This window comes from Quercus suber, unplaced genomic scaffold (genome assembly GCF_002906115.3).
Source record: "Quercus suber isolate HL8 unplaced genomic scaffold, Cork oak 2.0 scaffold_204, whole genome shotgun sequence".
NCBI classification, from domain to species: domain Eukaryota; kingdom Viridiplantae; phylum Streptophyta; class Magnoliopsida; order Fagales; family Fagaceae; genus Quercus; species Quercus suber.
Genome location: NW_027069662.1, coordinates 70,511 through 142,599, shown reverse-complemented (window position 1 = coordinate 142,599; position 72,089 = coordinate 70,511). Strand labels below are relative to the sequence as shown.

Genomic DNA, 72,089 nt, shown 5'->3' with positions numbered 1-72,089 from the left:
GATGACTCGTGCTGAAATGATTGCCAAAGTAACCCTCCCGAGTGTTTATCCCTTCGAAGCAAATAGTCTCAAATAGCCGCTTAAGTGGAAAGCGTTTTTGTTTAATAAACTTTAGTTCAAATAGCACCTCCTCACTTTGTAAGAATAAGGTGGAGAGTTAGATTGTGGTTTCAATACTTATCAGATTTTTGTATAACTTAGCAATAAAAAAATATTGAAATAAAAAAGTTAAGAAACAATTTTGGGTAAGTGGGTAACAATCATCAGATCTGCATAAGCAGTAGGAACCCTCCCCAGAGTCGAAACAAATGGGCATGTAATTTTTGAACCCTTATATGAAATTTTATGGAACTAAAATAAATTTTCAGACATTGCATATTTTTGTTAGGTTGATAAGTCGTGGTCGCTGAAATTAATAGCTGTGGTTACAACACATAACAGAATTGTTCAAGTAATGATTTTGATTATTATCAGAATATATATGCAAAGTGCTTCCAGTCATTGAGTTCGCAACCCGGTCTTAATTTGCCGCTTGATTTTATCCAGTTTGTTGTTTAACAGTTCCAGTTGTTATGTGTTACTCTAGTGTAATAACTTGGACCCATGAGTCTTTTGGCATTGCAGTTTTGCTTTCTTTATACTAATTTACTTAAAAAATTTATGTAACAGGTCATTGGAATCTGAATTGGATGACTTTTAAATCGGAGTATTTTTAGATCATAAATTATTCTATTATTTTTTGTCACAATTCTAACATGACAGATTGTGAGTAGTTAACTATCACTTACATGAGAATCTAAATATGATTTCATTGTTTTTTTTAATCATCTTTGTCATTACTTATAGCAAAAAGTTGTGAAAAATTATGTGGTCCTAAACTTTTCATTTACTACCAAAAAATGTCAAAACGCGGCTATAGTTCATAAACGTGGCTATAGGATGATTTGGCCTATAACAATTGACTATGCACTTGTTCATGAGAGCCTAAGGACAAAGAAAAAAAAATTCACAACACATTTTTTTTAGTTGCTTTCGGTCTGAATATAATATTTTATTATTTTATTTTATTTTGTCTTAACTTATATATGGTGAGCTACCACTTTAAATGTTGTAAACATGTTATGGCATTTTGTTGTGTTCTTAGTACAACTTTAAAATAAACCCAAGATGTGTATTATTTTGTGTTGGGCACATGAGCCATAATTATGTTTTGGCAACTTTTGTTTTTAATAAAGTAAAATATACTATGATAGGTTGGATAGGTTCATGTAACATGAACCTATCACTTACACATGAACCTATCACTTATACATAATAGTTAACTTTTTTTTTACAATCATTGTTTCTAACCGAATAGGCATCATTGAATATAAACTAGGATTCATAATTCACTATGAGTTTGGGAGGACATTATTTCTTTCAACTTATTTAGTTTTTAGTTTTTTTTTTTTTAAACTATTCATGGGTCTCATTGTATTGCTCAGCTAATTTTAATTTTTCTTTTCTACACTTATAAAAAGTTTTCAGTTTCAGCTAATAAACTATTTCAAACAGACATTAATTAAACATTTTTGTTTTGTTTTCGGTGGAAACACATATTTAGCAGTCGTGTTTTACACTTTATGTTTCTAACAAACGGCTTACATTTTAGATTTTAAAAGAATGGTTTAGCTCATATAGTTGGAATCAAACGGGGATGGAAGTTTTTTATTTTTTATTTTATAGTTTGGACTAGCATTTTTACTAACTAGGCTATAAAGTGCTCAAATTTGAAATTTTTGCATTTTAAATTTTGCATAAAATATGAGTTTATGAATCAAACAATAAGTAACGTTTGAATTGGCAATATGTGTATTGAGAAATAAAAAACATGTAATTCTAACTCTCCACCTTATTCTTACAAAGTGAGGAGGTGCTATTTGAACTAAAGTTTATTAAACAAAAACGCTTTCCACTTAAGCGGCTATTTGAGACTATTTGCTTCGAAGGGATAAACACTCGGGAGGGTTACTTTGGCAATCATTTCAGCACGAGTCATCTTCATGGTAGTCAAGCAGTTCACGCTTCACAGTCATCATATACACAGTGTAAAGTTGTGGCTTATCCTAAGGGTTCAGACAGTACAATACATCAAAATTGGAGCTCAACTATCATCATTTGCAATAGATTCTAGACTCCCCTTTGGTATGGCCATATAACAATGTGAAAATGTGAAAAATCAAAATGAACATGAATTTAGAAGCTCTTATCATTCTAATTCTAAATTATGCCAAAAAACTTGTAAGAATATGAAAAATCAAAGTGACAATGAATTTAGAAGCTCTAAAAAATGCCTGCAAAAGCAAAATCTAGCCAGTGCCACGCATATACGTGCTCCTAGTGACCTGTAAGTATCCTTTTAACACTAATTAAGGCAAGTGGATCTAATGCAATTTATAAACTAGAATAACTAGGATGAATTATCATTATTTTTTTTATAAGTAATGAAAAAGTTAAGATCATAAACAACACCGAAGTGGTCACCTTCAACTTCACAGCAGTATCCCAGCAACTTCACCTTCAACAAAGTTGAAGCAAATCAATTTTCCTTTTTCCTTTTCTTTAGGCCTTGGTTTTTACATGAGATAGTAGTATATAATAATAATAATAATAAATAAAAGAAACATATGTAAATGTATATACATACCTACAGTCGGTAAGGCAAAAAGGAGCATAAACTTAGGCAATTGTTTTGTCATGATGTTGAAGTCAAATTTTGACAGTAACCTCTTGTCCTAGCTGAGTTTTTCTTCTATATACTTTCCCGAATTTTGTCTTTCGCTTAAGGAGCCAATAAGGACTTAAGACTTAGGAGCTGCAAGTCTCTTCATCTCTGAATAAGTTCTTTTCATCCAATTTTAAGACTTAATTAAGAGAGTATTTATTTATTTATATGCAGTGTAGGAGTCGATCTATTTGCACTATTGAAGAGCAGGGTCTAAGCCCTCTTAGGGACCGTGAACTTAAGCCCATAACAGATAATGTCGACTTACTATGAAAAATTATAATAATATAATATAATAAGAATTGTGCAAAGTACAAATCATAATAAAAATATTAGACCATAAATTATTCCATAACTTTTTTGTCACAACTTTGACATGACAGACTGTGAGTGGTTAATCATTACTTACACATAAATTCATTATTTTTCTTTACCAATCACACTCCACCACGTCACAATTATAATAAGAAATTGTGAAAAATGTTATGGTTCTAGACTTTTTTTAATAGAAATCACATTCGTACGTATCAAAAATAATATACACAGAAAGTCAGAAACCAATCACAAGCAAAGAAGAGAGAATAAAATTGCAAACGTATGAATATGAACGCCCAAAATCAATTGAAAAAGCAAAACCACCGTGCACCACACTACAACTACAAGGCATGATGAAAAGATAACCCTAGGAAGTTTGAAAAGAATTTCGTCCATATTTGGAGTTGATGTACACTAGAAAATTGGTGAGTCTTATGTGTTTCTAATTGTTAGGCTTATTAGTTTGTTTTTCAATGCGACTAGGTTTATTAGTTATTAGTACTAAAAGTGATTAGTGGAACTTGTGGGTGTATTTTTTTTTGTTACAAACTTGTGGGTGAATATGATCGTTTGTTTGTTGCTTGCTATTAGAACCATTGCAAATAAGTACCCAAACAGTGGCCACATCTTGGTTAAGGGCTTGAGGCTGCTTGATTAATTCTGCCCTAACCTTTTTCTTTAGTTTTACATTTTAATTTAATATTTATTTCCCAATACCAATATATTGACGGTTGTTTTGTAAAAAGAAAGGAATTAGGATGGAATTTTGTCAAAAAGTAAGGGATTACAGTTTTTATTTATTTCTTATTTTTAATTACTTGGAAGTGTAGGAGTATTTTGATCATTATGGGAATTTAAGGGGTATATTCGTAATTTTGTAGGTCAATAGCGTATTCGGATTATTTTGGTAGTTTTAGAGGTATTTTTGTCATTTTAGATTAAATTGGCAATTTTTTTTTAGGAGGATTAAATTGGCAAGTTAGTAAATTAAATGGTTAGGGTGGATAATGAGCATTAAATTTATATATAAACGGGTCATAAATATATAAATAGATAGTTATATACTTGACCCATTTATAACTAGACTAAAACCAGTATAACGTGCTCATTTGCCACCTCTAGCAGTTAATAGTTAGATTTATGCAAAGTGACTGTCAGGATGAATATATGAACGGAAGAAACCCTATTAAGAATAACTACATAACCGCATGATAGGACCAAAAAAAAAATACCTGCAGAACTGTCGCCTTTGTTCTATACCATATTCTTCAACTTAGGGTGTTATGGTGGATTTGAAACAGTATAGCAGGGTGTTATTCCTACGAACAACATTATAATTTTCAAGAACAATATATTGCAGTTAAAAAGTCACATAATTTATGAAAACGTAGTAAGTCGAGTTAACTAATGTCGTTGAATTTTGTTTTACGTGCACAATTTTTATTTATTTATATTTTTTCCTAGGCTAAAGTCTATTGATTGATCTATACTCAAACTGGATAGAGCTAATTGTGTTTTTAATAAAATTATATAGTAATATAAACACATTATATTTTAAATATTATACCAACAAAATTCATCTTTGGCTCCTTGTAGGGCCCATTAATAACTTTTTAGAAATTTTTCTGACAATATTTTTTTGTTTTTTTTACAACTTCTCTTTTTTTTTTTTTTTTTTTCTTTTTATTTTATAAGTACCACTTGTGCTCTTTTTTTAAAACTTTTTTCTAAACATTTTTTTTTTTTGGTCTTTTTCACCTTGACACCAGCATTAGTCGTGCTTGTTAACATTTCCCTAAAATTAAATTGAGCCTGAATCATACATCATTCCTTGGCCCCCATGTTAGTGCTATTCAAACATAAAATTAATGTGTCCCTTATCATATAAATTTCATTTAAATATTATTCAATGATACAGCACAAAAAATTAAAAATCTTTATTACAACAAAGCTATATAATTGTAACTAGTAAGATACATGCAAATCCTAAATATAGTGTTTATATTCTTAAATAGGTTAATAGAAAAAAAAAAATAATTTATTATAATGAAAAACATAATATCGCTATTGCAATAAGTTATCGCAATTATTATTTTTTTTTGAAATAAATTTATTTTTAAAATTATTAAAAATCCTTTATTTCAACAAAAGGTTATCGTAACAGAATTTTTTGTTGTGATAATTATTGCCATAGAATTTATTGTAACAGTTGGCAACAAAATGTTTTGTTAGGTAGTGTTTATAGAACTATTTTAAGTTTATTACAATAAAATATATTATTGAATTCTCTATCATATATATCCTATCAGTTTATAATATTTTTGTGGAAAATTTTATAATACCCTAGCATTTTTCTTAACAAAATAACTCATTTTTCTTCTTTGCAATAAAAAATTATTTTTCTTATATAAAAAATTATTATTTTTGTTTGATATTTTGTTAAAGAAAAGCTAGAATTATTTCAAATGAACGTTTTAAATGAAATTTGTTTAGGGTTTCAAGTTGTGGTTGTTTGGGCTGATATGTGGTTGTTTGGACTGATTTGTGATGTCATTTGGGATAATCTATAGAATTGTTTGAGAGAAACTAATGAGAAATGAATGCTTAATTTGGTGATGAATTGGATAATTTTCTGAATCTATTGGAGAAATATTGAGTCCACCTAATGTAACTCAAAAAAATGTTAACCACCCAATAACTTATATTAATCATATTTTGAAAATCAACCGTTGAATTATCATGTTCTATGGTTTAACATGCATGCCAATTTTTGTGCCAATCGGATGTAATTTACTATTTGCTCTTTAAACTCATCTTTTATCAATATTTTAAACTATAAAAACTTGAATTTAAACAATTGATTAATAACATGACTATTAATCTTTAATTACTTGAATTTTGTAAGCATGAAAAATATATGAAGATAATGTAATCTAAGATATATTTGTCAAAATTAACATCGAATTAAAAAATATAGGGTTGAGTTCGATTACACCTGATGTAACTCTAAAAAATGTTACATATCCAATAACTTATTATGAATTCATATTTTGAAAATCAACCAGTTGGATTACATGTTCTAATGGTCTTCAACATGCTGCCAATCATACCAATGATGTAATTTACCATTTGATCTATAAACTCATATTTTATGCATTATTTTAAACATTAAAATTGAATCTAGACAATTGATTAATGACATGGTTATTAATTTTTATCACCTTGAAATTTTGTAAGTAAAAAAATATATGAAGAAAATGTAATCTAAGATATATTTGTCAAAATTACATGAATTAAAAATATAAGGTTGGGTTCAAGTTACATTGTAGTAATTTAAAAATATTACATTATTTAATAAATTTATATTGAATTAATATTTTGAAAATACAACAGTTAGATTACATGTTTTTTATTTTCTTAATACACATATATGCCAATTTTATGTCAATCGGATGTAATTTACCATTTAATCTATAAACTTATCTTTTATGCTTATTTTAAATTATATAAACTTGAATCTAGACAATTGATTATGACATGACTATTGATTTTGATTACTTGAAATTTTGTAACATGAAAAATACGAAGATAATGTAATCTAACGGTAATTTGTCAAAATTCAATCGAATTAAGAAATATAGGGTTGGTTCAAGTACACATACATAATTTAAAAAATGTTACACCACCCAATAATTATTATGAAATTCATATTTTGAAAATCAACGTTGAATTACATGATTTATATGTTCTTAACATCATGCCAATTTTCATGCAATGGAATGTAATTTACTATTTGATCTATAAATTCATCTTTTAGCATTATTTAAACCACAAAAACTTGAATTTAAACAATTGATTGATGACATAACAAATTAATATTTGATCACCTTAAAATTTTATAAGCATGAAAAATATATGAAGATAATGTAATTCTAACGATAGATTTGTCAAAATTTACATTGAATTAAGAAATATAGAATTAGGTTCAAGTTACACGTGTTATAACTCTAAAAATGTTACATCACCCAATAACTTATTATTAAATTCATATTTTGAAAATTTAATAATTGGATTACATGTTCTATATGTTCTTAACATGCATGCCAATTTTCATGCCAATCGATGTACACTACAAAAAATGGTCCTATAGTGGCATTTGTGAAACGCCACTATAGGCCCATTTTGGCTATAGTGGTGTTTGCAAACGCCAATACAGACTTTTTTTTTTTTTTGAAAAAGGCTATAGTGGCGTTTGTGAAACGCCACTATAGACTCTACAAACGCCACTATAGCCAAAAAACCACCAAAAAAATTTTTTGATTACCAAAAATTAATTTTTGGTAATCAAAAGAATTTTTGTTTGATGTAAAAAGTTTTTTTAATTAAATTAAAAGATACAAAAAAAAAACAAAAAACAAAATACAACATTATAGCTATCCAACAAATTCAAAATGAAACACAAACCCACCTAAAAAAATTCAAAATAAAACCCAATATGCTCACATCCAAAAATTTTTTTAAAAAAAAATGCAACTCCAAAAACAACCTATAGCTATCCCAACAAATTCAAAATGAAAAGACAAACCCACCTTAAAAAATTCAAAATCAAACACAAAATGCTCACATCCAAAAAATTTATTAAAAAAAAAAAAAATAGCAACTCCACCCCAACACATTCAGCCACCACAGACAAACTTGCAAAAAGAAATCATCAAATTGATCAGAAAATCTCATAGACCCACGAAGCAAAGTTGACAGCAAACAAGGAATAGACCAAAACTATTATCAAAAAATAAATAGAATAAAACAATCATAAATTTATAAAATAAAATAAAATAAAAAATTCTTACCTGCAACTATACAACCAATGGCTTCAAACACCATCTACAAATTGAACAAAATCAATAAGCTGCAACACCATTTGCAAATCCAAAACCCACAAACATTAACACCAGCACAAATAAAACAAAAAGAAATAAAATCAAAATGAAGAGGAAGAGGTAAGTATCAATTCAGGTGCATGTGGAGTGAAAGAAGAGTGAAATAAAAAGAAAACAAGAAAGATGGAGGAGTGGAGACAAGGGAGAAAAGAAGAAAGGAAAGGAAAAACCAAAAAAAAAAAAAAAAAACAAAACAAAGAGAAAGGAAGTTTGAGTGATAGCCACAAACTGAATGACCCCTTGTGATTAAACAAATTAATTAATTAGCCAAATTATTAATTAATCAATTAATCATGCAAACCCGTGGAAGCACAAACAAATCATTAATAAACTAATATGCAGCGAAAATTAAATGACACGATGATTTGTTTACGAATGAGAAAACCTTAGGGCAAAAATCCCACCGGGTGATTTTTAGTCACCATTCCCAAAACTTCACTATTATCAAATCAAGCGGTTACAAATAATGAATCCCAAGTACCTTACCAACCTACAGTTGAACCCTTATCCTAATACCCAATTGGACTTGATCTGTAGTGATAGTTCCCCCTTTTGATGCACGGCTCCCAGCGTGACTAACCAATGTGCGAATTCCAGTACACGACTTCAAACACCAACTTAGAAGAGAGGTTGGCTGCAAAGTTTTTCAATTCATCCTACATAATGAAATCAGGAAGATGCTTGGTCACAAAACCCTTGGTGCAAATACACAGCAACTTCTTCAGAGAGATGAACTAGGTCAAGAACTAATCTTTGATCACAAATTGCTTGAACAGAGTTTGCTCAATACTTGCGTGCAACTTATGTATTATTTGACGACTCTTAAAATAATAATTTTATATGTTTAGGGTTAGGAGAAAAAAGGCCCAAAACACATTCACGGATTCTAAAAATCAGATCAGAAAAATCTGATTTTATAAATCTAGACAGATAGCAGGTGTCAAGGAGCTATCGAGTAGGTGTCGAGTTTAATGATTTANAGTTAAAAGTTAGTTGAATAATATAATGAGACCTATGAATAGTACCAAAAAAAAAAACCAAAAACTAAATAAGCTTAAAGAAATAAGGTCCTCCCAAACTCATAGTGAATTATGAATCCTTAGTTTTTATCTATGACACCTATTCGGTCAGAAACAAAGTCATAGTTTAATATATGTTACTTGATTAAAAACAAAAGTTGCCAAAACATAATTATGGCTCATGGTGCCCAACACAAAAAATAATATATATCATTAGGTTTATTTTTTTAAAGTTGTACTAAGAACACAACGAAATGCATAACACGTTTACAACATTTAAAGTGTTAGCTCACCATATATAAGTTAAGACAAAATAAAATGAAATAATAAAATATTATATTCAGACCGAAAGCAACTATAAAAAAATGTGTTGTATATATATATATATATATTATATTTGTCCTTAGGCTCTCATGAACAAGTGCACAGTCAATTGGTTGGAAGCAATTCAACTTCTGCTTGTATTGACACAAAGCCACGTTTACATATGACCGTAGATGTACAATAGCGAATGGAAGGAAAAGTCTAGGACTTTTTGTCATAATTGTGACGTGGTAAAGTGTGAATGGTAAAAAAAAAGAAATGATGGATTCATATGTTAAGTGATAATTAACTACTCATAATATGCCTCATTAGAATTGTGGCAAAAAAATTGTGGAATAATTTGTAGTACTAAAACTACTAAAGCCATCCAATTCAGATTCCAACGACCTGTTAACAGAAAATTTTTTAAGTACGTTAGTATAAAGAAAGCAAAACTGCAATGCCAAAAGACTCATGGGTCCAAGTAATTACACTGGAATAACACATAACAAGGGAACTGTTAAACAACAAACTTGGATAATATCAAGAGGCAAATTAAGACTTGGAAGCACTTTGCATGTATATTCTGATAATAATCAAAATCATTACTTGAACAGATTCTGTTAGATATGTTGTAACCACAGGCTATATAATTACAGCGACCACGACTTATCAACCCGACAAAAATATGCAATGTCTGAAATTTATTTTGGAGTTCCATAAAATTTCATATAAGGGTTCAAAACTTACATGCCCATTTGTTTCGACTCTGGGGAGGGTGCCTACTGCTTATGCAGATCAGATGATTGTTACACACTTACCCAAAATTGTTTCTTTAACTCTTTTATTTCAATAATTTTTTTTTATTACTAAGTTATACAAAAATCTGATAAGTATTGAAGCCACAGTCTAACTCTCCACCTTATTCTTACAAAGTGAGGAGGTGCTATTTGAACTAAAGTTTATTAAACAAAAACGCTTTCCACTTAAGCGGCTTTTTGAGACTATTTGCTTCGAAGGGATAAACACTCGGGAGGGTTACTTTGGCAATCATTTCAGCACGAGTCATCTTCATGGTAGTCAAGCAGTTCACACTTCACAGTCATCATATACAGTGTAAAGTTGTGGCTTATCCTAAGGGTTCAGACAGTACAATACATCAAAATTGGAGCTCAACTATCATCATTTGCAATAGATTCTAGACTCCCCTTTGGTTTGGCCATATAATAATGTGAAAATGTGAAAAATCAAAATGAACATGAATTTAGAAGCTCTTATCATTCTAATTCTAAATTATGCCAAAAACTTGTAAGAATATGAAAAATCAAAGTGACAATGAATTTAGAAGCTCTAAAAAATGCCTGTAAAAGCGAAATCTAGCCAGTACCACGCATATACGTGCTCCTAGTGACCTGTAAGTATCCTTTTAACACTAATTAAGGCAAGTGGATCTAATGCAATTTATAAACTAGAATAACTAGGATGAATTATCATTATTTTTTTATAAGTAATGAAAAAGTTAAGATCATAAACAACACCGAAGTGGTCACCTTCAACTTCACAGCAGTATCCCATCAACTTCACCAAATTCGGGTGATTTACAACAGCTGGTCGAGTCAGAAAAATGCATTCACTCTACAACAACAACAACAACAACAACAACAGAGTTGAAGCAAATCAATTTTCCTTTTTCCTTTTCTTTAGGCCTTGGTTTTTACATGAGGTAGTAGTATATAATAATAATAAATAAATAAATAAATAAAAGAAACGTGTAAATGTATATACATACCTCCAGTCTGGTAAGGCAAAAAGGAGCATAAACTTAGGCAATTGTTTTGTCATGATGTTGAAGTCAAATTTTGACAGTAAACACTTGTCCTAGCTGAGTTTTTCTCCTATATACTTTCCCGAATTTTGTCTTTCGCTTTAGGAGCCAATTAGGACTTAGGAGCTGCAAGTCTCTCCATCTCTGAATAAGTTCATTCATCCAATTTTAAGACTTAATTAAGAGAGTATTTATTTATTTATATGCAGTGTAGGAGTCGACCTATTTGCACTATTGAAGAGCAGGGTCTAAGCCCGACCAAGCGACTATTGAAAGGTTTGGGCTCGGTCCAAGAAGAGGCCAACCAAGCACTATTGAAGAGCAGGGTCTAAGCCTTCTTAGGGACCGTGAACTTAAGCCCATAACAGATAATGTCGACTTACTATGAAAAATTATAATAATATAATATAATATAATAAGAATTGTGCAAAGTACAAGTCATAATAGAAATACTAGACTATAAATTATTCCACAACTTTTTTGTCACAACTTTGACATAATAGATTGTGAGTAGTTAACTATTATTTACACATGGATCCATTATTTTTCTTCACCAATCACACTCCACTACGTCACAATTATAATAAGAAATTGTGAAAAATGTTGTGGTTCTAGACTTTTTCTAATAGAAATCACATTCGCACGTATCAAAAGTAATATACACAGAAAGTCAGAAACCAATCACAAGCAAAGAAGAGAGAATAAAATTGCAAACGTATGAATAGGAACGCCCAAAGTCAATTGAAAAAGCAAAACCACCATGCACCACACTACAACTACAAGGCAAGATGAAAAGATAACCCTAGGAAGTTTGAAAAGTATTTCCTCCATATTTGGAGTTGATGTACACTAGAAAATTGGTGAGTCTCATGTGTTTCTAATTGTTAGGCTTATTAGTTTGTTTTTCAATGCGACTAGGCTTGTTAGTTATTAGTACTAAAAGTGATTAGTGGAATTTGTGGGTGTATTTTTTTTTTACAAACTTGTGGGTGAATGTGATCGTTTGTTTGTTGCTTGCGATTAGAACCATTGCAAATAAGTACCCAAACAGTGGCCACATCTTGGTTAAGGGCTTAAGGCTGCTTGATTAATTCTGCCCTAACCTTTTTCTTTAGTTTTACATTTTTATTTAATATTTATTTCCCAATACCAATATATTGACGGTTGTTTTGTAAAAAGAAAGGAATTAGGATGGAATTTTGTCAAAAAGTAAGGGATTACAGATTTTATTTATTTCTTGTTTTTAATTACTTTGAAATAGGAATGTATAGCCTTCTTTTTGGAGGCCCAAGGGGTATATTGGTATTTTTGGAAGTGTAGGGGTATTTTGATCATTATGGGAATTCAAGGGGTATATTCGTAATTTTGGAGGTTGTTGAGGGCCAAAATTTCACAAGAAAGCTCATTCCATGAAACATAAGGAAAAACCATGGGTTTTAACAAAAAAAATGCTCAATTCATGAAGCTAAGAAGGACCATGAAGGCCTAAAATCCCAATAAAGAAGGAAAAAAAAAATAATGATAAAAAAGAAAAAAGAAGAGGATCTCGGTCAAGCCAGAGGAAGGATCCCGGGTGAACCAAAGGATATGCAGCAAGAAGAAGGATCCCAGTCAGACCAGAGGATATGCAACAAGATGTATGTTCATATTTCCAACAAAAGCCATTAAAAAATCCAGCAAAATTAAGTATTATCTTTGTAACCTATGGTCTAAGCCTGTGGGAGCTCGAGTAAATAGTAAGGGAGGAATGGTTTGGTCGATAGGAGAGTGATTTTTGGTGAAAGGAGGATCCTGAAGGTTTCCCTTGGTTCATATATTTGCTTAGAATGCATGAACCAATGGAAAGCTCAGGTCCCCCCATGTGCATGACACCTCTCCACAATTTCCTCTCAATTGTCATTTTCAACAAAACTGTCACAGTACATCAGGTAGCCCACCCACTGTTTTGACTTTCCAAGAAGGAATCTTTAATTTGTAACTAAAGTCAAATGCTACTTTTGAGTTATAATTGCCTAAATAAGCTAAACATCTGCCCAATGCACCTTTTCAAGTGCCAAAGAACATGGTTTTACCCAACAGACCTGAGGCGTCCTCTCCCAAGTACCAGGCCAGGTCTGTTATAAAAAGAACATTAAGGCATAGCAGAAAATGGGGATTGGAAAGGGAGAAAAAGGGGGATTTAGGGTAAAAGTTCAGATGTTCAAAATATATATTCTTAGAGCTTTAAAGCCCAGTAAGGAAGAGAAAGAAAGCAAGAAAATAAGAGAGCCAAGGTAGAGGAATTTGTCCCATATCCTTGAGATCATTCAAAATATCACTTAACCTTCAAAGAAACACATGCCAAAACATGCACACATCAGATATCACTCTCTCTCTCAAAAATCCTCATCACCTAACTATCTTGAAAGGCAGTGCCTAAGTAAAGTCACTTGGACTTGAGTTCCAAATCTCACAAGTCTTGTGCAAAGACACTAAGCATTTGAGAATTGGGGTCAAAATCCTCGTGCCTGAATCATTCTCATGAAATTCATTTGCATATATGTATATGTATTAAAATGTATATCTTAATCTAAGAAACTAACAATTATTTGAAGATATGTGTATTGTATAGTATGTTTTTATGTAGGACCTATAGAGGTAAAGGGAAATGACAAAACTCTATTACATAATAAGCATGGAGAAAGATCATATAGTTCAGAGAATCAGCATTCTGGGTTCTTACAGGTCTAGTACGCCCCAAGATCCCACGACAGTACGCCCGAGGTACCAAGTGAAGGAACTCTTTTAAATTTTTATACAATAAAAGATAAGCCTTAAATATTCTATTTCAATATCTTTCTCATTGTGAATATTATGAATAATTATTTTACTTATTTTGTATGCATAAATGGTCATTTTATGACACTAAAACACTTATAATGGTATTTTATTACTTAGGAGGAATCGCATTTTTGTCTTGAAGAGATTTATGTGATTTATGCACAACTTGGTTCGTAATTAGTCCCCATTTAGTTGCGGTGAACCAAACCCAGTCCACCAAACAAGTAAAGGGCCTAAGATCTGTGTTTTCTACTTGCAACTGTAGGCTAGAGAAAAAATTATTTTTATAGATAGTTATTTAAACCACATTGACAATAGAAAAATATTTTTATAAAAACAATGACATATAGACAGTGACAATTGCATAAAAATTTATACAAACTCAATAAAATAAAATGGCTATATCTACCCACATTGACAATAGAAAATAACAATTGATAATGATTATCATGTAATGATTTCGAAATATGAAAACTCATAGAATGATATTATAACATTTTATGTATTTGTAACTTTTTGTTTTGTCAATAACTAAATAATTTAAATTTTCTTTTTATTAAATTTTGTTTAATCTAACTTTCTAAATGACCCCCCTAAAAAAAATTTCTAGAGCCGCCACTAAACTACATACTGTCACCTTTGTTCTATACCATATTCTTTAACTTAGTCCACCATTAGAAGATATGGTGGATTTGAAACATTATAGCAGGGTGTTATTCCTACGAACAACATTATAATTTTCAAGGACAATATATTGCAGTTAAAAAGTCACATAATTTATGAAAACGTAGTAAGTCGAATTAACTAATGTCGTTGAATTTTGTTTTACATGCACAATTTTTATTTATTTATATTTTTTTCTAGGCTAAAGTCTATTGATTGATCTATACTCAAACTGGATAGAGCTAATTGTTTTTTTTAATAAATTATATAGTAATATAAACACATTATATTTTAAAGTTTATACCAACAAAATTCATCTTTAGCTCCTTGTAGTACCCGTTAATAACTTTTTAGAAATTTTTTTGACAATATATATATATATATATACAACTTTTCTCTTTTTTTTTTTTAAAAAAATTATAAGTACCACTTGGTGCTTTTTTTTAAAACTTTTTTCTAACATTTTTTTTTTTTGGTCTTTTTTGCACCTTAACGAGCACCAGTTGGCGCTTGTTAACATTTCCCTAAAATTAAATTGAGCCTGAATCATACATCATTCCTTGGTCCCCATGTTAGTGCTATTCAAACATAAAAATTAATGTGTCCCTTATCATATAAATTTCATTTAAATATTATTCAATTGATACAGCACAAAAAATTAAAAATCTTTATTACAACAAAGCTATATAATTGTAACTAGTAAGATACATGCAAATCCTAAATATAGTGTTTATATTCTTAAATAGGTTAATAGAAAAAATATATAATAATTTATTATAATGAAAAACATAATATCGCTATTGCAATAAGTTATCGCAATTATTATTTTTTTTTGGCAATAAATTTATTTTTAAAATTATTAAAAATCCTTTATTTCAACAAAAGGTTATCGTAACAGAATTTTTTGTTGTGATAATTATTGCCATAGAATTTATTGTAACAGTTGGCAACAAAATGTTTTGTTATGGTAGGTGTTTATAGTAACTATTTTAAGTTTATTACAATAAAATATATTATTGCAAATTCTCTATCATATATATCCTATCAGTTTATAATATTTTTGTGGAAAAATTTATAATACCTCTAGCATTTTTCTTAACAAAATAACTCAGTTTTCTTCTTTGCAATTAAAAAAATTATTTTTCTTATATAAAAAATTATTATTATTGTTTGATATTTTGTTCAAGAAAATGCTAGAATTATTTCAAATGAACCGTTTTAAATGAAATTTGTTTAAGGGTTTCAAGTTGTGGTTGTTTGGGCTGATATGTGGTTGTTTGGACTGATTTGTGATGTCATTTGGGATAATCTATAGAATTGTTTGAGAGAAACTAATGAGAAATGAATGCTTAATTTGGTGATGAATTCGATATATTTTCTGAATCTATTGGAGAAAATACTGAGTTTCACCTAATGTAACTCAAAAAAATGTTATACCACCCAATAACTTAATATTGAATTCATATTTTGAAAATCTAACCGTTAGATTACATGATTTCTATGGTTTTAACATGCATGCCAATTTTTGTGTCAATCGGATGTAATTTACTATTTGCTCTTTAAACTCATCTTTTATACAATATTTTAAACTATAAAAACTTGAATTTAGACAATTGATTGATAACATGACTATTAATCTTTAATTACCTTGAATTTTTTGTAAGCATGAAAAATATATGAAGATAATGTAATCTAATGATATATTTGTCAAAATTAACATCGAATTAACAAATATAGGGTTGAGTTCGAATTACACTTGACATAACTCTAAAAAATGTTATATCATTCAATAACTTATTATTGAATTCATATTTTGAAAATTCAACCATTGGATTATATGTCCTATATGGTCTTAACATGCATGCCAATCGGATGTAATTTACCATTTGATCTATAAACTCATATTTTATGCATTATTTTAAACTATTAAAATTTGAATCTAGACAATTGATTAATGACATGGCTATTAATTTTTTATCACCTTGAAATTTTGTAAGTATGAAAAATATATGAAGAAAATGTAATCTAATAGTATATTTGTCAAAATTTACATTGAAATAATAAATATAGAGTTGGGTTCAAGTTATACTTGACATAATTTTTAAAAATGTTACACCACCCAATAATTTATTATTGAATTCATATTTTGAAAATCCAACTGTTGGATTATATGCTTTATATGTTCTTAACATGCATGCCAATTTTCATGTCAATCGGATGTAATTTACCATTTGATCTATAAACTTATCTTTTATGCGTTATTTTAAATTACTAAAACTTGAATCTAGACAATTGATTAATGACATGACTATTGATTATTGATTACTTTGAAATTTTGTAACCATGAAAAATATACGAAGATAATGTAATCTAACGGTAAATTTGTCAAAATTCATATCGAATTAAGAAATATAGGGTTGGATTCAAGCTACACCTAACATAATTTTAAAAAATGTTACACCACCCAATAATTTATTATGGAATTCATATTTTGAAAATCTAACTGTTGAATTACATGATTTATATGTTCTTAACATACATGCCAATTTTCATGCCAATCGAATGTAATTTACCATTTGATCTATAAACTCATCTTTTACGCATTATTTAAACCACAAAAACTTGAATTTAAACAATTAATTGATGACATGACAATTAATATTTGATCACCTTGAAATTTTATAAGCATGAAAAATATATAAAGATAATGTAATCTAACGGTAGATTTGTCAAAATTTACATCGAATCAAGAAATATAGAGTTGGTTCAAGTTACACGTGTTGTAACTCTAAAAAAATGTTATATCACCTAATAACTTATTATTGAATTCATATTTTGAAAATCCAACAATTGGATTACATGTTCTATATGTTCTTAACATGCATACCAATTTCATGCCAATCGAATGTAATTACCATTTGATATATGAACTCATTTTTTATGTATTATTTTAATGAGNTTGCAACTGTAGGCTAGAGAAAAAAAAAAAAAAAAAAAAAAAAAAAAAAACTCTCTCACAAAGGTCAATAGCATATTAAGATTATTTTGGTAGTTTTATGGGTATTTTTGTCATTTTAGATTAAATTGGCAAGTTAGTAAATTAAATGGTTAGGATGGATAATGAGCATTAAATTTATATATAAATAGGTCATAAATAGATAAATAGATAATTATGTACTTGACCCATTTATAATTGGACTAAACCAGTATAATGTGCTCATTTGCCACCTCTAGCAGTTAATAGTTAGATTTATGCAAAGTGACTGCTAGGATCATATATATGAACAGAAGAAACCCTATTTAGAATAACTACATCATGGGCAGCGCTAGATGTATTTCAGGGGGTCAAATGAACCCCCTGACTTTTATTAAAAAAATATTTTATATATATATATAATATTTTTTACCTGTTTAATTTATCTTTAAAAATATATTTGCACACTTTGACTTAAATCTTGCACACCCTGATCACATATTCACTTTATTTTTTTCCTCAAATAACTAACTTTATAACTAAAAAATATTATAACATAATAATAATACACATACATGTATCAAACCTATGTATTTCCTGATTATTAAATTATATTAAGTTATATTATATTTACATTATACATGCACATATTCACACACGTCACAATTCACACAAATTACTTTATAACAAAATAATAATAATAAATAATAATAATAATAATAATAATGCACATATTAGACACATACACACAACTAACAAACACTCACTATTTACTCTTTAGAATCAAAGATATCGAGATAGTCAAATAGAGAATAGAGATGAGATGAGATTCATGAAAGAGATTTAAGCATTTAATTAGTTAAGTAGACACTTAGTGTATTATTGATGTATGGATGTGTGTGGTGTGTGAGTCAATAATTCATATAGTACAAGTGGGATGAGTTTTGCCATTTAGTTTAAAATATTTTTATAAAAACAATGACATATAGACAGTGACAATTGCATAAAAATGTTATACAAACTCAATAAAATAAAATGGCTATATCTACCCACATTGACAATAGAAAATAACAATTGATAATGAATTATCATGTAATGATTTCGAAATATGAAAACTCATAGAATGATATTATAACATTTTATGTATTTGTAACTTTTTGTTTTGTCAATAACTAAATAATTTAAATTTTCTTTTTATTAAATTTTGTTTAATCTAACTTTCTAAATGACCCCCCTAAAAAAAATTTCTAGAGCCGCCACTAAACTACATACTGTCACCTTTGTTCTATACCATATTCTTTAACTTAGTCCACCATTAGAAGATATGGTGGATTTGAAACATTATAGCAGGGTGTTATTCCTACGAACAACATTATAATTTTCAAGGACAATATATTGCAGTTAAAAAGTCACATAATTTATGAAAACGTAGTAAGTCGAATTAACTAATGTCGTTGAATTTTGTTTTACATGCACAATTTTATTTATTTATATTTTTTTCTAGGCTAAAGTCTATTGATTGATCTATACTCAAACTGGATAGAGCTAATTGTTTTTTTTAATAAAATTATATAGTAATATAAACACATTATATTTTAAAGTTTATACCAACAAAATTCATCTTTAGCTCCTTGTAGTACCCGTTAATAACTTTTTAGAAATTTTTTTGACAATATATATATATATATATACAACTTTTCTCTTTTTTTTTTTTAAAAAAATTATAAGTACCACTTGGTGCTTTTTTTTAAAACTTTTTTCTAACATTTTTTTTTTTTGGTCTTTTTTGCACCTTAACGAGCACCAGTTGGCGCTTGTTAACATTTCCCTAAAATTAAATTGAGCCTGAATCATACATCATTCCTTGGTCCCATGTTAGTGCTATTCAAACATAAAAATTAATGTGTCCCTTATCATATAAATTTCATTTAAATATTATTCAATTGATACAGCACAAAAAATTAAAAATCTTTATTACAACAAAGCTATATAATTGTAACTAGTAAGATACATGCAAATCCTAAATATAGTGTTTATATTCTTAAATAGGTTAATAGAAAAAATATATAATAATTTATTATAATGAAAAACATAATATCGCTATTGCAATAAGTTATCGCAATTATTATTTTTTTTTGGCAATAAATTTATTTTTAAAATTATTAAAATCCTTTATTTCAACAAAAGGTTATCGTAACAGAATTTTTTGTTGTGATAATTATTGCCATAGAATTTATTGTAACAGTTGGCAACAAAATGTTTTGTTATGGTAGGTGTTTATAGTAACTATTTTAAGTTTATTACAATAAAATATATTATTGCAAATTCTCTATCATATATATCCTATCAGTTTATAATATTTTTGTGGAAAAATTTATAATACCTCTAGCATTTTTCTTAACAAAATAACTCAGTTTTCTTCTTTGCAATTAAAAAAATTATTTTTCTTATATAAAAAATTATTATTATTGTTTGATATTTTGTTCAAGAAAATGCTAGAATTATTTCAAATGAACCGTTTTTAAATGAAATTTGTTTAAGGGTTTCAAGTTGTGGTTGTTTGGGCTGATATGTGGTTGTTTGGACTGATTTGTGATGTCATTTGGGATAATCTATAGAATTGTTTGAGAGAAACTAATGAGAAATGAATGCTTAATTTGGTGATGAATTCGATATATTTTCTGAATCTATTGGAGAAAATACTGAGTTTCACCTAATGTAACTCAAAAAAATGTTATACCACCCAATAACTTAATATTGAATTCATATTTTGAAAATCTAACCGTTAGATTACATGATTTCTATGGTTTAACATGCATGCCAATTTTTGTGTCAATCGGATGTAATTTACTATTTGCTCTTTAAACTCATCTTTTATACAATATTTTAAACTATAAAAACTTGAATTTAGACAATTGATTGATAACATGACTATTAATCTTTAATTACCTTGAATTTTTGTAAGCATGAAAAATATATGAAGATAATGTAATCTAATGATATATTTGTCAAAATTAACATCGAATTAACAAATATAGGGTTGAGTTCGAATTACACTTGACATAACTCTAAAAAATGTTATATCATTCAATAACTTATATTGAATCTATATTTGAAGAAATTTTTATTCACTTTTGTAAGAGAGAGAGAGAGAGAGAGAGAGAGAGAGAGAGAGAGAGAGAGAGAGAGAGAGAGAGTACAAAAGGCTGAAAGTCTTGAATTTTAGGCTACCATTTTAAAGTTGAAAGTGCTATCATTTTTTTATGGGTACAATTATTTAGAAAATAAGGACAGACATTTCTTATATAGGATATATATAAATTTTTTTTTTTAAGATTGTAAACAAAAGGTTCATCTAAAGAATACAAAGTGCTATATGTTTATGCATTTCTTTTTATTTTTCTTTGAATTTTAGAATAACTTTTATCTTCCAAAAAAATTAATATTTTAATGATTTTTTGCGAAGGTCAATCGTGGCCCTCTCAAATAATTTATTATTAGTAAGGGTATATTTTTAACCCACACAAAAAATAAACATTTTGCAAGGGATTTTTATTGTCCCTCAGAAATAATTTGGTGGGAACATTTCCCTCCAAAATTTTTGACATTTTAATGATTATTTGTGAAGGCTGATCTTAGCCCTCGCAAATAATTTAGTATTAGTGACGATTTTCTTTTTAACCGTCACAAATAATGCAATTTTACGAGAGATTTTTAATTGTCCCTCACAAATAATATAGAGAGAAAATTTCCCTCCAAATTATTAGTATTTATAACGGCTATAACACATAATGCGACAACTTTTTTTGTTGGTCACAAATTTTTTACATTTTAGCAAGTATTTGCGAGGGCTTTATTTTTCCATCATAAATAAGATTTTTTGAGATGGCTTTTTGGATTCGTCAAAAATTCTTGGTCGCTAATAGACATTTTTCTTTTTCTTGTAGTGTGTGTATAATTGAATATTAATTAATGGTCCATAAAACTTATTATAGTGGACTTGAGAGGAAACAATAAATGAATTTTGGAATAGAAGAGCTTTCTTGTTTAGCATTTGATATATTTTCATTTAAGTTTTTTATTAAGTTGGAACTTTGATTTCATGTAACATTAGCTCAGCAACAAAGGTGTGGACGATAATGTAAAAAAAAATCACTAAAAAAAAAGTAGAGAAAAGGTCCTTGTTCTTTGTGATGGGTGGTACGAGGGTTGGGGTTGGATAATGTATACCGTGAGGATTTCATTTTTACTAATGATAGAAAGTAGAGAATTTGATCATCACTAAAGACAGAAAGTATTTAGTGTTTCTTTTTTCTTTTGATTTGCAAAGAAAGGAGTTCAAAAAATGTGTGAAACACTTTTTTTTTTTCAATTCATAAAAAAAGTAGGGTATTAGGTATATTATATTTTTTTTTTTATGCCTAAAAAATTAAAAATTAAAAAGTTACCCAAAAAAAATTTGACGCCTTACCACAAATTTTTGCCTCATGAATGCTTGATAGACTCTAATATCTATCTTTTAATCTTTTGATATTTCTTTTTGAGAACATGAATTGATTATGGCTAAAATGACTCTAAAGCCTATAGTTTTGATGACAAAATTGAATTTTTTTTTTTTTTTTAAGAACAAGAACCTTTTCTCTACTTTCTATCATTAGTGAAGATGAAGTCCTCACGGTACATTATCCAACTCCAGTACCACCCTTCTCAAACAAATCGCAAAGAACAAGGACCTTTTCTCTACTTTCTGTCATTAGTGAAAATGAAATTCTCACGGTACATTATCCAACCCTAGTACCACCCTTCTTAGGCTCACCCTCCCCAGCCTTGCTCTTCTCAGTCTTGTCCCACCAAAAGGCAGAGACAAAGCGTCTAAAGAAGGATCAATGCTTGGTTGATGGCTTAGCCTCTAGCCTTTCACACACTTTAAGTATTTTTAAAGTCCTCATATCCAACTTCTTGGAGGTTTCAAGAGCCAGAGTACTCTTTTCATCTTGCCGGTTTGAACTTATAATTGACCCAAATGCAAATAAGACTATATAACATATGCCAACGATTTCTGTTTCAAACCTTCTTTCTTCGATTTAAAAAAAAAAATATTCAAATGAGTGTTGTTTCGAGCTTCTTAAGAGCTGGCTTATTATAACCTATATTAGATATTGTGAGCTCTTTTGTGAGGAAAAAAAAAAAAAAAAAAAGGTTGTCTCCAAATTCAATGATATTTTTGTCATCATAACAATTATTTGGAACCTGCTTGTGTAGTTCGCGACCTGGCTAGTCAGCAATCTCTTTTGATCTTTTGCCACATCTCACTTACGGACTATGCAAGTCACTTGAAGTAGCGAGTTGGTCTAGAATGCAGCTTCACGCTTATCAAGCACTCAAGTACTTTCTACCCTAGAGAAATACATTAAAATAGGAAGAAAATGCATGTAAATTTCTCATTAAATAACTCTAATAAAAACATGGCCTTTGCAATAATTATCTTGTAATTTAATAATTCTGCATTATTCTTGTAATAACTCTAGGTAATTCTGCCAGAAGAGGTTTGGTAGTTTAATGACGTTTATGTCCTAGCAGTAACAATTCTTCAACTAATTTGGAAGCGTAAATTTTTTTCAACTGAATCAAGGAAAAGGAAACTTATAAGAAGCTAAAATCAACAAGATGTAGCAGTAAGGATGTAAAACTACTCATTGAATTACGAAGATTGGACCTACCCCACTGCGAGGGAGGTGCTTTTTTGGTTGGATTCACTGAACATAAAAATAAAAAAATAAAGGCTTTATGACTCAAAATCAGATGTATGGTAGTTGATTGAGCACTGCCTAGCTCTTGACTTTTTATTGGAGTGATTTAAAAAATGTTTGGTCTAAAATATGATTCATAGACATAACTATTCTTGGACTAGCTACTTCAGTATTATTTGTATTTCTGATTTTATTCATGTTTCTATATTTGTTTCCAGGTTAGAAGGTTTCATGTTGCACAATTTCTTGTGATTTTGTTAACAAAAACAAAAAACTAAACTAAACATGTTCAATGCATAAATAATTAGAAAGAATTAAATATACTCACAAATTGGATAAATTCAAAATGATAAATACAAATATAATCAAGTCTAATGTTTGACATTATTTCCTTAAGACAAATTTTGGCCTTCACACTATTTCATGAGCGGTGCTTTGAGACTCATGAAAATCTACCTCTCGGATAACCATGATTTAACTGCTCACAATAGACTCACTACAATCTCTGTGTATAGCAAACTAAACTATGTCTCACTCTCTTTGAAATGACTGCAATAATAATAATAATAATAATAATAATAATAATAATAATAATAGTAATAATAAAAATGGGGGACTCCTATTTGTGGACACACTTGCACCAATTCAGATTAGGTGCAATATCGAATAGACAAATTTTTCCACTTTTCTAACATGTATTGGCTTGCCATCTCATCAAGTGCACAGTCCTTGTGGTGAGCAAAGTCACTTGCAATAAAGACAAAAGGAAAACACAATGGGTAAATTCCATGTTACTTGATACTTTTATTAATCTTGAGGGACTTTGATTTGTTTTAAAATTTGGGTTTGAAATGATAATGTAATTGATCTTATGGATTTTCATTCAATTTTTGAAAGTTCAGGGGTCAAGGTGTGATTTTGGGAGATAGGGTCAAACTGTAATTTTGGGGAAGTTGTCAAAACGTGATTTTTGGAAATTTTTGAGATCAAACTATAAATGCTGATCCGGGCCTTCTGTGTACATGAAGTGAGCCTGAGTTTGATGAATGATTGGGTCTGTTTTCGTATTAGCTTACGGTTTTAAAGTGCATTGGACTAGGTGTTTAGGCTTGATACGGTTTGGGCCAAGATTAAAGTTTGGTAGTTTTAAGGCATTTCCTTGGGCCTTATAGATTACTGGGCATGGGATTTTTATTTTATTTTTGAGGAACTACTGGGCTTGGTATTTAAATGGGTTATATGATTTTTTTTTTTTTTTTAATAATTTGGTAAATGCTGATCCGGGCGGGCCACACCAGTTGGATCGAGCCAACCTAGTTCAAATCTATGATAGATATTTCCAATGAAGAATCCAAGAAGTTTATTAAGGGGGTAAATTCATTTATTTTGGTGAAATAACTCATTTATAGGTGGTTTAATAACTATCTATATAAAATAAATTATTTATGATTAATTTTTTGAAATCATATGAGAAATAATTGGTTTGTAATGTGACAATATTACTCAAGTTGAGTTTCTTTGGTAACAATTAAAACAAAATCCAATAAAATGCAAAAGAAAATTCCATCACATGCAAATGAAGAGAACAAAAAAAATTATTTCGTTTAAATTAGTGGATTTGATTAAACATTTTTCAATTGACTCAAGTAATAAATTTATTACTTAAAATTATATTAATCTTAAAAGTTTATATTTTATCTCTTCTAAATGACATCATGACGTGTAATATAAAAGAAATTAATTTCCCAAATATTATAACAATTGATCATTATTATATATATATATATATATATATTTTTTTTTTTTAATATTTTAAACTGAATTTATAACATACTCATACGGCTTTTTTTTTTTTCTTTTTTCTTTTTTGGAAATAGTGTGGAACATGCACTTTTTGGACCTATAGTGGCGTTTGATATACGCCACTATAGGTCCTATTTCAAACGCCACTATAGCTCTCCTATTTTATTTTATTATTATTATTATTTTTTTGTTCTGGGCTGACATTTGACAAACGTCACTATAGGTCATACTCTTACAAATACCCTACCCAACAAAAAAAAAATAAAATAAAATAAAAAGTGCATATAGTGGCGTTTGTCAAACGCCACTATAGGCCCTTGTAATACCAGGACCTATAGTGGCATTTTTAAAACGCCACTATAGGCAGTTGGAAACGTTGCTATAGACCCATTTTTTAAAACGCCTTTATAGGACTCTCCAAACGCAACTATAGATATGCTTATAACAGTGTTTATAGAAAATGCCACTATGGGTCTAGTTTTTTGTAGTGGTAACTTACCATTTGATCTATAAGTTCATCTTTTATGCATTATTTTAATGAGAAAAATTTTTTATTCACTTTTGAGAGAGAGAGAGAGAGAGAGAGTACTAAAGGCTGAAATTCTCGAATTTTAGGCTACCATTTTAAAGTTAAAAGTGCTATCATTTTTTTATGGGTACAATTGTTTAGAAAATAAGGATAGACCTTTCTTATATAAGATGTATATAAAAGAATTTTTTTTTTTAAACCGTAAACAAAGGGTTCATCTAAAGAATACAAAGTGCTATATGTTTATGCGTTTCTTTTTATTTTTCTTTGAATTTTAGAATAACTTTTATCTCCAAAAAAAATTAATACTTTAATGATTTTTTGCAAAGTTCAATCGTGGCCCTCTCAAATAATTTAGAATTAGTAAGGGTATATTTTTAACCCACACAAAAAATAAACTTTTTGCAAGGGATTTTTATTGTCCCTCGGAAATAATTTGGTGAGAACATTTCCCTCCAAAAATTTTGACATTTTAATGATTATTTGTGAATGCCAATCCTAGCCCTCGCAAATAATTTAGTATTAGTGATAGGTTTTTTTTTTAACCGTCACAAATAATACACTTTTTATGAGAGATTTTTAATTGTCCCTCGCAAATAATATAAAAGGAAAATTTCCTTTCAAATTATTAGTATCTATAACACATAATTACAACAACTTTTTTTGTTGGTCACAAAATTTTCACATTTTACCAAGTATTTGCAAGGGATTTATTTTGCCATCACAAATAAGATTTTTTTAGAGGGCTTTTTGAGTCCATAAAAAATTCTTGGTCTCTAATAGGCATTTTTCTTGTAGTGTGTGTATAATTGAATATTAATTAATGGTCCATAAAACTTATTATAGTGGACTTGAGAGGAAACAATAAATGAATTTTGGAATAGAAGAGCTTTCTTGTTTAGCATTTGATATATTTTCATTTAAGTTTTTTATTAAGTTGGAACTTTGATTTCATATAACATTAGCTCAGCAACAAAGGTATGGACGATAATTTTTATTAAAAAAAATAGTAAAAATTTGTTCTTTTTAGGTACTCATAGCAGTGTCCCAAGCCAGACATATGATAATTGATGATGCTGATAGAAAATATTATTTAACAAATTAACATATACTATTTCAGATTAACAACCCAACTGGTACTACACGAATTTTTAGTGGGAAATCTCAAGAATTTTTTCACTAAAAATTTTTAATTTTTAATTTTTTTTTTGAAAGGAATGTCTGAAAGCTTAAACAACATCATTTATTAACAATTTGGGGGGAAAAAGATCAAATTGACTCAGCTTTTATAGATAAACGACTAAATTGACAGAAATTAAATCTTAGGGACTCAAGAACTAAATTGATTTTTAGCCTAAAAATTACAAGAATAACTCAAGAAAGTTAGAACGCTACTAGATATGAAAAAGAAATAAAATAGGGGTCACATTTAGACCACTCAATAGCAAAGTAGCAGTCCAGTTAATGTTAAAGACTTTGAGGCCTCTTTAGCATATTATCTTTCCTCAATAAATAATCTTCTGTTTAATTACTTGTCTATTTTGCAAAAAATTATTTAGCAAAAAAAAAAAAAAAAATTGTCTATTTTGGCAAGGCAAAGCTTTGAACAGCTAACAACTACAAAACTTGTCGATATCAACACTCCCTTAACTCTTTTTTGTGGAAAAAAAAAACTATTTAGTGTTTCTTTTTTCTTTTGATTTGCAAAGAAAGGAGTTCAAAAAATGTGTGAAACACCTTCTTTTTTTCCTTTTCTTTTCAATTCATAAAAAAAGTAGAGTATTAGGTATATTATATATATTTTTTATGCCTAAAAAATAAAAATAAAAAAGTTACCCAAAAAAATAAAAAAAATGATGCCTTATCACAAATTTTTGCACTCATGCACGCTTGATATACTTTGATATCTATCTTTTAATCTTTTGATTTTTTTTTTTTTTTTGAAAACATCAATTGATTACGGCTAAAATGACTCTAAATCCTACAGTTTTGATTAGAAAACGGATGAGTGTACTCTTTGTTTCAAGCTACTTAAGAGCTGACTTATTATAACTTATATTAGATATTATGAGCTCTTTTGTGAGAAAATTTTCTTTTCTCCAAAGTCAATGGTATTTTTGTCATCATAACAATTATTTGAAACTTGCTCGTGCAATTCATGATCTGGCTAGTCGCGTAATGGTCGCGACTTGTCTAGTTAGCAGTGTCTTTCAATCTTTTGCCACTTCTCACTTGCGGACGATGCCAGTCACTTGAGGTACGAGCTGGCCTAGAATGCAGATTTCACACATATCAAGCACTCAAGTACTTTCTACCCTAGAGAAATACATTTAAATGGGAAGAAAATACATGTAAATTTCTCACTGACTAAAGCCGATAAAAACATGGGTTTGCAATATTTGTCTTGCAATTTAATAATTCTACATTATTTTTGCAATAACTCTAGATAATTCTACAAAAGATGTTTGGTGGTTTAATAACATTCAGTACCTAGCAGTTACAATTCTTCAACTAATTCGGAAGCATAAAATCTTTTCAAGTGAATCAAGGAAAAGGAAACTCATAAGAAGCTAAAATCTACAAGATGTTGCACTAAAGTATCTTCTAGTATTAAATTACGAAGATTGGACCTACTCAATTGCAAGAGAGGTGCTTTTTTGGTTGGATTAACTGAAGACAGAATAAAATAAAATGAAGGCTTTATTACTCAAAATTAGAATCAGCTACATTATAAAAACTACTTTGTGATAGTTATTGTGTGCATAAAGTCTATTTATTTAATAAAATACAACAATATATTTAAAAAGAAGGGTCTAAATGGTCACTAGAAGGATACGATTATTTAAAATATATATATATATATATACTCATCAAATAACAAGATTTACTAAATGAGGTATAGTGAGAAACCTCATGAATTTCTTCACGAAAATTTTTAATTTTTAATTCTTTTTGAAAGGAATGTTTGAAAAAAAAAAAGTATTTAGTGTTTCTTTTTTCTTTTGATTTGCAAAGAAAGGAGTTCAAAAAATGTGTGAATCACTTTTTTTTTTTTTCAATTCATAAAAAAAGTAGAGTATTAGGTATATTATATATTTTTTTTATGCCTAAAAAATTAAAAATTAATAAGTTTCCCAAAAAAACCCTGATGCCTTACCACGAATTTTTGCCTCATGAATGCTTAATAGACTCTAATATCTATCTTTTAATCTTCTGGTATTTCTTTTTGAGAACATGAATTGATTATGGATAAAATGACTCTAAAACCTACAGTTTTGATGAGAAAATGATTTTTTTTTTTTTTTTTTTTAAGAACAGGACCTTTTCTCTACTTTCTGTCTTTACTGAAGATATAATTCTCTACTTTTTGTCATTAGTGAAGATGAAATCCTCACAGTACATTATCCAACCCCAGTACCAACCTTCTTAGACTCACCCTCCCCAGCCTTGCCCTTCTTAGTCTTGCCCCCCAGAAGGCAGAGAGAAAGCGTCTAAAGAAGGATCAATGCTTGGTTGACGACTTAGCCTTCAGCCTTTCACACACTTTTTGAGGGATTTCACAATCCGCTCCAATACCAATGGACTAGGTCTGCGAGTGAATGCTATAAAAGATTTGTGCCCCTTCATCCTTCACCAATTCGTCGTTGGATGGATCGGTAAGGCACATGATCCAATAAGTGGTATCAAAGCCAAGGTCATAGGTTCGCTCGTTGGAGCCGCATTGTGAGGGAGGGATTGTGAGGGATACTCAATTGTAAGAGAGGTGCTTTTTTGGTTGGATTAACTGAAGATAGAATAAATAAAATAAAGCTTTATTACTCAAAATCAGAATCAGCTATATTATAAAAACTACTTTGTGAATGTTATTGTGTGCATAAAGTCTATTTATTTAATAAAATACAACAATATATTTAAAAGAAGGGTCTAAAATAGTCACTGGAAGGATATGATTATTATTGTTTTTAAAAATATACTCATCAAATAATGAGATCTACTAAATGAGGTATAGTGGGAAACCTCATGAATTTTTTCACGAAAATTTTTATTTTTAATTTTTTTTGAAAGGAATGTTTGAAAACTTAAACAACATCATTTGTTAACAATTTGGGAAAAAAAAAAATTGACTCAGTTTTTACAGAATAAGCAACTAAATTGACAAAATTAAATCTTAGTTTGATGATTAGAGTAAAAGTCAATGAACTAAATTGACTTTTAGCCCAAAAATTACAAAAATAACTCAAGAAAGTTAAAACACAGTCAATATAGAGAAGAAATTAAAATAGGGGTTGCATTTAGACCACTCATAGCAGAGTAGTAGTCCAACTAATGCTAAAGCCTTTGAGGCCTCTGTTGCGTAATGTCTTTGCTCAATAAATAATCTTCTGTCTACTTGTCTATTGCGCAGAAAATTATTTAGCGAAAAAATAAATTGTCTATTTTGGCAAAGCAAAACTTTGAACTGCTAATAACTACAAAACTTGTCAATACCAACACTTCCTTAGCTCTTTTTTGTGAAAAAAAAAAAAAAAAGTATTTAGTGTTTCTTTTTTCCTTTGATTTGCAAAGAAAGGAGTTCAAAAAATGTGTGAAACACCTCTTTTTTTTTTTTTTTTTTTCTTTTTCAATTCATAAAAAAAGTAGGGTATTAGGTATATTATATTTTTTTTATACCTAAAAAATTAAAAATTAAAAAGTTACCCAAAAAAAACTTGATGCCTTACCACAAATTTTTGCCTCATGAATGCTTGATAGACTCTAATATCTATCTTTTAATCTTTTAATCTTTTGATATTTTTTTTTGAGAACATGAATTGATTATGGCTAAAATGACTCTAAAGCCTATAGTTTTGATGAGAAAATTAAATTTTTTTTTTTTTTTAAAGAACAAGAACCTTTTCTCTACTCTCTGTCATTAGTGAAGATGAAATCCTCCCGGTACATTATCTAGCCCCAGTACCAACCTTCTCAAACAAATCACAAAGAACAAAGACCTTTTCTCTACTTTCTATCATTAGTGAAGATGAAATCCTCACGGTACATTATCCAACCCTAGTACCACCCTTCTTAGACTCGCCCATCCCAGCCTTTCCTTTCTCAGTCTTGCCCCACCGTAAGGCAGAGGTAAAGCGTTTAAAGGAGGATCAATGCTTGGTTGACAACTTAGCCTCCAACCTCTCACACACTTCATGTATTTTTAAAGTTCTCGTATCCAACTTCTTGGTGATTTCAAGTGCCTTCTTGGAGGTTTCAAGTGCCAGAGTACTCTTTTCATCTTGCCGGTTTGAACTTATAATTGACCTAAATGCAAATTAGACTGTATAACATATGCCAACGATTTCTGTTTCAAACCTTCTTTCTTCGATTTTTAAAAAAATATTTAGATGAGTGTTGTTTTGAGCTTCTTAAGAGCTGGCTTATTATAACTTATATTAGATACTGTGAGCTCTTTTGTGAGAAAAAAAAAAAGTTTTCTCCAAATTCAATGATATTTTTTGTCATCATAACAATTATTTGGAACCTGCTCGTGTAGTTCGCGACCTGGCTAGTCGCGTAAAGGTCGCGACTTGTCTAGTCAGCAATCTCTTTTGATCTTTTGCCACATCTCACTTATGGACTATGCTGCAAGTCACTTGAGATAGCGAGTTGGCCTAGAATGCAGCCTCACACTTATCAAGCACTCAAGTGCTTTCTACCCTAGAGAAATACATTAAAATAAGAAGAAAATGCATGTAAATTTCTCTCTAAATAACTCTAATAAAAACATGGCCTTCGCAATATTTATCTTGTAATTTAATAATTCTGCATTATTCTTGTAATAACTCTAGGTAATTCTGCCAGAAGAGGTTTGGTGGTTTAATGACATTTATGTCCTAGCAGTAACAATTCTTCAACTAATTCGGAAGCGTAAAATTTTTTCAACTGAATCAAGGAAAAGGAAACTCATAAGAAGCTAAAATCAACAACATGTAGCACTAAGGATGTAAAACTACTCATTGAATTACGAAGATTGGACCTACCCCACTGCAAGGGAGGTGCTTTTTTGGTTGGATTCACTGAACATAAAAAATAAAAATAAAAATAAAGGCTTTATGACTCAAAATCAGATGTATAGTAGTTGATTGAGCACTGCCTAGCTCTTGACTTTTTATTGAAGGAGTGATTTAGAAAATGCTTGGTCTAAAATGTGATTCATAGACATAACTATTCTTGGACTAGCTACTTCAGTATTATTTGTATTTCTAATTTTATTCTTGTTTCTATATTTGTTTCCAGTTTAGAAGGTTTCATGTTCCACAATTTGTTGTGATTTTGTTAACAAAAACAAAAAAACTAAACTAAACATGTTCAATGCATAAAAAATTAGGAAGAATAAAATATACTCACAAATTGGATAATTCAAAATGATAAATACAAATATAATCAAGTCTAATGTTTGACATTATTTCCTTAAGAGAAATTTTGGCCTTCACACTATTTCATGAGTGGTGCTTTGAGACTAGTGAACATCTACCTCTCGGATAACCATGATTAACTGCTCATAATAGACTCACTACAATGTATGTGCATAGCAAACTAAACTATGTCTCACTCTCCTTGAAATGACTGCAAAAATAATAATAATAATAATAATAATAATAATAAAAATGGGGGACTCCTATTTGTAGACACACTTGCACCAATTCAGATTAGGTGCAATATCGAATAGACAAATTTTTCCACTTTTCTAACATGCATTGGCTTGCCATCTCATGAAGTGCACAGTCCTTGTGGTGAGCAAAGTCAATTGCAATAAAGACAAAACGAAAACACAATGGGTAAATTCCATGTTACTTGATACTTTTATTAATCTTGAGGGACTTTGATTTGTTTTAAAATTTGGGTTTGAAATGATAATGTAATTGATCTTATGGATTTTCATTCAATTTTTGAAAGTTCAGGGGTCAAGGTGTGATTTTGGGAGATAGGGTCAAACTGTAATTTTGGGGAAGTTGTCAAAACGTGATTTTTGGAAATTTTTGGGATCAAACTATAAATGCTGATCCGGGCCTTGTGTGTACATGAAGTACTGAGCCTGAGTTTGATGTATGATTGGGTCTGTTTTCGTATTAGCTTACGGTTTTAAAGTGCATTGGATTTAGGTGTTTAGGCTTGATTCGGTTTGGGCCAAGATTAAGGTATGGTAGCATTAATGCATTTCCTTGGGCCTTATAGATTACTGGGCATGGGATTTTTATTTTTATTTTTTTGAGGAACTACTGGGCTTGGGATTTAAATGGGTTATATGATTTTTTTTTTTTTTTTTCTAATAATTTGGTAAATGCTGACCCGGGGGGGCCACACTGGTTGGATCGAGCCAACCTAGTTCAAATCTATGATACATATATCCAATGTAGAATCCAAGAAGTTTATTAAGGGGGTAAATTCTTTTATTTTGGTTAAATAACTCATTTATAGGTGGTTTAATAACTATCTATATAAAATAAATTATTTATGATTAATTTTTTGAAATCATATGAGAAATAATTGCTTTGTAATGTGACAATATTACTCAAGTTGAGTTTCTTTGGTAACAATTAAAACAAAATCCAATAAAATGCAAAAGAAAATTCCATCACATGCAAATAAAGAGCACAAAAAAAGTTATTTCGTTTAAATTAGTGGATTTGATTAAACATTTTTCAATTGACTCAAGTAATAAGTTTATTACTTAAAATATTATAACAATTAATCATTATTATATATTTTTTAAACTGAACTTATAACATACCCTCGTAACATGCGAGACATCAACTAATATTTATCAATATTGCATACATTGTTCATAACCTGAATCTTATGAATAAAAACAGCTCATTGTTTACTTAGCAAACATGAGACTTGACAAAAAACATAGTTGTCAATAGTATGAACCCGAAGACAACAACTATAAATCCGATCCCTCCAAGAATTTCTGCAATATGTGGCTTCCTATGGATTAAGAAAATAGCAATCATGCAACAAAGGAAACCCACTAAGTCATCAACTAAGATAGAATCTAGGAAGATCTTATTCAGGAAATGATGGGGGTGTTGGTCACTGCAACGGAAGCCAATACAAGCTGCAGTTGTTTGGATTGTGACCATGATGAACATCTTTGCTAGTTTGAATATGTTCGACCTCCAGTTCCTATCTTCACCTCCACTTTCCACATCACCTCGGTCTTCTCCTCCATCTCCCCCTCCTCGTCCAGCTCCACCTTCGCCTTCACCTCCATCTCTCCCTTCGCCTCCGCCTACTGCACCTTCTCCACTTTCACCTTCTCTATCACCTTCACCTATGTCTAACCTTACACTATTGCCTTCAATATTACTGCCAATTACAACAACTCTTAAGTGCTGCTCATCAGGGCGCTCTTCGGGAGACTGCAATGTTTCATTGTCGTTGAAGCTCACTTGATATGAATTCATGGATGACCACGGATCATGAGTTGGTACGAGATTTAGAAAAATCAAAACGCTTAGCAACCTCACTATGTAGTCCAACAGCAACCATGTATCATGCACCTGTAACAAAATGTTACTTAAAACTTGTTATTTTCCTTATAAGAGAATTCTTTCACTAGGTTATTGGGTTGCTTGGGGCAGGCTAAAACTTATGTAGAATTATTTAGTTGTTTATACTTCAAGTTTTTCAATTAAATTCAACCAGTTGATTGCATTACCTTCACTTTTTTCTATTCTTTTTTTTTTTTTTTTCTTTTTTGTGGGTTGAAAATCAACCTTAAAACTTTTATTTAAGCTGGGCTAAATTGTCAATGTATATTACATTTTTTTAATTTAATTATCCTTTGAAAAGATGTCAAAAATTTTGTTATATTGGTAAATACGACCATGTTTTGAATTCAATTGGAGAACTAAAGATAGGATATATTAGTTAATGAATTGCACATAAGTTTTGTTCCTTTAATCCTTCTAGGATCATCACTTTGCATACTCATTTCATTATTCAAACTAAATATTATAAGTCTAAAAGTGTATCTACTTTGATGTTATTTAAATTATTAAATCTAAAAAATAAAATTGTAATTATTATTTGCTTCAAATAAAATGGATCTGGCCCAAAAAGTACACTTAGAGCCCTAGCATTAGGATAATTAAACTATAGTTTAGTAAAAACAATTAATTAAACTTGTTCAAATTACCCATGCATGAGAATCCATATTTTGTTTTACAATCTTATTGATATATTGTTCATCGCCAAATGAAATTAAAAGTTTATTTTACTAAATGTGTTTGTGCACACGCACGTGCATATTGTAACACCATCAATATCAACCACCACCACACCTAGCCACCACCAATCGAACCAAATCCATTTGAAACCCACATCATGGCATGGCACAACCAAAGACCTAGCCACCAAAGACAAAACCCAGCCAACCACTATCTAGTTGAACCAAAAAATTAGCTACCACAACATGGCACCACCAAACACAACCACACCAATCAACTACATCCAACATCAATCCCAACAGACCTATCATAAACACCCATAAAAGACCTAGATCTAATTCACATGGGTTGAAGAAGACCCATTTGTTGGGCAAAGATCAAGATCGAGGTAAGCAACGGCGCCAAGATTGAGGTAAGCAACAACACTTAGAGGCAAAGGCTGAGTAATGATTTCGATGATGGTGGCGAGGAATATCATGAGTGGATTTTGTTGGGTTGTGGGTGTGCTAGGTGGTTGTGAAATTTGGAATTAAAAATGTAAATGGAAGAAAATAATAATTAATAATTGAAATAGTGATATAATATTAAGACTGATGTATGTGTATGTTAAAAAAAAATAGATAACTAAACTAGAAAAGAAGAATTTTTTGGGTTTATTAGATAAAAATCTGATGAGGTTGATTAGTCCCAAATTCACACCTTCCTAGGTGTAAGGTATATTGTAAAAAAAAATAAATAAAAAATTTGGTGGGTATTTTGAAATGGATAAATAATTTTTTTACATTAGATCATATCTACTATTTCACACAAATATTTACAATTATTGCAAGAATGTTCACATTTTAATACATAAAAAATAAATACAAAAATCTGAGATGTGTGAGAATCAAAACTATTTTAAGATTCCTTAAAGTCATTTTGTCGGGAATGCATTTTTCAAATTCTATTTTCTAGAGCAGAAGTCAAAAATTCATTAAAATTGTGACGTCTAATTTTGCTTCTCATTTAACTAAAACAAGTCAAACCCACCAATATTGCATTAAAAACAGCACCTAACTACTTTTTCTTTTTCTTCCTCTTTTAGTTTTATTTTCCGGATTATATGTAATTTTTCGTTACTATACTCATCCTAATAAAAACTGGTAAAATGTTCTAAGAATATATACATTCTGCACTTTTTCAAACCAAACACAACTTCATTCAGCACAATTACTTTTTAGTAAAAGTTAATGTGTAATAACAAATGCAACTTTTTAAGGAAAATACATTCTACTCTAATACTTTTACTTTTACAAAATGCATTCTCCTGGAATGCATTCCAATGGAACACATCCTCTCAGTATAGTCATTCTAAAAAACCTTTAATAGCGACAAGTGAAACTATGTGGGTATCTCGTGCACACACGGTTTATCAATCTTCACGCACTCAGTCACTACTCGTACTACACAAAAAATGCAAGTAGACTCTTTTTTACAGTACATGCAACAATCATTTGCATATGTAATGAAAGAAGGGGTTGCAAGCAGCCCTGTATAAAGACGTCAAAAAGTAAAAATAGTCACTTTATAGGTTTCAAATGTTTGACATGACATTTTGTTATTTGTTATTTGAGAATAGGTTCAGCTTGGGTCAGGCCTAGTAGGATGTTGTCATGTGAAAGCATCTCATATAATTCAATGCACAGAAAATATTGGACTTAAGCCTTTCTCTTTGAGAACTAAGCTAAAAAGTTTGAAATTTTAGGATTGAGGTGTTGTCTTACTTTTAATTCTTCCTAGAGCGTGTTTGAGTATAGTCTATTTACGAAAATTTATTTACATAGTATTTTATAATGGATATAGATTTTAATAACTTTTATATTAAATTTGTGGCAAAAGGCTAAATGGTTGATTATTTAAAAAAATAAAATAAAATAAAAACAATTAGAGTATTTGTAAAAAATTGAGACAAAAAGCAAAAAACCTTTCCCAAATGCACTCTTAAAGGATTGATTATATATATATATATATTGTGTTTGGGATTTTTTTTTTTTTTAAATTACTAGCATCATTTGCAGTTTTTTAGTTATAATAATATATTGGATATATATTGAGATGATATATAAGAATTCTAATTTTTGTGGTTTACACAATTTCTTTCTGGATTAGCAATCATCATATGAATAATTTAGAATTGATGCAATAACTATTTTTATATATTAATTTCTTTTTGAATTTTAGTAGTTTTACTATCTTTAAAGAGGTAAATTTTTTTGCTTCATGGAGATAAAATCTTGAATTTACGCCTCTGTTCATTTCTTACAAACTTCCTTAGACCACACACTTATGCCAAAAGAAGCATGCATTTTACATAAACCCTACGCCAAAGGTTTCTATTATTCTCTCATTGTCTCTCTCTTAAAAAGGTTTTTGTTGGACTCCTTGAGGACACCACCACCACCACATGGGAACCTCCCACCACACTCTTTCAACTCCAACTACGAAAGAGAATTTGATAACCTTGTCATCACTTGTCACAAACTATTATAAGCTCTGATACCACTTAATGGGGAGAGAACACCTTGGGAAAATTCTAATAGACTAATTAATTAATACAATACATAGAGACACCACTTAAACTTCACTCTCTCTCTCATAAAGTTCTCTCTTCATAAGCACCTCCACAGGCTCCACTCTCTCTCTTTACACCCCTCTCATTGTCTCTTTCTCTCTATTTCCCTCTCTCTAATCTCGAAGAGCTCACTTCACCATCACTTCCACTTCCTCGCCCTATTTTCTCTCATTATCTCTCCCCATTTTAATGAGCCCACTATCATAATAGTATATATATGCATGATATGTAATATAAACTTTATGTACATTATTACACATGCAAATAATATGATGCAAATGGGGGGGTGGGGGGGGGGGTGTTGGGGGAAGGAATAAGTGAAAGTAAGAGATGAATTACATTAAAAATGCAATCATGAAGATGAATACAAAACAAATTAAGATGCCTCCATGGCCTTGCGTACCTCACTTGACACGACAGAGTCTCCAACCGATTTAGAGGTTGAAAGGCCTTTTGGGCACGATCCTGCATACAAAGTATAGGACAACTGAGCAGAGACCATTCCACAAGAAGTGTCAATTTTAGCAGGCAAAATCTAATCGTAGAGAGAATTGAGGATGATGTAGAATAATAATAATTATAAGAAGGCATATATATTGATCTCGTGTGAAGAAGAAGTAGGCTTTTGGCAAGGAGGAAATTTTCCTTCAGTAAAAAGTGGGAGTTCTAAATGATAAGAAGAAAAGGATGAAAATTACGAGAGGTGTATCAATGACATTTATATCTGCATGGAGCACCTATAAGTCAAAGATTGGAGAGAGGTGTCTTATCAAAACAAAAAATATCTGCATAGAGCACAGTACGTCCAAAACAAAAAATGTAGATTTTGCTTCTTCTTTTTTTATTGATATGTTCTCTTAAGCTCAACTATTAAAAACTCACTGGCATCAGTACCCGGTCTTGCATATGCTATAATATGCTATATTTTAGAATCAAATCATCAAAAAAAAAAAAAGGCCCATTACCTGGTCTTGCAATTCTATAAAAAAAAAAAAAAAAAAAAAATTGCAATTGTGTTATAGTACTATCCTAAATTTATGATGATATTATAGCTCACTTGCAAAATTAAAATAATATTTTATTCATTCACCTCAAAAGCATCTTCCTCTCTCTCTCTCCTTGACTCATCACAAAATTAAAATACTGTTTTTATTATTTTGGGTTATATATTTTATTGTATAGATATATTATTTTAATATGTTGTATAGGAATATAAAAGTTGAAATATTAGGTGTGTTGTAAACTGATATAGGGTCTGTTTGGATTGAGCTTATTGTTGCTGAAACTGAAAACTGAAAACTGAAAACTGAAAATACTGTAGCAAAATAATTTTTAAATGTGTACATAGTACCGTGGGACTCATTTTTAATATTTTTTAGCGCGTGAACAGTGCCAAACAGTACATGAACAGTATTTTTTGTCTCATGAACAGTAAAATCATGTGATTTTACTGTTCACTTTCCGGGAAAAAAAAAAAAAAAAAGAAAAATTACAAAACGCGAAACGTGGACTCAGCTTTTAGCTGAGTCCAAACGGCCTCATAATATAATTGATAAAATAACTTTTAAGATGGTAAAATAAGATATTTTGTAGAAATCTAATGCTAATGCTTTAAACGTAGGACAAGTTGGTCTTAAATAGTTATATTGACTCATTTAGGTTGACATCTTCTCTTATATTTTATCACTTCACAAAACTCCTTTGATATATGGAGCAGTCAAAAAATGATTGTTGTATATAAGTACATTTGATAATAAAATTTCCACGTCTTGATACTGATATTACACCAATAAAGCTAGGATGCACTGATGCAAACACACCGAAGAAAACAAGGACGGGCCCAGCCGCCCAAGTTAGCTTCTCCTAACTCTTATTAAGGGTTTATTTGGATTGAGCTTATTGTTGCTGAAATTGAAAACTGAAAACTGAAAACTGAAAACACTGTAGCAAAATAATTTTTAAATGTGTAAATAGTACCGTGGGACCTATTTTTAATATTTTTTATTGCATAAACAGTACATAAACAGTAATTTTTGTCTTCTGCAAAATGATTTTACTGTTCACATGCAGTGCTTTGTCCCTTATCACATGATATTACTGTTCACGCTGAAATAAATAAATAAAAAAGGCAATTAATAAGAGTTTGGAGAAGGTGTACCATCAGTTTTTCTCAAAGTTCAAACTACGTGCTTTGAGAAAAATTATTCTAACCCTAAAGGATAAGGATGAAGATTTTCTTTAAGAGTAAAACTTATTACACGCTAGCGTGGTCTGTAGGACTCTTTTTAAAACCTAAGTATTTTAGTGTTATTTTACATTTGTGTGCATCTATATAAGTGTGTAATAAATACCGCCATTTCTTAAAATTACTATTGGTTTGAGAAAATTTTAAAATAATTGATTGAAAGTAAGTTAAATATTTTTTTCATAAGTGAAATTTGCTTATTTTTTTTAAGGTTAATTTTTATATTTTCAAATTTGAAACTAACAATCCAAAATATAAATAATTTTTTTCCAATTTAATGATTTAATTCATCATTATAAAAAAATAATTTAAAAATCCTATATGTTGTGTGGCTTGTGCCGCACTTATTAAAAGAGAGTTTTAGCCCATGCATGTGTTATATATCCTACATGTTGGGTTCCATCTTTAAGGATGAGTTTAGGCTCACATCTAAAGAAGTGTTGGAATATCGATTAAATTATTAAATTCATTATTTTAAAATAAAAATAAAAATCTCATATGTCAAACCCCACTTATTAAAGACAAGTTTTAGTCCATGTGAGTGTTATCCTATGTGTTGGGTCTCATTTATTAAGGACAAATTTAGGTCTACATGTAAGGAAAGTATTAGAATATTGATTAAATAATTAAATTCACAATTTTTTAATAGCTTAATCTTTTGAAAAAATTAGTATTCTATCAAGGAAAAATAAAATATTAACAGATGACATGACATGTTTTAAAGGATGAAATTCAATTTTGAACTAAATTTTAATGATGAAAAACATAATTCAATCTTAAAAATAGTTATACAAAATTATATTCTATTTCAAAATAATTTTTATAAAAATTTCATGCACACATGCTACCAAGAGTTGAGGTCAATTGATTGGTTAAGTTTATATTCTATTGACTTCAATTAATTCATACCCAACATAGACGGAGCTAGCCATGGTTGGCCCCAAATTTTTTAAAAAAATATATTTTTATATATATAGGTACTAATTTTAGCAATTTTGTGTTATAAAATTACATTTTTTCTCCTTAACAATATTATTGATTCTTTTAAGAGCATTGCTATAGTCACAATTTTTTTTACAACATTTTAAAAAACTGTTAAGATAGCAAATTCTTATTGATTCGCACTTAGACCCACCATTTATATTATTTTTTTACTTACTAATAACCACTCACCACATTAGCAATTTGTAAAAAAAAAATAAAAAAATAAAAAAATTGTAGCTCTAGTATTTTCCTCATTTTAAAGACTAAATCTAAAACAAAATATACATGCCTAAAAAAATTAGTCCAACAACAAAATTAATTTTAAAAAATTAAGCTTAGTCAACCAATTTTACTCAAAACAAACAAGTTTACCCTTTAAAAAATTTTAAACAACTAGCAACTAAGAGGTTAAGCAGCAACAAAGTCAGATGCCGAAATCACTGCACATAACTAATAACAACACATAACTAATAACAAAGCGGCCCCTTAATTCTAAGTTCTAGCCCTATCCTTGATACGCAAGCTACTCTGTGCCTTTGGTGGCTTCTTAGTTTTTATGTTAATCTCCTTATTGCCAAAAAAACATAAACAATAATAAATAATTTATGAATAGAAAGACTATTATCCATATAGAATAGGAAGTCTACATAAAATAGAATGATGAAATCAAGAAATTCAATTTGAACTAAATTTCAATGATTTATAAATATTAAAAAAAAAGTTAATTATACTTTACCCACACATGATTTGTGTCGTCTTAATACTGTTTATCTTTGGTTTAAAAATTTGTCATTTTATCCAAGTAAAGTTATTTTCATTAAACTATTGTGGGTACCTTAGACATGCAAGGCAACATCCTAGGCATGCATGGCAACGTCTTAGGCCGTCCTCGGTATGCTTTGCAACATCTTAGGCATGCAAGGCAACATCCTAGGCATGCATGGCAACGTCTTAGGCCGTCCTCGGTATGCTTTGCAACATCTTAGGCATGCATGACAACGTCCTAGGCATGCTTGGAAACTTCCTCAAACGGGGTCCTAGGAGTCCCACATCGAAGGAAAACTCCCCCAATTGCTGCCTTATAAGCTTTGAAGCGAAAGAAGTAGTGTACCATCAGTTTAGTTATTCGAATAACTATAAACTGATGGTACACTACTTCCTTCGCTTAAAAACTTATAAGGCAGCAAGTAGGGGGGGGGAATAACTATAAACTGATGGTACACTACTTCCTTCGCTTCAAAACTTATAAGGCAGCAAGTAGGGGGGGTTTTCCTTCGATGTGGGACTCCTAGAACCCCGTCCGAGGACGTTGCCAAGCATGCCTAGGACGTTGCCATGCATGCCTAGGACGTTGCCATGCATGCCTAGAACGTTGCAAAGCATGCCTAAGGTACCCACAACTGTAATATGCACCTCATTACTTTCACCTTAAAAACACAAAAAACATAATATAAAACAAAGGTAGAGAAATCAATACTAACTATATTGCACGACATACCCACCATATAATGGTAAAAAGAATATTATTCTTGAAAGTTTTTTTTTTGTTTGGGGGATATGACCCACTTTCCCACTCCTCTCTCCACTCTTGGTGAAATCCCTACAGTAACAGAATTTTTGTTATTTTCTAGAGAAAGCAGAGATAAAATACAATAAACCCTCACTTTATTTTCGATGACGAAAAGCAAGCAAAATCAAGTGTCAATCAGTTACATTTTAAAATGAAATTCTGGAAAAATATTGTATACAAAAGATTATTTGAAATTAAAATTAATAAAGGCGGTGGAAAATGGGAGATGGGAATAATGCTATCTTTCCAGTTTAAAGTCAATATAATTTTAATCCTTAAAATTTATATTTGAGAGATTGATAAATTAACTTTTTAAATATATCGATTGTTACACATAAACTTATCTATTAAGTATCCGTTTGTTTCAACTTTTGAAGCCCAAAAGTTGCGTTTTCAAAAAAGTTAGCCCAAAAATAGTGTTTGGTTAGTATAAAGCGCAACTTTTTGGAAAAAGTTGCGTTTTATATTTGTGAAGCGAACGCGCATTTGAGTTATGGAGCTCTGATGGTCCATTTTGTTAAAAGTTCGTGGGCGTTTGATATATCCGTTGGGGGTGAGTTTGTAATTACCAAATTGCCCTTCAATAAAGGGCAAGGTGTCTTCAAAGTCTCACGCACAGTGTCTCATTCCTCTCATCTCATCTCTCTACTCTGCGCAAGCTAGCTCCCTCACGCCTCTCATCTCTTCTCTCAGCTCTGCCCTCTCCGTGCTGCTACAAGCCTCTCCTTGCGCGTAAGTCTCTCTTTTCTTTTGTCACCCATTGAAAATCTTCTTCCTCTTCTTCTTCTTTCTTCGTCTTCTTCAACGGGCCTTCCTCTGTGATTTTTTTTTTTTTAATTTTATTTGTCTAATCTGATCTGAGAAATACATTTTGAAGGTAAAGTTTTGATCAACAAAACACCAAGCAACACCAATCTGCTACCAAAAACCACCAGGTACCAACACTGATCTGATTTTTTTTTTTTTTTTTTTTTTTACCTATCAAAAACAATTTTCAGATCTTGCATGCTTTGTTCTTGCTAAAGATCTATTTGTTCTCTTGTTGGGTACTGAAACAAATTTGTGGGTACATGCTTCGTAATTTTTTTTTTTTTAAATTTTGTGGATGCTTTGTCTTAAGTTATGTGATATCTGACTTGGGTATTTTAGCATGATTTGGGTATTTTAGAAATATAAAGAATGAGAAAGAAAGAAGAATTTTCAGAAGAAATATAAATATTTTTCATGCTGGTTGTCACAGAAGAATAGAAGAATTTTTCTAGTTGACTTTAACTTGATTATGGCAGAGCTTGTTCAGGTCATACATAACATTTTCATTCTCATTTCTCACTCATCAATTATGCTTTTTTGTTGTTGTTTCAATAGAAAATGTTTTCTAGAAAATCAGCCTATTTTTTTTTTTTTTTGGTGTTTGGTTGTGACCTTGAAAATAGGCAGAATTTATTTGTCGTGGTTCGTTGAGTATGTGACATTCTGGAATATTGGGCTTGTTTTCTGTTGAATTACGTTTTCCAGTGTACCAAACACCAAAAAAAAAAAAAAAATACCATATGATTGTAATGCAGTCTAGATATAGTCACCAGTGACTAAATAGTTTACATATGATATAATTTTGTTCTATCACAGATGAAATTTAATTACTAAGATTAAGAAATGAGAAGTGCGCGTGTGGTGCTAATGAGAAGTGCATGTGTTGCTGCATAGTGAGGTGCTGCAAGGTGTGCATGGGCTGCTGATGCATGCCCCATCAGCAGCAGACGCACCCCACATCAGAAGCCCACGCACAGTACCCCATCAGCACCCTACACAAGTTTTTGTGTTTTAATGTTGATTATTAGTTATTTAATTATTTGGTTTTTAAGGTTGTGGTTGAAAGTCTTTTGCTTGATATGAATTTTCAAGTTTTAGTTATGTTATGGGGTAATATTTATTTTTATGTTTTCTAGTACTGAGTGGTAGCTTGAGTTTTTTGGGTTGGTTTTTGTGGTTTTTGTTGATTATTAGTTATGTGATTTTTTGGGTTCTGAATGCTTTGGTGTAAGAATTTATTGCTTGGTTTAAGAATTGAGGTTTAAGCTATACATTTTCAGTTGGTGTGTCAAAGTTGATCCATTTATTGTGTCTTATGGTTGCTTAACTCTATAGATGGGTAAAAACACCACTTCCAACTCCAAGGCAAACAAAACAAGAGCATTATGGGGAGATCCAAGTTGGACAACTACTTTTTGTAACATTTGTGTGGAAGAGATTGAAGCTGGGAATAAAGGATTCTTTGCTGCCTTAAGTGCCAACGGTTGGAGCAATTTGGTAATCAAATTCTGTGATGAGACCGGTCTAAACTATGATAAGGAACAATTAAAATGTAGGTGGGATGTATTAAAAGCATATTGGAGAGTGTGGGAAAATTGAAGGGTCTTGACACAAATTTAGGTTGGGATGCAGTGAAGGGAACAATTGATGCTAGTGATGATTGGTGGGACATGAAGTTGAAGGTGAGTTGAGTATTTTATTAATATGTAGTTAGTTTGAAATAGTTATGTATATTATTGTAATATGAGTGAAATGACAATTACATTTTGTAGGAAGTACCCAAAGCTTCAAAATTTTGACATAAAGGTCTACAGAATCTACAACAACTTGATAGAATGTTTAGAAATGTTATAGCAACTGGAGCAAAATTCATGTAGTACAATTTTTTACATTTTTATGTAGTACAATTTAAACTTGGATTATTGATATGTATTTTATTATCTTTTTACATTTTTATTTAGTACAACTTAAACTTGGATTATTGGTATGTATTTTATCATCTTTTTACATTTTCATTTTGTGCTTCATGATGATGAAAATTATTTAGATTTAATTAATATTGATAAGAAGTCATTAATGATAATAAAAAATAATTGTGACACTAAAAAAGAAAAATTGCCCAAACATTATTAAAATAATACCAATAATATATATTTATTATTATTATTTAGTAAGTATATGAAGTAGTTGATTTAAGTATAAAATAAACTCACATCCAAAAAAAAAAAAATGAAATAAACTCCTTTATATATACATTGTCCTTTTGGTAATTTACTCCTCAAGCTACAACTTTTATAAGTGCTAGCCAAATACTCAATTTTTTCGAAGAGCACTTTTTAACAGTTTTTACTAAATACTCAGCTTTTTGAAAATGCACTTTTTCATTATATACTTTTTGAAAACTCAACTTTTTCATTATATACTTTTACAAAAAACTGAATCAAAGTCACCCTAAATCAAGATCTCTGTTTTATTATGATTGAATGAGCTTTGGAGATCTATTGCAGTTTTTTTGTTGTCAAATCATAATGTTTTTATCCCTAGAGTATAGATATTGTATTCATAAAAAGAAAGAAAAAAAAAAAAAAAAGCACAGATATTGTGTATAAATACATATGTTAGAGAGGTAGATAATCAAAGAACCATTAACCTTTTTCTTTCTTTTTTATAGAGAGATTTAAAAAAAAAAAAACCCATTAAATTAATAACGTTATTATTTGTTTTGGCTCCTTTTTTTTTTTTTGGTTGTTTCATATAAACAATTAGATGACTTTAGACGTAACACATGCCAAATCCACTGTCCTGATTTCCAGTTAAATTCATCGTTTTTACTGGGAGGTAGTATTAATTAGTTGCTTGCGACCATTATGAAAATTGTTGATAGCAGACATATACAGAAGTTGCAGTTTCAAACATATACAAATATGAAATGAAAAACAAAACTCATACCATATTTACTTATGGGATAAAGGAATTATGCAGTGTGAAAATCACAGGGAGACAGACAAAAGGGGTATGACCAAAAAGTCCAATTTCTTCACCTATCAGCCAAGGCCTTTTCAAGTTCGAACTTCAAAAAATAAGCCTTCCCTTCACCTTGAAACTTCATTACAGACTCTGTTTCTCTCTGGATTTTTCTTAACACCTTCCGACATGCTCCTCCCCATGCCAAAGATTATTACCTAACAAGTATTTTTTTAATGAAATATATATCTTTTAAATATTTCATCTATTTTCAGTTTTTTCATAAAGAAAAGGCCACTCAATTTGGTTGTGCCAATATCAAGCTTCAAATGCATCTTTTTTTTCTTTTCTTTTTTTTGGATAACATCAAATGCATCTTCCTGAACATTTTTTAAGGGGAAGCCGTTCTTACTGCATGACATGTTATCTTATTAATAGGATGTCTTCCTATATTAATAGGATATCTTCATGACAGTGATATCAAAACGTGACCCATATCATGGTGGATTGTGTTAGGTTCTAAATGTTTAGAACAATTGGCAAATTATGAACACAAACTTGTCTAGATATAGATCTTAAAGTCTATAAGTATTATTAGACAATACTCAAGGTAATTTAAGTCAAGATTCAAGAACAAGCAAGCTACAGAAAGAAGAGTTTAGAAATTGCCTCTAGTTCAATCAATCGAAAGACAGGCTCGACCGATCGAAAGACGTATCTGCAGAATTTTAATTAAACTCAAACGGCAGTTCAAGCCCATTAAGGATTAGGGTTTCAGATCTACTTCTTCTAGTATATAAAGGAAACCCTAAGCATGTTTTTAAAAGGCTTTTTTAGAGAGAGAAGAGTGTGCCTCTTTTATAAATCTAGGATTTTGTACCCAAAAGCTCTCTAAGGTCTTTATTGAGTTGTGTGTTGAATCTTTTGTGAGATTTAGAAGTATTTATCCTCATACACACACATTGAGCTATCAAGATCAAGATTCACATTAAGAACTTGATGGTTGTTTCAATTGTTGCATAAAAAACATTCAAGAAGATCAAGATTCACAAGTAGGAGAACTTGTGGTTGCTGCAGATCAAAGAAAGAAGTAGTCCGTGGACTCGAAGCTGTCACGTGGTCGTGGTAGTAAGTTTCCTACTCGAGGTAACAATAAGATGTTAGTGGTCTAATTCGCTATTGTGTAAATTTCAATTCTTTCATAGTGGATCTGTTTTAACTTGAGGATAGCTAGGTTAAATCCTCCTCAGGTTTTTTACCGATTTGGTTTTCCTAGGTTATCACATCGTTGTGTTATTTATTTTCCGCACTTTACAATGATATGATATATTTATGTTAACCTAGATTTGATAATTTGACTAAGTAATCATTTGGTTTTTTTTTTTGAAAACGGAACTTTGTATTATAGATTAATGAGTATCAAAATACAATGCTTCTACTGCCGGTTGAGGAGACTCCTCAAACCAAATAGTTTCATCAGTGATACAATTGGCAAAGCGAGCTAGAGAGTGGGCAGCAGAGTTAGCTGAACGAGCAACACAAGACAAAGAGTGAACCTGTAAACCCGTAACCAAACAATGGATATCTGAATATAAATGACCCAGCCTAGAATGCAGCAAACGTAAACTTGAAATGGCAGCCATAACCACCGAGTTATCTCCTTCAAGCACAAACTCAGCGAAGCCCGAGTCACAAGCAAACTCCAGCGCCTTCCTGCAAGCCAGAACCTCCGCTTCCTCACTGTTGAGAACAGGTGGTCCTCTGCTGATAGAGCCGCCATAACCTCTCCCACATTATTCCTGATCACCGCACCGAACCCCGATTCTTTCCGTCATGAAATATGGCCGCGTCAAAGTTAAGCTTAAAGCTCAAACCTGGTGGAGAGACCTAGTTCTCAACCCTGTTGAACAGTCAAANTATGACTTATAAGTCTGGACGTTACCTTCTTTGACGGTACTCCTTAATTTCTTCTTTCTTTTAGAATATAGTTGGATATTGATGTTCCTGACTCTAGCTCTACTTTGTTGCCTTTTTTACTGTTAGTAGATTTGCCGAGTCATAACAATTCCTAGTATATCATTGATACGAATTACTAAAGATTTATTTGCTCCAACTCCTATGCTACTTTGCTTGAGGTTCCTAGCTAGCTAAATGCTTGTTCTTCTACTGATCTTTCTATTGTTCTCTGAATATAGTTATGACTGTGCAAATAAACCGTTAATTTAAACATGCCAATCTTTATCATTGTCGATTTTGGACAATTTCCACACATCGATCGGTAGTTCCAATTTATATTTTCTATAATTTTTTTTCAGTCTCAGTGTTTGAGTTTTTAATGCCAAAATGTTTTGATCTATACATTATTTAGGTTAAAATGCACAGTGCACTCTCTAAATTTGACTAAAATTCATTTAGTTCTTTAATTTTACTTTCGTTCAATTGAGTCTCCTAAATTTCAAAAGTATTTAATTCAAATATTTTGTCCAATTTGTTAAAAAAAAAAAATTCCTTAAGTATGAAATTAACTAATGTAAAAAGGATTTTTTTGAAACACATTCTTAAATAATAAAAAAAATCTTTAAAATAATTTTATTAATTTTATAGATTTTTTTACATATGAAAATAAAATATTTGTTAAGGAAAATTATTTAACAAATTTGGATATAAAGTTTGAATGATATAAATTTAAAACTTAGAAGACGCATTTGAACAAAAGTAAAATTAAATGACTAAAATGCAAATTCACAATGGTCTAAAAGTAAAATGCATTAAAAAAGAGAGGTGTTTTTTTTTTTTTTTTTTTTTTTTTTTGAGGGGAAAGACATAGCATCATATTATTGAAGAGCATTGTTTATTTTACATAATTTTACACAAGTGAAAAAGAAATTGAAATCATGATTTGAAGTCAAGATTTCCAACTTGTAATCACAATTTCAGTAATTATTTTACATGTGTAAAACTATGTAAAATAACATGTGTGCAACAAATTTAACCATTTTCAAAATTCTATTTCCAATAGCAAAAATCGAACATCCAAAAAAATGTGACTTCTCATGTTAACTAAAGCAAGTGGGATCCATTGACAGTGATTAAAAACCGCACCCAACTACTCTTTTCTCTTTCTTTTTCTAATTCTTCTTTCTGTTTTATTTTTGGGATTTTATGTTACTACAATCATCACAATAAAAAATGGTTAAATGTATCGGTAATGCATTCTATACTTTTTCAAACCAAACACAATTTTATTCAATATAATTACCTTTTGGTAAAATTTTCAGAATAATATAAAATGTAATTTTTTTTTATAGAAAAAATGCATTATGATGGAATGAAAATTTTCTCTCAATAATCGTTCAAAATACAGTTGTCAAAACATTAAGGGTCCATTTAGATACAACTGAAAATTGAAAACTGAAAATACTGTAGCAAAATAATTTTTAAATGTGTGAAGAGTACTGTGGGATCCATTTTTAATGAAAAAGTTGTTGAAAAGTGAAGTTTGTGGGCCCCGTGAACAGTAAATAGGACCACTAATATGCTGAATAAGGGCTAAAAGTCAAAATTTTCGGCTACTGTTTATGCACAATGCATGAACAGTAGCCTTTGTCTCCAGAAAAGCGTGCAAAAAAAAAAAAAAAAAAAAAGGAAAACCGCAAAAGAGAAACACAGACGCATAAATCATTTGTATCCAAACGGATACTAACAATATCGTGAATCATTTTTTTTTCATTTTTATGTAATGTGTATTATAAAATACACAAACATATATAAAATTTATGATAAAATTATAAATAACATATAAAATTGTATATTTATTATAAAATTGGAACATATGCAACCAATGACTTCTTTAATTATTACTTATGCTATAATGTTTGACAAAAGTGACGAAATAAATCAATGTGGGACACTATTTCTTTTTGGACACTTTGAGGACACCACTACCCAACCATGAGCTCTGATACCACTTGATGGGGGAGAGAATACCTTAAAAAAAGTAAATTTCAATTTTTGGGACACTATTTCTTTTTGGACTCTTTGAGGACACCATCACCACCATGGGCTCTAATACCACTTAATGAGCAGAGAACACTTTAGAAAAACTCTAATCGAATAATTAATACAACATATAAAGACATCACTAGCTTTGTTGAAAAGACTTAAATTTATGAGTTTGAATTCAATTATGTTATATTGACCACTTCTTTCTGTCATTCTTATTTAATGTGAGACTTCACTCACGTGTATATACCCAACTTCTCTCTCTCTCTCTCTCTCTCTCTCTCTCAACCACCTTCACTCCCTCTCTCTACACCCCTCTCATTGTCTCTTTTTCTCTCTCCCAAATCTTGAAAAGCTCTCTTCACCACCACTTCCACTTCCTCTCTCTGTTTTCTCTTATTATCTCTCTCCCTTTTGAAGAGCCCACTATTGTAACAGTATATATATATATATATGGTATGTAATATAAACTTTATATATAAGGGTTTAGTTAATGTATCCAGTATAGGAAATTTTTAATGAAAATTGAAAAAGTTGTCATAAAGGTTAATCACTTTTTCAATTTTCCAAAATTTTCTGAAATAGTTTACTAACATATACCCTAAGGGCATATGTTAGTAAAATCCAATATATAATACTACACGTGCAAATAATATGATGCAAATGGACAAAAAAAGAAAAAGAAAAAAAATGAAGAAGAGAAAGTGAGGAGAATTAACAAACCAATCATGAAGATGAAGACAGCAAAAATGCTTTCATGGTCTTGCACATCTCACTCGACACAGCAGAGTCTCCAACCGATTTAGAGGTTGAAAGGCCTCTTGGTCACAATGCTACATACAAACTAAAGGACAACTGAGTAGAGACCATTCTCGCAAGAAGTACCAATATTTAGTAGGCAGAATCTAATAGTAGGAAGAATTACAGTGGCACATCTAGAAATTGTTTTAGGGTAGTCACTAAGAAATTTAAATTATACAAAATCTAATAAATAGGTAACTTGAATATATCAACGTCACAAAAAAAAAAAAAAATGACACACACACACACACAAATACATGAAATATTACAAATTTCTTTCTATAAAAAAAGAAAAAGAAAAAAAGGGATTGATAGATAAAATGAGAATTGAGAATGTCTAGATGAGAGTAACAAAGTGAGAGAGAGTTGAAATGATAATAGTAAAGAGAAAAATGGAGAGAGGTTATATTTGATACAACTGGAAGTTGGGTCCCTAAGAAGAGCGAATTATTGCGACTGCAAATTCAAAGAAAGCATACCTGCGAGTACTATCAAGGAGAACTCATGACTACAATATTTTTCTTGGTACCTTTTTAAGGAAAAAAATGGAATATTTCTATGTAATGGATTGAACGAGTTACAAATTTGAATACCTAGGGATTTTTATTTATTTTTGTTTTTTTAATAGGTTTTTTGTTGAATAATTTATTCAGTTGTTGTTTGGTCTAGTCTTATTTTTGTTTGGATTATTTTTGTTGTTATTTGGGCTAATTTTTATTGTTGTTATTTAAGCCTTTTTTTAAGGGATTAAGGATTATATTTGAGGTGCCAAAATTACTTTTAGATTAATGCTACATCTACAATATTTTCATAATAAATCTTATGTGATAATTTGTTATTAATGAGTTAAAAAATAATGTCAATATTGAGCTCAAATTAAAATTAGTAATAACCTATCACATAAGATTTTTTGTAAAATTATTGTAAAAATATTGTTAATATAATATTACTCATATTTTTTTCTCAAGTTGGAGTATTTAACATTTTTATTAGAATGGTCAAAATAGATTAGTTTAATATATATTTTTTTTCAAGTATATATAAACATATTTTTTACAAGTCAGGCGGTCATACATCTGCATTAAAGACGGAAAGGTTAAAAATTACTAGAGGAGTATTAAAGACATTTACATCTGCATGGAGTACAGTACATTTATATCTGCTTTTTTTATAGATATGTTCTCAAGTTCAACTGTTACGAAATCACTGACGTATGAACCATTTGACAGCTCGGTCTTCAAAGGAGTCTATTGTGTGTTTGTCTTGTGGTTTTCTTTCAGGATCCGGTTGGTTGGGGTGAAATGAAAAAGCAAGATGATAGAAAATAGTGATCGAGGAGATAAATAAGTAAGAAGGTAGAAGAGATTTAGAGTATGTTTAGTATTTTTTTTTCTCTTATTTTCTGTTTTTAAAAATAATTTTCTATTTTTGAGACTAAAATCTTGTTTGGTAACTTAAAATAGACATAGAACAAAAACTGTTCTCAATACTTAATTTGTGAAGAAAACTGAAAACATGTAAAAAACTGTTTTTAATTTTTAATTTTCAAAAATTAATAAAAATACGCATTTAATTTAATGAATATGTCTCATTTAATGAGTTAGTATTAGAATTCAAATTCTAGTAACAACATATTTTAGTAATTTCTATTTTTTTCTTCAAAAAACTTTTTTTAAATTTTAACTAACCAAACATGTTTTTTATTTCAAAAATTAAAAAAAAAAATTGTTTTTTTCTTTATATTCCCCAAAACAAAATTTTGAAAATAGAAAACAAAAACTATTACCAAATATAGCCTTAATTTTCTCCCATTTGAGTTTGGTTAGAAGGATTGAAAAGTGGAGAGATGGAAAACCCATTTGTTTGATTGAGAAGAAAAGTAAAAAGATAAAAATTGAAGTTAGCATAAATTTACAGCTATGTCCTTATTAAATAAATTAAAAAGTAACACATTTTTTTATTAAAAAAGGTATAATTGTATTTCATACATTAAAAAAAAAAAAAAAAAAGATAAGAAGTTCAAAAACCCAAAATTATTAAAAAAAAAAAAAACTCAACTAACTGTTTGAGGAAAAAAAAAAAAACATTTTGCACATGCTAAAGAAAAAGAAAAAGTTACGTCGAAAAAAGGTAAAAACTTAAGAAAGGATAAGCACAAAAATAAAAAATAATAATAATAATAATAAAGTTTTGTACGAAACCAAATGCAAAAGACATAGAAGAAAAGGACAAAAAGGTTCAAACTTTTTGAACGTTGATCTGGGCAATTTTGTCCAAGATATTGCTAGACATTTTCCTTTTTGTTTTCACTCCAAATTGGAATGATTCAATTTTTCAATTTTGGTCGGCCAAAAGAGAAAACTTTCGGTTCACATTCACACTACTTTTTCTCCCTCTTTTTTCTCTCAACCAAATACACCAATTACTCTTTTTTTTTTTTTTCTCCCATATTTTCTATCTACCATGTTTTCAATCCAACCAAACACACCTTCCTTTATTGTAGGAGAAAACTTTTTTAATGTAGAGCAGTCAAAGAATTGGTTATTGTGCATATGACGGTAAAATTAATTTCGACAAGGAATCTAAAACTTTTTGACATTACAGCAATATAGGACACACCCACTAATGTAGGCACGCCGCGAAGGAAACAGTGATGGGCCAAGTTAGCTTGTCTTAAGAGTTAAGACATCAAGTTCAAACTTCAAACTACCTTTGATTTGACAAACTATAAGTTTAAAGATTTTCTTAAAACTATTCTTGGTTTGACAAAATTTTAAAATAATTTATTTAAAGTAAGTTAAAATATACCTTTCATAAGTGATTTTTTATTTTAATTCATAGTTTACATAGTACTATTGATGTAAATTTACATTCTAGATACACAGAATATGTACAATATTATACATATTTACAAATATGTATAATATTGCAAAAAGTGTACAAATGTGTACAATTTCTTAATATTTTAAATTTTTGGTATAGTTGATAATTTATTATGACATCAAAGTAAGAGGTCTTGATTTTTTACCCTTACTCCATCCTATCTCTCATTTAAAAAAATATTCTCACATGTTAGGTTCTACTTATTAAGGGTGAGTTTTGGTTCACATGAGTGTTATCCCACATTTTGGATCCCCACTTACTAGGGATGAATCTAGGGGCAAACTTGAAGGAGTGTTAGACTATTTGATTAGAGGAGGGGGGGGACCACATTCACCCCTTTTGTAATGTCTAAAATACCCCCAAGAAAATATTAAAATCCCAATAATTTTCCTAGTGAAAAGAAATTTCCCCTTCTTAGAAGTTAAAATTGTTGATCAGATTCATCTTCTTCTTTAGAGCAATGCTTTTATCTTGTAATTGAAAAATTGCCCAATTTATTTTTGGAGGGGTAAAGACGATGTTGATTGTTAGAATAATTTTAGTATCACACACTTTTTGCCATAATCCCATGTAGCAAACTATAAGTAGTTGTTTGTTACTATTATATAAACCCACAACTTTTTCTCCAACACTCACAATCTGTCATAAATAATAGTTGTGGCAAAGTCTACGGTACAAAATCAATCAACCAATATTACATTCTAAAACCATAGACTTCATGTAGGAGAGTATAAGGTTCTACCATATAGCACATTCCTTGATTTTTTTTTTTTTTTTTTACTTAAGCTTCCACCTCAATAATGTTTGCATTCATTTCAAATATTAGTTCATTGAATTAGCCAATGAAGTTGCATATATTAATTATCTATAATTGTGCATTAATTATTTATATTATTATTTTTATAAATTTTATGTAAGAAACTATTTTTATTTGAAATAATAATAATAGATTTAAAGTATGACAATTTTCCTTAGGTTTAGTAGCTTTGACAAAAATTGACACAAAAGCCATCAAAAAGTAGATATTTGTGAATTAACTAAACTTAATCTTAACCAGTTCCTGAAAAAAATAAATAAATAAATAAAGTTAATCTTAACCATTATATTCTATGTAATTAAAAAGGTTACTAATAAGATAAATAGATTTATTTCTTATATTAATTATTTTAAGGGTACATTAATTATATAATATTACTCAAATTTTGATGTAATTTTTCTAAGATTTTTATGAGAAACAATTGATTTGAAATATTGTATTTCTACTCAAAGTTGGTTGCTTTTGCAACTATTAAAATGAAGTCCAACAAAAGAAAATATAAATAAATCTAATTACACACAATTAAGAATGTAAAAAAATAATTGAAGGATATTTGTAATTTTATTTTATCAAAACAATACTTGCATTCTTGAGTAGGTATGAAATATGTCTATTTATATCACTACACCACTCTTATTGTCTTTCTATTTTGTATATAATTACATTTTTTTTATAAGAAAAATTATTGAAAAATTGGAGGAAATTATAATCAGTTAGTAATATAGTTATCATAAAGTATTTCAAAATGTACTACACATCGTATAGGCCAATTATTCTAAGCGTGCATTTGGATTGGGCGTTTTTCCCAATCCATGCATTTTGCGTTTTTTAGTTGATCCTATGGGCACTATTCACTTTTCCACCAAACTCAGTAAAACACATATTTCAATGCATTTTTGGGTCCCACAGCACTATTCACACATTTAAAAATTATTTTGCTATAGTGTTTTTAGCAATATTTAGTTTTCAGCAAATAAGCGGTATCTAAACACACCATAATTGTTGTGTTTCATTGTCTAATATTCAATAATCTGGGCGTTTAGCATTTACAAATTACAAGACACAATGATGTGTAGACTCTACTAAAGTCCACATGCTTAGTTCATTTATGATGTGTAAAAGAATTCAGTATGTACTTTACCATTAGGGAGCCAAATTCTCAGAAGGTCTGTTTTATTTTTGAGACTCGAGAGGATGTGGGAGGTTGAATTTGTATTTTGACAGGATGATTATTACTTTATATCTTCATTAATCACAATCATTTTGTTGTTAAACTATATAACAATTCTGCTAATTACTGTTATGATCACAATCCTTTTTGTTATTAAGTGAATTTATTTTTGTTCACATTCAGTGATTACATTGATAAGAAGCTTACTAGAAGAAGTTTTTGCCAAAAAAAAAAAAAAAAAAAAGCACTGCCAAATCATTGAATTGTTAAATAAATTTTACAATAATATTTGTTCTTGATTTCTATGATTTTTTTTAAGGTTTTTTTTTTTTTTTGTTTTTAATTGTGAAAATGATAAGATGAGTTACGGAAGTTTAACTAGAGATAATTTTAAGTGCATAAAGTGAATTTCTAAGTCATGGATATGTATTTGTAACATTAGATAATGTGTGGGTGTGTCATTTAAAGATTAAAAAAAGAACCTCATGCCCTATTATGGGGTAAGAAAATTATGCGTCATGAAAATCAAAGGAGAGAGAGAGTACAGCAATCCTCCGACAAAAGAGGTATGGTAAAAAAGGTCCAATTCCTTCACGTAACGCTATCGGCCAACGCTTTTTCAAAAAGGAAAGCCTCCCCCACTTCACCTGAAATTTCAGTTAAGTCCAATTTCCTCCTCCAATCTAGGTCTCTCTTCTACTCAGATTTTGCTTCCAAATTCCAATGCCTTCTTGGGATTCTTCAAGTATCCACTCATTGTGGGGTCTCTCTTCTACCTAGATTTTGCTTCCAAATTCCAAATCCTTGTTGGGATTCTTCTAGCATCCACCGTTTTGAAACGATAAACAATGGTTTTGATGGTGAAGAAATGTCCATTTGACTGAATAAGCTTTTAAAACCATGTTTGTTCTTGATTTTTACACAATACTAATCTTATGATCTTGATTTTATATATATATATATATATATNTCTTTTTTTTTATTTTTTTTATTTTTTTATTTTAAAGATTAAATTCAATAAGAATGGGGTGTAAATCTTTTGTTTACACCAACTAATAAGGATATGCCACATCAGACTTTTATTTAAATTCATTGTAAAATCAATACATCCTAATGCATCTAATAGCATCTCAACAAATCAAAAGAAAACCTATTTCATGTTTTCCCTAAAATCTCACTCCCTCCTCATCTCCTACCTCTCCAGCCACAATCCTCATTGGGTCTTCATGTACCGAAGCACTATCTCACCAGACCTAGGTGATTTGTTCTTGTTCTTAATATTGATGGGACCTACTTCCGCCAACCACAACCCTCTTAATTTTTCCTTATTTTATTTGTTTCATTGTTTCTATTATGTAGTAAAATCGGGTTTTCCATTACTCATACACATTGTTGCTTCTTACAGGGTGAAGCCGATTGTCCATTCTACCTCAAAACTGTGAGGTGACTATTTGCCTATTTATGCTCAAATTTTTTTTTTTTTTGGTATATATATGCCCAATTGACTTAAGAATTCGTATAGGATAAAAAAAGTGTTCTACAGTATATATGCCCAATTGAGTTTTATCCATTAATTGTTAGGTAGTGTGGCGGTGGAAGTAGGCTCGGCAAGGTAGTGCAACCGCAAACAGAGGCCTAGTGAGGATTGTGGCTAGAGAGGCAGGAGTTGAGAAAGGAGCGAGATTTTGGGGAAAACATGAAATTGGTTTTCTTTTGATTTGTTGAGATATTATTAGATGCATTAGGATGTATTGATTTTACAATGAGTGTAAGTAAAAGTCTAATATGACATGTCCTTATTGGTTGGTGTAAACCAAAGGGTTTACACCTCGTCCTTATTGAATTTAATCTCTTATTTTTTTATTAGGAGAATTTTTAAGGTTTTGATATTTACATGATCTTTATTAGACATTACACAATAGAATAAAAAAAATCAGTTAGGATTTAACTGAAAGAGTAACGAAATGGGAGTATTTGCTCATTTCTTAAACATAGAGGAAAATTGTCTGGTTTCAATGTTTGGAGTAAAGATTTTATATATATATATATATATATATATTTTTTTTTTAAATGTTTGTAACTATAAAAATGTAACGGAGATGACTTCAGATAAGTAAATAAAGTGAACCTTTTTAAATGTAAGCAATATCAAAATAACTCATAATTAATTCAAAAAGAAAAAACACAAAAAGGTCTTCATAGTGTCAATTTGCACATGCAAGATTTGTCTTTTGGATTAAGGTAATTGCATGCCTCCTATAGGAAATTTAAGTCAACCTTTTACAACACCCAAAGTGTCTTTTTAGATTTTACCATTTTGCAATTATTGTTTTGACTCTCCTATTTACATTTTTTGTATATATAATCTCAACACTTTACATGAGGTGTCCATGTTTTTTAAGAATATTACCCGTTTTAAGACACTGACACATAATGTGTATGAAAGGTGTACAAATTAAATGTCTTCAAATTTTTTTTTTTTAAAAATGGTCTTTTAAAATAAAAGGTTAAAATACAAATTGCACTTTCTAAATTTGATTGAAATTCATTTTAATCCTTTAACTTTAATTTCGTTCAATTGAGATTTTTAAGTTTCAAATTTATTCAATTCAATCATTCCATCCAATTGCATTAAAAAATATTTTTCTCACGTGAAAATAAACTATAAAAATATTTATAGATTTTTTATGTGATTTTTTTTCAAATAATCTTTTTTATTAGTTAATTGCATACTTAGCAAGAATTTTTTAACAGAATTTGAAAAAAATGCATAAATTGAACAAATTTAAAACGTAGACAACTCAATTAAATGAAAGTAAAGTTAGAGGATTAAAATGAATTTTAGTTATATTTAGAGGATTCAATTTACATTTTAACCGCACACAAAAAAAAAAATGTGTGACATTGACAATCAAAATCCTTTTTGGTAAACAATTACAATAGGACATATCTACTATCGTGAAAAAAAATTATAAAGAATTGTATGTCCTTAAACTTATTAATGTAGTATCAATCATGATTGTCGGTATGGTTTGTAACAGTTTTCAACTCAATAATAAGATGTTGGCACATCAACAGAGGAATATGAGTTAGTAACACTTAGGAAGTTAGGATCCTCTCAATCTCACAATTCTCACTAGAAGTAGTGAGCATCCATTTTACTGCTAAGATTGTATTTTCAAGATATAACAATGTATAGAGTGTCAAATGAAATTTTAAATGGCGTGTCATTGGTTAGATTTCAAATGGAGAGGATAGAATGTTCTACCAATTTTACTTTTAAAAACTTACAAATTGATATAGAAATTAATTATTAGTGCCACATCAAAAATATTATAAATTAGTTTCTTAATTATTTATTTATTTATTTTGTTTTTAAAAATTGACACATCTATTTGTAAGGGTTATATAATAAAAGTTGTAGTGTCCCTAACATCATTTGATGACTCAAGACAATGACTTTCTTTTATTAAAAAAAAAAAACTAGTAATATGCCTATACAATGCACGACCTAATTAAATTTTAGTTATGCATAAATATTTAAATTATATTAATAATTAGTGAGTCACTTGAAATTTTAATTTCTGTTACAGATCATACATTTATCCTATATTGTAAAGTTTCTAACATCTCAATTCCTTTTAGATAGAAATAAAACAATAGGAATTAACAAGATATTTTTTTTCTTCTTTGCCTCACTTTCTTTGTAGCCAAAACACACCCACGAACTTAGAACCTCAATCCCGATCCCACGGTTTCCACCAACTAAATAAACTCACTTAAAATATTTCATAAAAAATAATAATAATCAAATCATTAAATCAAACTTTGCAACCAAAAAAAAAAAAAAAAATACAGAAAGAAAGATAAACGTAGATAAGATTTGATTGACCATTCCATTTCTTTCATTGTTCCAATGATTAAGTAAAATAAATTCAAAACCCAATACCTCAATTTCACTCTTACATTTTCCAACAAACCAAAAAAAAAAAAAAAAAAATCGCGTAAAAGAATTTATTAAAAAAAAAAACCACAAACAATTAAAAAAAAAATCAATCAAAGAACCAAAGGTTTAGAGGGTAAGGTTTAGAGGGTGAGTTTACAAGATTTATGTAGTGATGGAAGAGATAGATTTGGAAATTTTTAAGTGACTTAAAGACCATTACCCAAAAAAAAAGATTTAGAAGACAAATGGACGTGCACTACAATTTCATTATATATTTTTGGCAATTTTTTTTTTACTTAGTAGTTTGATTGCCATTCTAAAATACTATTAAATATACATATATTTTTTCACGATATTATTAAATATATTGTTAAGACTTAACTTGATTAATTTTTTGAGAAGGATTATTAACTTGATTTATAATCTGATTTATAAAATATTATTAAATTATATCAATTCTTTTGTAAGAAAACTAAAAGGTAGAGGATTCATTTTAATCACACTTTTATATAATTTAATTTTTAATTTACAAGATTTCTCACTATTCAGATTCTTCACCTGTTTCTCAATAAATAAATAAATAAATATATATATATATATATATATTCTTTTGTAAAACAAATAAAAGGTAGAGGAGTCATTTTAATCACTCTTTTATATACTATAATTTTTAATTTACAAGACACTATTCAGATTCTTTACCAGTTTCTAAATATATATATATATATATATATATATTCTTCACCTAAACATTTCTTTTACATCAAATTAAATGTTTACTTAAAATTTCATTTTTCAGAACATGCCTTTTAGGTTACTAAAAATCTTCCATTTTTTAGAACATGTCTTTTAGGTTACTAAAGGGAAAAAGGGAAAATTGATAGAGTATTTAAAGTAGATTATAGTGGATAATTAATTAAATGGTGAAATTTATAGTGTGCATTTAAGTTTCTTAGGGGTGTTTGGTACTTGCACTTAAAAACATATGTTTTGTTATTTGAAAATATGTATGGGAATACGTGTGGGTGAAAAAGTGTGTGAAAATACGTACAATGTTGTTTAAAAACTGAAAATTGTTATTTGAAATAGTACCAAACACCCCTTAATTATTTATTGGTGACATATAACAAGAAGATTGGCATGTACCAATGGTTGTTACTACATGGCGACGTGGCGTTTGAGATGTGTCATTGTTTTATACAATGTTAAAGAGGAAAAACCATTAGGTCCACCAAGAAAACTACAGACATGGTTCTTCCTGACCTCTCAACCAATAAAATGATGTTATTTATACAAATGTAATATCACATGGTAATTTTTTATTTTTTATTCCTTATGCTAATTAGGAAGTTCACTCACACATTTGCATAGATGACATCGTCTCATTAGGTGGAAGGACCGCGTCAACAGTCCTATAGACCTAATAATTTCTTGTTAAAGAGACATGTGTTACCATTTTGTGCATCCACTAGTTATAGAGATCTAACTTTTATAATATATTATAAATTATAGATAAATAGACATATTGATTTTCTTAGAAGGATGTGCATGACTCAGTTTGGGTTGGGTACTTGGGTTTGGGGTGTTCTTCAACCCAACTTAATTTTATCGGATAAGAAATCTTCAACCCCACCCAATTCATAACAACTCTAAAAATCAGTCCAACCCAACTTGTAGTGATTAGGTTGGGTGTGGTTCTTAGGTTGAGAACATTTTGCCAAGCCTAATAAAAAAATTTTGAGTTCTAATTGAGCAATTTAAGCTCATTATTCAATAAATGATCACAATTTTCACAATTTGACTTGATATTCTAACATCAAAGTGGAGTTTCAAAATACCAAAATAAATCAAAATATCAAATTTAAATGGAAGTCCTATATTCAAATAAAACAAACCAACAAAATACATACTTTTATGTTGGTGGCTTGACCTTGTAGTACACACCAAACTGTAAAAACCAAGTTTTACTTAGATATTAATTCGTGCAGAGCAAGCTTGGATAAGCTGACTTAGCATATTATGTACGTTGCTTTGAGGCAATTGTTGAACGGAAAGAGTACCGAAATATTAGAGCCATATAGAATAGGGTGGTTTTCTCTATTCTTGTAAAATAGAGCTCTGTGGGTGTATTTAATGTTTGGATTTTGTGAGATTGCCCTCATGCTATTGTAGTAAAACTCCTGCTTGATCGATTCAATGAAGATAAAAGCTCTGATTCAATGAAGATAAAAGCTCTTATTGCCAACGCAGAGGTAGTTAAGTTTGACAGAAGTACAAGATTGGTAACTGAGTTATGGCAGAGAATGGGGAAAAAGTTTTTGGTATAACAAGTTTTGGTGAACTTATATTTCATCTTTTTAATGCAAAATTAACTTTCTTATCGATCAATATATACATATATTGATATGTAAGCAATGGAGTTCAATTAATTAGAGAAAATATAAACTTTGAGTTCATGATGATGAGCACAAAGGAACAAAATGAAATACAAAAATATCATATGTCAGGTCTAAGAGAAGCTAGAAACTCAAGGATGGATGAACAATCAGATGAACCCCTACACCATGACCAATCAAAAGTGTGTGTGTGTGTGTGTATAAAGTTCTCTGATTCCTTTCATCCCAATACATGCCATCTTTTTTCAAGGCACAGAGGCAGACTCTTTAAAACAGAATTTTGAACTAGCTAAACATTAAATAATTTTTTTAAAAAAAAGTACTTTGATTATTAATAAGTTACACATTCACCTAGTGGGTCTTCATGACCTCTCCCTCCATCTTGCTATTACAATGGGAGAAAGTGACATTTGAGCTAGAGCTCATTGGCTTAAGTCAGAACATGACTGACTTAAGCCACCCTCCAAGAAAAGATTAATGATTGATAATCTGAAAATTGTTTCCAAAGGCATGACAGAAAAGTTGTATTTGATAGTTCCTATTCAACCAGATGCACGAGAAACCAAAAGATCCAATACAACTGTGAGAAAATCTCTATGCCATAAAGTGAAATGGTTAGATACATTTGACAGCATTTAAAAATTCTGTATACAAACTTGTGCATACAATAAACCACAGTAAGAAAAAACAAAAAGAAATTAATCTCCAAAGCTCAAATTCAAACAGGTCCTCGCCACTTCCTTCCAAAGTACCCCAATATTTACTGGTACTCTTATTAGCATGCTTTGCCAATGCCCTAGCTCCATGAGTCAAGGTATAACTTTCAACCACAAGCCAATGAGAAAATTTACAATCAAGCAATATATAATTTTCATAAACTAGTCTGTCAAGCCTCTCAGAATAAAGATGAGCAAGAAATACAACTATGTGGTTGCAAAAATATTAGTCTTCTCAAAGCATGTGTATAGTTTTCACTAAGTTATAACTAAATCCATCCAGGGTAGTCTTTAAGGAATGATGTACAGGAGATGAATCTTACTTATTATGTACTTCTATTAAAGCTCCACATTCCTACTGCTGTAATTGCTTACAAATTGTCAAATTGGCATAAGAATTTGTTCTTGAATCATTAGTAGTTTTATGTAATGTACATGAAGTTTCAAAGGAGAATATAGAATGCATCTGCAATTGTCTACAGATTCTGCAATTAGATAAGCTGTTTTGGATTGAGATCAGGTGCAATACCCTTGGTATTGCACTTGATGCAATTGCGATGGATGTAAATTAAAAAAGTAAAAAAGTAAAAGCAAAAAAGTAAAAAATTAAAAAAAAAAAAAATTGTTGTGAGAGGGAGGGGGGTGAATTGCATCAATCCAGCTGTCTCAAGTGCTGTTTCATACTTTCAAGTGCTGTTAGATAATTGTACTTTCAGCATAATTGTACTTTCAAGTGCTTTCAAATGCTGCAGTATAATTGTACTTTCAAGTACTTTCATCTGCAATTAGATAAGCAGTTTCAAGTGCTGCAATTAGACAATTAGATAAGCTGCAATTGCCTAAGAAGCTCTCCCTTAGAAGGTATTAGGTTTCAGGAGTTAATTGCTGGTTACTGTACTTTCAAAAATCTTTCATAAAAATTCAATTTACATACTAGATGAAAAGGAAAAGGGGGGGGGGGGGGAGGGAGAGAGAGAGAGAGAGAGAGAGAGAGAGAGAGATTTCAGGGTCGCGGGTCCCACCCATTCTTGTTTAAGAACTAAATGAACAATGCTTATAATTTTCAATATAAACTATTTTGTTATGAATTTTCAAAATGAAACTCATAAAATGATTGGTCCTAGCTCCACAGCTTAGGTGCCAAGTACGTGGTGCAGACAAGGCAGAGCTTCTTTTTGTCCCTTACAGATAAGATTGATCCTCTTTTATAACTTTAACTGCATAGCTGCTGAAAGGTGGCTTCCTCACAAAAAAAATATGAGCCTTTCTTCATTTGACTTGATGATTTAGATGTTCAAAAGTTAGCTAAGCAGTTCCAAAATGTATAACAGAGAAAGTGGCATAAATAAGTATTCTGCTTGCAGCGCAAAGGACAAGCAATTAATTAAAAGTCATCATCTTACATTGGGCTTACATAGAAGGGTAAATGATGATAGTAAAGTTCATCTTGGTGGGGAAAGTGCACTTGGAATAGTCCCTGTGGTGTGTGTCAGACCAAGAAGGCCTTGAACACCCCCATAACTCAATACCTGGACAAAACATTCATGTCAGGTTCACATTAAATTGCAAACTTTAAGTGACATAAGGCATGCAGCAGTCATTAAGAAAACTAGTTCCTACATCAGGTCACTGGAGCATTAAGTGCAGATGTACTCAAGAAAAAGAGGCATAATATGCACATACATATGCATGTATTTAACTGTACGCACAGGTGAACAGGTACTTGGGAGTAATAATCTTACTATTGATTACAAGAAGTGAATGGCATGCAAGAAGCAACCAAGAGTGCTGTATTAGGAACAATATATCATGCATCCTTAGGACATATACATATAAAGAAGGCAATAAAAAAAGCCAAAATCTAGTGAAACCATCTTAACCAAGAAAATGGTTGCCATATGCATATCACTGAATTTAATACGCATAACATAATTGTTTTATTAGTGAAAATTTTATTCCGTTAATGGAAAAGGAGCCAAATGATAGTAGTGTGACCTCAATGTTAGAAAAGTTGGGCTGCTTCTCTAGGGAAGATTTTATCCACTGACATTCTCCGGAAGAGAGGTATTATTGTATTGGATTGGTGCTGTATGTGTAAGAGGTGTGGGAAGTCTGTGGACCACCTTCTCCTTCATTGTCCAATAGTTTATGAGCTGTGGACAATGGTTTTTTGTTTATTTGGGCTCCAATGGGAGACGCCAAAAAGGGTTATCAATTTTTTTGCAGCTTGACAGGGCTCTTTTGGAAGGCATAGAAATATTGCCTTTTGGAAGGCCGTGCCACATTGCATTGGGTGGAGGTTTTGGCAAGAATGGAATGCTAGAAGTTTTGAGGGTTGTGAAGGGTCTATCCTTGATGTTAAAGCCTTCTTCCTTCATACCTTGTTAGATTGAAGTGTTGCTTTTCATACTTCTCCTTGTTTTATCTTTTAGATTTGGTTGAGCATTGTAATTTGAGAGCAGTTTGTAATTCTCCTTGACTACACTCCCGGTGTGCTTAGTATTGTTTTTATTAATAAATTTTTTCATTACTCCAAAAAAAAAAAATATATTAAAAAAGTTTTTATTTTACCATCTTAATTACAGGTTTCAACACAATCGCTGAAACTTCCTTGCATTTATTCAAGAATTGTGTATTTGCAAGGGCATTACAGTTTGGAATCCTGTGGAATTGTAGGATTGGTGGGTTGGGAGCAGAAACAATTGGAGAATTTGTTAAGTTGTTGATAGCACTCCAGGGAGATGATGGTGGGATGAAGTGTGTAAGAAGGAATGGTTTGTGATGGCTGCTGTAACTCTTGGGTCTTTCTGGAAAACAAGGAATGACTTGGTTTAGTAAAAAAGTTGCAGATCCTATAAACATTGTTAAACGGGAGATATCTACGATTAACAGCTGTAGTATGCAGGAGTCTTTAAGTAAAACTCTGAGTGGATTCCACCTCAGAAACACTGGCTGAAATTGAATGTTGATGCTGTGTTGGGATCTTGTAAAGCCTTTGCTGCAGCTTTGCTGAGGAATGAAGAGGGTAGTTTGCTGCAGCATGGTCCTTTAAAGTGAGCTAAGTTCAACAATGCTTTCTGAGGCATTGTCAATCAGGAATGCAATTCATATTAATGAAAGAACAGAAGCTGACAGAGTAATAATTGAAAGCAATGCCCAAGTAATAGGCAAGATACTAAGAAGCAATCCTCAGCAGTAGCCTGTGAGATCAGTTCGGTAATTCAAGACATAAGGTGTTTGGTTTCAGCATTAGGGGGGAAGAATTGTATTGTTTGATTGGGTGCAGGGGAATGTAATTCTAATGGGTTCAGTTAATGGGCATTGGAAAATAACTTTCATAGGTTATACCCCCGTTTTGTTTGTCTGGGATTTAGAAGTCTATTCTTTGAAAAGTGGATACTTATATTGGGTCCTTCCAATAAAGAAGCTAAGACATATATTTTAGAATGGCGAAGTATATGTTTACCCTAAAATCTATGAGATTTAAATTCTATCCTGTATTCATTATATCCCTTATCTCTGGCTGGCATATCCAATGCTCCAACAGCATGATGAAAGCTAAGTCACAATCATATCTAAGAAATTAGGAGAAAGTTCTCTGTTAAAATATTTGAAGTCATTCTATTCATGCAATTGGATATGCAAATCATAACAGAGCAGCAACTAAGCACTTACAGAGATTAGGGTCGCCAGAGAAGTGTAAAGCTGAACATCCACTTTCGAAACGTGGATTGCAAGAACACCATTTGTCTTTTCTTTCTCTTCTGTGTAGAACTTCCCGTAGATTTGTACACCTGAAAAAGTGCATGCCTATTACTCATGGACTACTACAGGTACAAATCACTTTAAAGTCAGAAATCAAATTCATAGATAAATTTTATTAGATGAACCTCTCAATTGAGTACATCAAAGCAACCACAAAGCAGAAAAAATTCTTAACACAAAACAGAAAACAAATAATTTTAATTTTTTATGACATTACTATCTAAATCCCTAAAACCTAGTAGTCCTTTAATATGGTTAAAAAGATTTACTACACCCCTTCCCTTGGTATTATAACAGATTATTCCAGAGGTCAAGGAGAAGGCAAAGTCGAATGAATGCAGCCCCTATTTCTCATTATCAGCTTTAAGAGCTGATTTTCTCATGAGTTGATTTATCACCATACAGGAAGCAAAACTCAATAAAAATAGCAGCTGTTACCTTCTTCAATGGTTTCAACTCCAGGAAGAACCTTTGCAAGACTCTCTGCCCCCAACATTTCAGAGAACGAAGCATACCGGTGGACATCCTGCAAATTTATGAAGTTACAAAGAGTAGAGCCAAGTGGAAATAAGGAAGTACAAATTAATTGAAAAAACAGGATTGGCACCTGAACTTCAAGGACCACACATTTGTTGAAAAGAATCAAAGTTCCTGAACCAATTCTGTGACCATAAAAGGTAAAAAGTAATGCAAATCAATCAACAAAGAAATAGTGAAGTAAAATTACCAAACATATAGAAAACCCAATAAAATAATAATCATTTAACTATGGAAAAATTGCTGGAATGGAAGCACAAAATTGAAATAGAAAAGATTGTCAGAATCCTAGAAGAATTTAATATATTTATAATTCGAACTTGTTTTGGATCATCAAACTATATGATAAACCAGCTTATTTGCTTAAAGTCACTTTTTTTCTCATCTTTAAGTAAATAAATTGGCCAAACGCATGCTTACATTAATGGGTATATTCTGGTTGTGTTTGGCATTGGCTTAAAAAGTTAGTTTTTTTTACTATTTAGCTTATTTTTGCTACTATTTATGGGTCTTATTGCACTTTTTAGTACTATTCATAGGTCCCACTATACTATTTCAACTACTTTTTAACTTTATCTACAATACTTTCAGTAAAAAGTTTTCAGTTTCAGCTAAATAAGTTGTTCCCAAATGGACTCTTTGTCAACTTTTGGGGTGAGAAACTAGTTCAAGTAACCTTGTCCTATGCATGTATGTGTTACATATTACATTTTAAGCAAAATTTGATCAAATCTGATTAAGTTGAAATGGAAACAGGATCCTCTCCATCTCAAATGAATCAATGTCATGGTTTAGATTTTAAATATTACAAATCTAAAGATATCTCTAGTGCCATTTTGTATACCTTAAATAAAATATGAATAGTGAAATGGACTATCTCCATTCCACTCAAAATTGAGAGGAACCTTGTCCGTTCAAATGATAGTGTTCTTAGGCAAAATTGTTAGGTTGAGGAGTATAGCATGGCTCCAATTATAAGTTTTCTGACGTTCTAACCTTTTGATTAATTTAGAATCAGTGACAAAACCAACAAAACAAAAATTACACCTCCTACATACATAACATAGCATTTTGTTGCTAGCATCTGCTATCCATGCTAGGCACAAAAACCCATTCATACTTGTTTTCATTAAAAAGTATGAAAATAAAGAATTATATGTCAAAAAAAAAAAAAAAAAGGAGAAAGTAAATAAAAAATCATTTACCAACTGATTCCTACTGATTTATGCATAAAAATTGAATTTTTCATACCTATTGTAGTCACCAACGGCACACCTTCCTTCAATTGTTTTCTTGCCATCTATAGACAATGTCAAATTACCAAAGAGGATTCACTTCAAACAGGATTGGCAATAGCAAATCAAGAGATTTAGAATAAAAAGTGATGAGATTCATAGTTTCTTTTTCCTTTTTTATCGGTAAGAATAGATACACACGCATCTGGTAGGTCTTGAACCCACAGCCTAACCCTGAACTTGCTCTTATAAGAGAAGGAGGTACCTTTTGAGCTAGAGCTCAATGGCAATGATGAGATTCAACAAAGAATTACTTAAAATCTCTAGTTATGACAAAAAAATCTGATCCAGTTATGTTCAGACAATAAACATGGAGATTCATAGCAGAAACGAATTGATACCTTTTAGCTGCAAAAAGAAAGGCTCCTGAACATGAAGTTCATGGACAACAGACTTCAAAATCTGATGAATGACAACATATGTTAGAGTAAAATTAGACGAAGAAAATTTGGCATTGAATGACACCCTCAGTTAAAGCTTAAGACTCACATTCACAATTTCGGATCCCTTTTCCAAAACCAGCTTTTGCCATTCATTTTCTTCCTGCTTCAAGGAACTTCCTTCTGGGATAAACTTCAAACTGCTCTGTGTCCTACAAAAGGTTTTAGAATTGATTGATTCTAATAAAGCTGATGCTAGATGCTTGTATAGGGGATATGGAGGAACTCCTTCAACAGATTCTGCATAAGGATTATGAACCATGAAGGGTTAACATCCTCTTTGAATGTAATAAAGCAAACATATAAAACTCCAGTGCAAATTGCACTTTTGCCCCTTAATTATGGTGCAATTTGCAACATCCTCTAAACTTTAAAACTCAGTAGGGCTATGGTTCCACAATTTCTAAAAAATATTATCAGTAATATAAATTTCATTGATATCAAAAATAGAGTCACCCAACTATATAGGGAGTATACAACTGGGGACCATACAAATTAATCGTGCAAAGTACATGAATCTATCAAATCAACAACAAACCATAAGGACTGACTGCAAAACTGACATCCAATCCAACAAAGTTCTAAAGAAAAATGATTTTAGATAAGGCATAGTTTTCTCTATCTTCAAAAACTCCGGTTGTTCCTCTCCCTCCACAGACACCACATCAAACAATTCGGGGCAGCCACCCAGAAACGAACAATCCAATGACGCTGAGAACAACCTAGCCAACAAGCTAAAAACTCAACAACAGTCTTTGGCATCACCCAACAAACTCCAAATAGACCCAACACCATAAACCACAATTCCAAAACAAACAGGGCAGTGAAGTAAAAGATGGTCTACTAATTCCCCATTGCATTTACATGTATAACACCAGTCCAAAAGCCACATAGTCTTTCTCTGTAAATTGTCAATTGTCAAAATTTTCCCCAATGCTGCAGTCCCAAACAAAAAAAGCAACTCTAGAAGGAATCTTTGATTTCCATATGCTTTTCCCAGTAACGCTTCATTAAAGTACCTCAAAAGTGAGAAAGTCAGCATCTTGTTTATTCAATGCTGAAGTGCTATGTGGATTACAAGTATTTATACAAGTTGGTTGCAAATCCTATTAGCCAAAATAACTAACCAACAACTTGTAACCAACTTTAAAAGCAAGAAGTGCAAACTGGTAACCAACTTGGCTCCACCTCTTGCAATCTCACAACCAACTAACTAACTAACTAACTTGACTGTTTTTTATTACATGGTTGGGTTCACAATTTGCCCAAAATTCTAATAAGCTAGAAAAAGAACCAATCAGGAACTAAGTACATTAAAGGAAAAAAAAAAAAAACAACAACAACAAAGAAGTGTTGAATTCATCAAATAGTTACCGGACGTTGTGGTGGTGTTGGGATCGACTTTGAGGAGGTCGGAGCAGAAGGAGTTGGAGAGTCCTAGATCGAATTCAAAAGTTCCGTTTATGTGGGACTCCAGAGTGTACTTCAACACCTCTTCCATACACTCCCTCAGGTTAACCGGAGACATTTCCGTGCGGAAAAATATCGGTTATTTCGGAGTAGGACGGTGAGGCCGAAATCTTTCTGCCGATATTCGATCTTTCCGACGTTTCAATTAAAAAAAATAATAATAATAAAAATAAAAATAAAAATAAAAATAATTCATAAATTTTTTTTTTGTTTTTTATTATCTGTTTGTTTGCGGTAGCTCAATTTTGAATGTTTATTAAAACTCAGTCATTTGGTAAATAAAAATTGTTGTTTAAACACTACAATATATGTATTTTTATATACTTTTTTACTTATATATTTTCATAAAACTTAAACAATATTATTAGAAATCTCTTACAAAAGAATAAGTTATCTTTTTTATTTTTTTGAGAGAACAAGTCTGTCACCTTAAATGGTGACTATGCTAATTAATAATAAATCATTTAATAAAAGTTTTGATATTATTTTTATAAAATATATAAAAAAAATATCAAAATAATTAATTTTTTTTCTTTTCTCATAAATTTTATTAAAAAAATAATTCATAAATCAATATCCTTAAAGTATTCATTAACATTTTTCATTAAAAATAATATAATTTTGAATAATTATAATATTAAATGTGTGGCATAAAATAATAGCTAGAACTTTGATAATTCAAAAAAAAAAAAAACTTAGATCATTTATTAAAAAAATAGAAAAAAAAATGAAAATTTTGTCTTCTCCCATATTTGTCTTGTGCTAACACCCCGGTTATTAATGTAATTTGGAAGAAGCTTAATGGGCAGATTGGTAATTTTACTTGCAAGATATTTTAGGGACAACATTGGAAATGGGCTCTCTCTCTCTCTCTCTCTCTCTCTCTCTCTCTCTCTCTCTCTCTCTCTCTCTCTCTCTCTCTCTCTCTCTCTCTCTCTCTCTCTCTCTCCATGGCCTTCCACTAAAAATGCTTCAACTATGAGTTTCTTTTCAAGCCATCACCACTGGTTGTGAAGAAAAGATTTTGGAAAGAGAGGGACCCATTCGGGCAAGCAAGGAATTTGATGTAAAATTCCTATTTTCCTAACAAAACTAAGTAAAATCTAGCTATGGAGTTTATGCTAGAGCAAACTTATTGGGTTTATGTAAGAAATTCTTATTTGGAATGAAAAGTTTGGTCTGGTTTTGAGTCATTTTGCTCTAGTGTTCACCCAATCACGATTTTGTCTGTGGTAATGGGTTTGGGAGGTCTTGGAGTTGTGGAGAGGTGGGTATATGAAACTTTGATGGTTTGGATGCTATGAACTTGTTTTAAAACAAATTGGTAATGAAAGTGTTAACCATGAAAGTTTAAGTGCCTTGAGGTTGTGCTTTTTGCACATTAGGTGTTTGATATTTTACCTCATTGAGTTATGAGGTTGGGTTTAATTGTTTATAGTTGTTTATTCAATTCAAAGCTGGACTTCGTGAGATATATAATGAGTTTTAGAACTTTGAAAGTGATTTGATGATGTTGTAATTGATTCCTATATGATGTAATATGTATTGACATTATTAATACATGAGTTAGTGTAAGACTTAAACACGGTTGTTTTGTTGTGAATGCTTGGGAATTTAAAAGAATTGTTATAATGGCTTGGTTTTATTAGTTAGAACCCAAAATAAATTCTTGAGACTAGCTACCTCTTTTTTTTAAGTGATGTGTTATGTTATCTAATAAATGCATATTGTTTGCGGAAGTGTATTAAA

General features: G+C 30.3%; 1 protein-coding gene across 4 annotated transcripts; it reads right to left on the bottom strand.

Moving 5' to 3' along the window:
• Nucleotides 1-62,629: 62,629 nt before the first annotated feature.
• LOC111996851 (uncharacterized) lies at nucleotides 62,630-70,544 on the bottom strand. Of its 4 annotated transcripts, none has more exons than XM_024028884.2 (9): nucleotides 70,245-70,544; nucleotides 68,920-69,110; nucleotides 68,772-68,832; nucleotides 68,387-68,435; nucleotides 67,206-67,260; nucleotides 67,037-67,124; nucleotides 66,509-66,627; nucleotides 64,237-64,362; nucleotides 62,630-62,937 (listed from the first exon to the last, which is right to left on the bottom strand). In XM_024028884.2, the coding sequence occupies exons 1-8, from the start codon at nucleotides 70,396-70,398 to the stop codon at nucleotides 64,276-64,278; spliced, it is 804 nt and encodes a 267-aa protein (XP_023884652.2). In that variant the 5' UTR covers nucleotides 70,399-70,544; the 3' UTR covers nucleotides 62,630-62,937; nucleotides 64,237-64,275. The 4 variants fall into 4 exon arrangements, with proteins under 4 accessions (XP_023884652.2, XP_065635367.1, XP_065635368.1 ...); XM_065779295.1 differs by lacking the exon at nucleotides 62,630-62,937 and adding an exon at nucleotides 63,800-64,110; XM_065779296.1 differs by lacking the exon at nucleotides 62,630-62,937 and adding an exon at nucleotides 63,800-64,072.
• Nucleotides 70,545-72,089: the final 1,545 nt, after the last annotated feature.

Coding starts and splice junctions, on each gene's coding strand:
- LOC111996851 (XM_024028884.2), bottom strand. CDS start 70,398: ATGTCTCCGGTTAACCTGAGGGAGTGTATGGAAGAGGTGTTGAAGTAC. Junction 69,111..70,244: donor CAACACCACCACAACGTCCG/GTAACTATTTGA, acceptor ATCCTTATGCAG/AATCTGTTGAAGGAGTTCCT. Junction 68,833..68,919: donor AGGGATCCGAAATTGTGAAT/GTGAGTCTTAAG, acceptor GTCATTCATCAG/ATTTTGAAGTCTGTTGTCCA.